Source organism: Lathamus discolor, chromosome Z, assembly GCF_037157495.1.
Source record: "Lathamus discolor isolate bLatDis1 chromosome Z, bLatDis1.hap1, whole genome shotgun sequence".
Taxonomy (NCBI): Eukaryota; Metazoa; Chordata; class Aves; order Psittaciformes; family Psittacidae; genus Lathamus; species Lathamus discolor.
The window spans coordinates 65,403,658-65,475,746 of NC_088909.1; the positions used below are offsets into that span (position 1 = coordinate 65,403,658).

The 72,089-nt window shown below is 39.4% G+C and overlaps 1 non-coding gene across 1 annotated transcript; it reads left to right on the forward strand.

Moving 5' to 3' along the window:
• Positions 1–31,130: 31,130 nt before the first annotated feature.
• LOC136006101 (U1 spliceosomal RNA) lies at positions 31,131–31,291 on the forward strand. Its single transcript, XR_010608966.1, has one exon. It is a non-coding gene; the product is annotated as a U1 spliceosomal RNA (small nuclear RNA).
• The last annotated feature ends 40,798 nt before the right edge of the window (positions 31,292–72,089 follow it).

Sequence of the window (72,089 nt, forward strand, 5' to 3'; positions counted from 1 at the left end):
TTTCTTAAGTTTGGCATTGCTCACCGTCTCAGCTAAATGATGTTGTTCTTTCTTTCTGTTCCCAAGACACCTCCTAGTCATGGACTTGGTGTCGCTGCAAAGAACCACTAGTTGCCCTACTAGTGGAAGTTTCATTATGCTATGTTGCCTCACTTTTTCTTACTTTCTGCGTAACAGCAGGATATAACTGGTTATCTAGCTTGTGATTTTCCAGACCTCACTAATCAACAAGGGCAACTGCCATGAAACATGCTGAAATAATATTACTCTTCACAAAAACCAGGAAAGACCTAGAAAATCTCTTCCTTTTTGGGGCATTTTATCCCTACTAGGGCAAGGTTGGTGGGAAGCTTAGTCTTGGGAATATTTTTAGCTGAGTTTATGACAGTTCTTATTTCTTGTCCCTGATTATTCTTTTGTCCTGTATGCAAAATAAAGAACATAATGTGAAAATACATAGTGCTTCATTGGATTCTCCTTCTAAAAGAGTCCTTCTATGGCTTCTAATACACGATATTTGAATACTGGAGGTTTGTGTTTGTAAAACTTAAATTTATCATATCCATTTCAAATTTAGTAACTTTTAATTCCAATCTAGGATACAGTTTAGCATCTTGTAGTCTAACCAAACCCAGAAAAATTGAAAGATTTCAGTTTTCTTATGAAAATATGAACAACAAGACATATTATTGACTAATAAATATGCTAAATCATGACTTTCTTCAAGTGAGATAAAAATAAACTGGTCATAAGCTTTTTCTTCTTTACTCTTTAGTGTCCTGCACTAACAAATACTAACCCAACTATATACACCAGCATGGTAAGCTAGTTATGTTTAACCATATGTAGGAATAACATGAATATTATATTGAGACATAGGATGAATTATATAAATTATCAGTTTCCTTCTTAACAGCCTTTTGCTCTATCAGTTGAAGGAGGGAAGAAATTGAACTACAACTTGTGCTTTTTACCTTTGAAGAATATATTTTTATTTCTATATGCAATTCTCTGGAAGGTATTAGGTAAGAAAAAAAGTTTGCATTAAACGCAGTGTAGCTAGTGTTATTTTGTGATTAGATGTTCAAGATCTATTAAAGAAATTTCTGAAGGTAGTGTGATAGAATGTTATTTTAAAGTTTTAACTTTGCTCTCACCACACACACCAGGATAAAGCCTTTTTTTTTTTTTTTTTTTTTAACGGTTTAATTTAAGCAAGTGGAAACGTTTCAGAAGGGGGAAAGGAGTAGGTCGTAAATACAAATTTCTTTAACTAATGCCATAGACCCTATTCAGCAAAAACCTCCCTTGCTGAACTGCTGAACTCTGTATGCAGCAGTCATGTACTGCTGCTTGATTCAGGGTTGCTGCCATAGAATGATAGAGATGCTACTTAGAAGACTGAGAGCACATCTCTCTGGAAAGGTTGTCACACCTGATACACATTTAGCTGTTATTCAACAGACAAATTAACAAAGAATTTAACAAAAAAAAAAAAAAAGAGAAAAAATAAAGCTCAAGGTTCTTCTGACATTTACTTGGTATAGAGACAAATTTGGGACTTTATCTTTGACCCTTCTCCAGCAAACATTTGGGGTATGGCACATAATAAAGTATGATCATACATTGAAAATAAAAACATATGCACATATATTCCAGATAATTAGCAGGGACAGTTAACATTCTAAAATTCATGACTTATAAGGAAATGGTACTGATCTGATCTACTTATTTTAATTTTATTTGCTTTGTTCTGCTTTGCTTTGCTTTGTTTTGCTTTTTGCTTTGCTTTGCTTTGAAACAAAGATTGAGATTGTTCTCATACTAAAAAAAAGACTGTTCTTAATAAGGGAAGAGTGTATTATGTGACTGAGATAAGAAGTGATGACTTAAAAATCCTTATGGCAATTTGAGATACTGGGAAATATTTTAATAACTTAAGCAAAAATAATGCTAGTAATGTGCCTGGGGAACCTGTGGATTCTGTCTGCCTTGAAGAGGCTTTCTAGCAACACTGTAAATGCGTATCTATTGAGAAGAAAGTCAAGGTTGTGTCAAGGTTGTGTCAAGGTTGTGTCAGGCTCATTTCCATTTATTAAATTCTGTGATCAAGTTGCTTGCTTGACCACAGTACTACAAAGAACATTTTCATATCTGTTATGCTTTGTGGCTGTTCTGAGTTTCCTTCATTAAAAAAAAAAAAAAGGTATGCAAGAAAGAGGAGCTTAATTACAGTGCAACAGAGTATATGGGTAGTATATACCACAAATATTTTTTCTTGAGATACACGAGATACATCTATATATATCTCAGGAAAACGTATGTTCAGCTGACTACTTTTAAGCCTTTTCTTCAGAGACTGTTTTTTTGGTTAAGTCAACCATTTTGTCCATGGATTGTGTTTTTCATTTTAGTTCTGTTGTATGAGAGCTTGGTATCGTGAATAGAGAGAGATTCAGATCTGTCACCTGTCCTACTTCATTACTTCAGTCTCTATGGCTATGGTGTCTTCAGTAAAGAAAGTTTTGTATAGTGCAATGCCAAATTACAGTGTCTGCAGAGAATAATGAAATTACTGGGTTATTTTAATGTGCACTTGCATTTTTCAGACTCATGCACTATCTATCTGGTTTGGTCTTTGTAATGTAATAACTATATATACCACTCAGAGCAAGTAAAATACTTTATAGAAATTCATTATAGAAACCTGTTACATTAACACTCTTATCTGCTAAGTTTATATTCTCATCAGACAAAAAAAAAAAATTCATCTACTTAATCTATTAAGGTCTGCTTTACCCCAAACCTGTGTTGATTGACATTATTTACATTGCATCTAAGTCTAAATCTCACTACCCATCCTGCTATTTTGAGATTTATGCCACCCTCTAATTACCTTGTTTGTCCTATTTGCCCTTTCAAATATTGACACCTTAGTAAGGTTTTTTTTTTTCCCGTCCTTTATTCATTTTTGTGTTTTATGAACATCTGAAGGCTTGCTGAGAATAATATTCACAAATAACTGAGAAAAAAAAAAGAGCTGGATAACAGCTGAAAAGCTTTTTACACAGTAGCTTTTTCAGACTATTTTCTTTGCAATTTTAACTTATTTTTAATATGTTCCTCAATTCTACAAGGACGAAAACAATTCATTATAGTATGCGAATATGACTGAAAATGCAAAATACACCTGTTTAGATTTAATTTGTTGTACATAAAGTGGCCAATACCAGTTATGGGTTATAGGAAGAGATTAAAAATAAGTTCCAAAACTACACCTATCCATTTTACTTCGTTTCTAAGCAAGGATGAAACTTTCAGTCAGTATAGACTTCTTTTGCTCTTGTAGTCTCATGGGAATCATAAAATATTTAAAAAATTGCAGTGATTAATCATTCTGCGTTTCATCCCATTTTAGGTTCCTCATGAATTCAAGCTCTTTAAAAGGGCTATATTTTCCAAGCTGAAAGCAGTGAACATCAAGGGTTACAGTGGTTAAGACTGGTTGCAGTCTGGACAGGACAGGCAGAACATGTCATTGTCTGGCTTTCTAATGTACATATTACCTTATTTTCTTTATTGTGTGAAGTCTTCACATAGACTGGGTGGTGCTTCTCTTCCAGCAGGGCTCCTTACAAAATCTTCCATCAGGAAAGAACCTTCAGATCTCTTTCTTTTTCACATTCACTTCCACAGAAACATGGGTATGTTTACATGGGACCTGTGTGGGATAATAAACAAAGTAAGAAACGTGATCATCAAAGTCAGGAAGAAACGTGTTTAGTTGTCTTCAGATCTATAATCTCAACGTCCCTTCAGTCTGGAAAGTACTTAGTTAGGCGTGCATAGCAGGAGGGTTGGAACTAGATTATCTTAAGGTCCTTTCCAGCCCTAACTATCCTATGATTTTATGATTTATGGTTTGCTAAAAAGTTGCAACTTGTAATTTTTTTTTTACATATCACAGAAGAATAGTTGTTACAGAGGTTTTATATCAGAGTTGTGTTCTGCTGAAACTTCTTGCACACTGCAAACTACATTTCTTTCATCAACCGTGTTTTTATTTATGAAATTCTGAACTCTTCTGTTCGCGTTCTAAGATTGTTGGTGCAACTTAATCTTTTTATAGGCCTATAAATTATATAGGATGCTAGAGCCACAAGATGAATAGAGTCTTACTTTATTACTTCATAATAATTTTTGTTTGCTTCTGTAGGACTAACCATATGAACAAAGCAACAAATAGCCATTCTGTGTAATTAAATTCACTGATATGCTTTTTATTCTGAAGTGGTAAAATAGGCAGTCATGTTTGTAAAAGGGGAATAAAATAAACTAGCATAAAATGTTCCTTTGTATTTATATCCCAATCTAATTTTTAGATCAATCACTGAAAAAAAAGGAAAACTGGTGACATATTTCGTGCTTGACAGGCAAAAAACCTATGTTTAGTTAAATGCACTCAGAATATTATAAGTGTTCACTTATGAATAAATATGACACGTAGGAATAGAAGATCTATTTATTTTATAATGGAGGAATGTCAAAAGCATCAAGTAACTAGGAGTATCTGGTAGCTTGCATGTAATTTGTCACCAAAAATTAATAATGAAAAAAAATAAGTAGAGTCATTCTTGATCGCCATAAACTAATTCCAAGATTACATCAATTCAAACGAGAGAAGGAAATCTAATGTGACCAGTAGATTTTCTGTCATAGCTCAAATTCTGAATAACATAAAAGTTACTGAAAATGATGTGCTCAGCTGTTTGGTGAAAAAGCGAAAGCGTAAGAATGAGCAAGTGTCCTGGGTTCAGCAGTAACAGTCCTTTTTCTCAGTCTTAGTAGCTGCTGCAGTGGTGTGTTTTTGACTTTCAGCCTGGGAACAGCGCTGATAACACTGATGTTTTCAATTGTTGCTAAGCAATATTTACTCTGACCAAAGACTTTGTGAGTCTCATGCCCTGCCAGGGAGGAGGGAAAGCCAGGAGGCAGCAGAGACAGGACACCTGACCCAAACTAGCCAGATGGGTATTCCATACTACAGCACGTCATGCCCAGTATATAAACTGAGGGTGGGTAGATCGCTGCTCGGTTTGGGCTGTGTATCAGTCTGTGGGTGGCGAGCAGTTGTATTATCTTCGCTTGTTATTTCCCTTATCATGATTATTATTGGTAGTAGCAGTAGTGGTTTTGTGTTAAACCTTAGTTACTGGACTGTTCCTATCTCAACCCATGGGAGTTACATTCTTTTGATTCTCCTCCCCATCCCTCTGGGAGAGGAGGAGGAAAGGTGGGCAGTGAGAGAGCAGCTGCATGGTTCTGGGTTGCCGGCTGGGCTTAAACCACAACAGCAAGGCAAATGGAGACTTGCAAGGTTATTTGGGCAACTCAAAATTAAGTTAATATCTTAAAAGATAAAATCCTGTAGATTTTGCATATATACAATTCCAACTCTGATGACGGAAATAACTGTAGTCACGGACAGCTCATAATACTTAAACATGTTCTTTAAATCAAGCATATTCATATTAAACTGGAAAGAAATACAGGCTAATGCTCATGCAATAAAAATCACAAATAAAACATCTTTTGGGATAGAGTATTAAGGGAGAGGAAACCAGACTATGACACTGAAGAACTACTCAAGCACACTATTCAGGTAATCATGTGAAACCTCATTAAATTGTCACATAATCTATTTTTTTCTCATTAAGAAAGATGTCTATTTTCTGCTTGCATATCACAATAATTTCATAGATACTTTTACTTTGATTTAATAAATTATAAGTAATTGCATTTTTATAATTATCATAATTATGAATGACTGCTTTTGAAGATAATATGATGCTGCTGAACTCTAATTCAGCTACAGTTTTTGAGGGATCTTGTTCTTTTTTCCATGATGGCACAAAACTACTGTAATGCTATGAAAATAAGTTTAAATCTTCATGTTTGATTGAGGAACTTACAGTTGTTCAGCTGTAATATCCTGCATCCCTTATTATATATATTTCTTTTTCTGAATTTGGGTAATTTGGGATAGTTGTTGCAAATATAATCGTAAGATTTCATAGAATCATAGAATCATAGAATGGTTTGGGTTGAAAGGGATCCTAAAGATCACCTACTTCCAAGCCCCTTGGCATGGGCAGGGACAACTTCCACTAGACCAAGTAGCTCAAAGCGCAATCCATTTGTGTAGGTATATTGTAATACCGATGGAATTCTGACTTAGTGAAGTGCCATTTCTGTTAACCAAGTTGTTATGAAATTTAGTCTGGAACCGCACTTTAAACAAATTATCTTTGCTTCTGTGCAGCTAATAAGTCTGACACCAAGACTGTTCATTACTTCTGAAACATGGAAAAGAGTGAGTTGCAGCTGTTGGTCCTTTGCCTTTTGCTAACAATACAGAAGGGTCTCCCAGTAATTATATGCTTTTTCCTCATTTAAAGCCCATATGATTTACTTTTTGAAAAAGAATCATGTTTCCAATGGTAGCAACAACTGCAGGAAGAGAACAGGTTTTTTGAAGATTTTCTAAAGTGACCAGCAATTGCTTATATAAATGGACATACACCCTTTTTTTCCCTAAAAACTGTAGTTCTTACTATAATGTGTTACATGTCATGACAGCTGAAAATTGATCAGGATACCAGTTACAGGACCAATATTCATCTACCAATAAAAGATTACAGTTATAACCTTGTCTGTAGTTTCACGTGGATTTGAGCTCACCATAAAACTTTAGAAGGGTAGGATTACTTTTGACTTACAGCTGTCAGGAAGACTGCAGACTGGTAATACATCACAGTGGCTTAAGTAGCACATTTGAAGTAGTAGTCAATTACTTGATCTGAGATCTTTCACTATTCATGCTGTACCATGTCTTTTGGATGTGCCCAGGATGAAATTGGTGAAATGTTTCTTTCAAGTTGAGTTAATCAAGAACCGAAGAATGAGAAAATGAAAATATGAAAAATCTAGATAAAAAATAAAGAATAAAAAGCCCATTATGATGGGTTAGCCAATTCAGATGCATAGAATAAAATCCGTTCTGTTTATTAGAGGATGATGGACCAAGTACCTTAGCAAAAATGTGCAATAAATAGAAACTACAATATTTTCTTAATCATGTACTGGAAACAGTCAAGAAGCTTTCACTTTATTCTCAGGCTAAGAATCAGAGGTGTATTTGATAGTAGCAGAGAGCAGTCACAGCAGATAGTGACTGAAGAGCTATTTTGGAAAGAATAGCAGAAGATAGCAGTTTGACAATACCCTAGTATGAACCGTACAAATGCCAGCTAGTTACTGTCTACTGACAGGAGAACATGCTGCCCTTTATCTGTCTTTCATAAACTGTCATCTGAGATGCAGACAACTTCAGTATAAGTTGAGAAAAGATGTTTAATAATTATAACATTACTTAATGTGCTCTGGATGTCTCACTTGTTTACATCTACATTCATAGCTGCTTCCTGATTATTTTAACAATTTTCAGTTGATGATGGCCTCTGTTTGATTAAATTTCATGTGACCTGTAAAAAAAGGGTAAACTGAAGTTTATTATGAAAGACACTAGGAACAATGTGGGCCTTCTCCGGGAGCTGTTGGGAGAACTGGCTACCCTGGATTTGGAGAAGTCTGAGGTTCTTGATGATTTCTTTGCCTCAGTCTTCACTGGCAAATGATCTGACCACAACACCCAAGTCTTGGAAGGCAGACACAGGGACTGTGAGAATGAAGACCTTGGGCCCACTGTAGGAGAGGATCTGGTCTGAGACCATCTTATGAACCTGAACATATACAAGTCCATGGGACCTGACGAAATCCATCCGCGGGTCCTGAAGGAGCTGGTGAATGAAGTTGCTAAGCCACTGTCCATCACATTTGAAAAATCATGGCAGTCAGGTGAAGTTCCCGACGACTGGAAAAAGGGAAACATAACCCCCATTTTCAAGAAGGGGAAAATGGATGACAAAGGAACTACAGATCAGTCAATCTCACTTCTGTGCCTGGCAAAATCTTGGAGCACATTCTCCTGGACAGCATGCTAAGGCACATGAAAAATAAAGAGGTGGTTGGTGACAGCCAGCATGGCTTCACTAAGGGGAAATCCTGCCTGATCAATTTGGTGGCCTTCTATGATGGGGCTACAGAACTGATGGACAGGGGAAGATGTCATCTACCTGGACTTGTGCAAAGCATTTGACACTGTCCCACACAACATACTTGTCTCCCAAACTAGAGAGACATCAATTTGATAGGTGGACCCCCTCGGTGGATAAAGAATTGGCTGGATGGCCACACGCAAACAGTTGTGATCAATCGGTCAGTATCCATCTAGAGACCAGTAATGAGTGGTGTCCCTCAGGAATTGGTGATGGGGCCGATCTTGTTCAACATCTTTGTTGGTGACATGGACAGTGGGATTGAGCACGCCCTCAGCACGTTTGCTGACGACACCAAGCTGTATGGTCCGGTTGATATGCTGGAGGGAAGGAATGCCATCCAGAGGGACCGTGACAAGCTTGTGAGGTGGGCTGAGGTCAACCTTATGAAGTTTAACCATGCCAAGTGCAAGGTTCTACACCTGGGTTGGAGCAATCCGAGGCAAAGCTACAGGCTGGGCAAAGAAGAGATTCAGAGCGGCTCTGCGGAGAAGGACTTGGGGGTGCTGGTCTATGAGAAAATGAACATGAGCCAGCAGTGTGTGCTCGCAGCCCAGAAAGCCAACCGTATCCTGGGCTGCATCAAAATGAGCTTAACCAGCAGGTTGAAGGAGGTGATCCTGCTCCTCTACTCTGCTCTCATGAGACCTTACTTGGAGTACTGTGGGCAGTTCTGGTGTCCTCAATGTAAAAAGAACATGGAACTGTTGGAACAGGTCCAGAGGAGGGCCATGAGGATGATAAGGGGTCTGGAACACCTCCCATATGAAGATAGGCTGAGAAAGTTGGGGCTGTTTGGCTTGGAGAAGAGAATGCTGCTTGGAGACCTCCTAGCAGCCTTCCAGTACCTGAAGGGAGCCTATTGGTATGCTGGGGAGGGACTCTTCGTCAGGGACTGTAGTGATAGGACAAGGAGTAACGGGTTAAAACTTAAATAGGGGAAATTCAGACTGGATATAGGGAAGAAGTTCTTTACTGTGAGGATGGTGAGACACTGGAATGTGTTGCCCAGGGAAGATGTGAATGCTCCATCCCTGGTGGTGGTCAAGACCAGGTGGGACAGAGCCTTGGGTGACATGGTTTAGTGTGAGGTGTCCCTGGCCATGGCAGGGGGGTTCGAACTAGATGATCTTAAGGTCCATTCCAACACCTAACTGTTCTATGATTCTATGATTCTATTCTGCACATGGTTGTTCAGAGATGAAGAAGGAACCAGTTGTTGCAATATTCTGCCTCAGTGACAGCAGATCAGCTGTCAGAAAGGTTAGCTACTCCTTTTACTACAGTTGGTGGGGACATGTAGTAATTTCTCACCCAGCAAACAGTGAGCTGAAACTCCGAAACTCCCAAACTCCTCTTTTCTTTCTGTGTGTGTTTTTTTCTTTTGTTTGTTTGTTTTAGTTTGTTTTTGTTTTTGTTTGGTTTTTGGTTGTTGTTGTTGTTGCTAATTGTAATGTATAGTGAAATGTTGGTATGTATATAAAGCTGTTCTAATTTACCGCTCTGCAATCATTTTGCACATTTCAGAGTACTATGCATGTATGGTAGAGTAAACTTGGTGGGCTGAAAATTAGAACAAAAACATGTTTGATAAATTATGATGTTTACATGACGTGGAATCTGTGCTTACTCACATGGGAAGAATTATGGCTTCTAGTATATCACTGTCCAGGCGTCCCCTGACTATAAGTGTTTTGCAACAAATCTGAAGCTGTATGGAATCATTGTTTTAGCATCTTTTAACTTTTTTTGTGGTTATGATTAGGTGAATTCAGTGCACCTAGGGTTATTTTTCCTCCGCAGTAAGCTATGTGCAATGTATTTTAGGACCATAGCATCCCAGTCCAGTAGACTGAAGCTGCTGCTCATCCCTGCCTCTGGGTCCATCCAGAAGTGAGTCTGGGTGCATATTGCTGGAAGTCACATACACACCCTGCAGTTCATTCAGTTTGATCACTAACACATGAAGACAGAATTATGATTTTGCAGGCATGACCTATGCATGAATGGCACTCACATAAATTTGAAATAAAGCAGAAGAGCAGATCCTGTTTTGCTCACCATTGATCTTGCTAGTAGATCTGTACTGAAATGTACCCACAGTACAGACACAGACCTCCTGTTCTACTCACTGGCTAGTCCAGCTTGAAGACTGATCATGTCTTGCGCGCAAACTTTCATGGGTCTCTTTGACAGCTGGCCCAAGCCTATTGTCTGGTTTGCAGGCTATAGGCCGCTTTAAATTTCTCCAGAATCTTGCACATTTGTATGCAGAACTAATACCACAGTCAGGAAAATTATTACAAATTATATGAGGCCAGTGGTATGAGGTTCAACAAGGCAAAATGCTAGGTCCTGCCCTTGGGTCACAACAACCCATTGCAACGCTACAGACCCAGGCATGAGTATCTGGAAAACTCCTCAATGGAAAAGGACCTGTGGGTGCTGACTGATGGCTGGCTGAACATGAGCCAACAGTGTGCAGGCAATCAAGAAGGCCAATGGCATCTTTACTTGTGTCAGTAGTGTGGCCAGCAGGACTAGAGAGTTAATCATCCCCCTGTACTCAGCACTGGTAAGGCTGCACCTCGAATACAGTTTCGGGCCCCTTACTACAAGAAAAACACTGAAGTGTAGGCCCAAAGAAGGACAATCAAGCTGTGAAGGTGTAAGTCTTATGAGGATCATTTGAAGGAAGTGGGGTTGTTTGGAGAAATGAAGGCTCAGAAAAGACCTTGCTAGTCTCTACAAGTATGTGAAAAAAGGTTGTAGTGAGGTTGGGGTTGGTCTCATCTCTAAGTAACAAATGATAGTACGAGATAAGCCATTTGTTATGGCCTCAAATTGCACCAGGGGAGTTTTAGGTTGAATATGAGAAAAAAATTTCTTCACCAAGGTGCTTTCAAGCACTGGAACTGGCTGCTCAAGGAAGTGGTTGAGTCACTGTCCCTGCAGGTATTTAAAAGACATATAGATGTGGCACTTATGGGCATGGTTTGGTGGTGGACTTTGCAGTTTTATTTTAATAGTTAGACTCAATGATCTTAATGGTGCTCTCCAATGTAAATGATTCTGAGTCTATGATTCTATGAAATAAAGCCTAGTAAAGAGGACAGAACAGGATTTGTTGGCTGGGCATGGATATTAGTCAGATAAGCGATACTGACCAGTATCTTGATTATGGCACCTTTTAAGACCCTATATCTCCATTTTCCTGTGCTTACTCTTCCCCTATCCACTTTGATTTAAAAAAAAAAAAACAACAAAAAACCGCAAAAACAAACAAGCAACACTACCACTAATGACAAATTCCTCATTGGTCCCGGTTTTACTGTATTTGTAAATCCAGTATGACTGATGTGGTTACAGGAATGTTGTTGACCTAGCAAGTCTCTTCTCTTTAGAAGGCTTCCAACATTCTTCCAACTTACCTGTGAAATCTGGCCATTCCTTCTCTAGCCTAATGTTACGTGAAATCTGGGAGCTCGTCCTAGCACTCTCATAGCTTTTGTCAGCTTCTTGCTATAGCACTTTTAAGATTCATCAATTTCTCACTTAACATTCAGCAGTTTCCCATGTTCTGTTCAGTTAGCTAATCATCAGTCCAGAGAATAGTTTTCTGCCTGCATACTTCAACAAGCACTGCAGTTCTGAAGGCAGACTTACTGCCTTGCTGCATATTGTCACAGGTGATACAGTTTACTGATATATAATGTACAAGTTCTTGCATACTTATCTGTATAGAGAATTAGCTCTTTCAGAAATTTCAATCAGAAAATCCCTTCTAGAGGAAAAACTGAATTTTGCTGGTTTTACAATTTTTTATCTCTTTCTTCGCTCTCCTTTTTCATTTGTACTTAAATACTCTCTGGACAGCAGTCAGAGTTGTCATGGTTCATGCTAGTAACATGTAAATCATGGTTTACCATGCTTAGAATGCTTGGCAAACACAAAGAGAGGAAATAACAATTTTACTTTTATTGCTTGTTTTGGGATGCTGCTGTTCCCACACTCAGAAATACCATGATGATTCAGTAGACTTATTTGGGAAATTAATACTCTGAAATCATATTTGCAACACTTAAAAGGACTCCTAGCTGTAAGCCTATATTTAATTTTTTTTTTTTTTTTCTTCATCCTGACTTGCAAGGAGGATTGTGCAATTTGGGACTTCAGGAAGTTCTGTTGGGCTCATTGTAACATTGTAATGGTGCATGCAACTGACTCTTTCCTAGCTGTGCACTTTGCAGTGAGAGAGACAAATGCTGGACTTCTTTTGCTCCTTAGTACGGGATAGTCCTTCCGCTGGCAGTAGCAGCCTTCCAGGTCTTGCTTGCCTGATCCCTGGTATTTTAATCTTTAGTTAATATTGCTGACTTAACAATTTCATTTATGCCTCTTGTTTCTACTTTCTTATTGGCATAGTTTTAATTTTCATTGTGTAAGTGATGCAGTGTAGTTTACAAACTAATGGTGTTCAACAATTTTTTTTTTTATTGATGAAACTGGACTGACTTCACACTGGTTTGTGAAGCTGGGTAACATTGTGAAAGTGAGATCCATCACTAGGTGGAGTTTGTTCATTAATGTCTCTATTTTATTAAAGTATATAGGCTTTTCTGAAGAAAAAGAAATATAGCAGTATTTATTGTCTTGATTAATTAATTCAAAATAGCTTGAATTTCTCTTCTTTAGAGCTAGGAAAAGTGTAACTTGTGTACTGCACGCAAAAAGATTCACTCACCCCTTGCTTGCAATTATTTTGTTTAAATTAAAACGTCAGCTCTTTGTGATTAAAAAGCTGCCTGCAGGGAGTGGGTGAAATAAAACCCTTCCTTCCTTGCTTTCCTCATTTTGATGTTTAGCTTTTGTTTTAAACTTTAGGGTAAAACAATTAACCTCAGAACAAAAAATAGTGCTGAAAAGACAATGATGTACATTTGCTGGCTTGTGTTTTCTCCACTAAATTAGGTTTGTACACTGACACTAGCATAACTCTTCTGTATTCTCACTGCAGAAGTCTTAAGGGTAGAAGTCTTCAGAGGAGGCAAGGAGAGATCATCTCTATTCTTGCACAGAAGTGTAAAAGTCTTTGATCATATGTGTTAGCAGTTCACAGTAAAACACTTGCAACACCATAATAAATGTGTCTACCATTGCATGATATTTATTTATATCATGTAACACGTTTTATGATATACTGTACTATACTACACTACACTGCACTATGTTACACTATACACTGTACTGTACTATACATTGTACTGCACTATGCTACATTATACTACACCACACCACACTATACTACACTACACTATACTGTGCTGTACTTCTTTGGAAAGGACAGCTAATACAAGTAGGCACCTATGAAATTAACTGGATAGTAATATGCATCCATTCAAAAGCAGTTTTATTTGATTCTTGACAAGGGTAGATTTGGCTTTGCAATTGCTGGGTGTCACCTGATTAGAACACAGAATTATGTACAAAGTAGTTCTTGCTTTTTTCTTCATGCTAGAGCCTAATAGAAAATCTCTCCATTTATGTGTATTTCTTTTAATATATACTTGAAGTTTTCAACACTTATGTATCCTGACTACTCGAAAGTGTTCTATCATGATCAGATAAAAAATGATGGTATCTCAAATCCTGTTTGTTCCAAAGACAGGTCTAAAGAAAAACCTTTGGAAATTTAGTCATTCACCTGTACAGTGTCGTCAAATCTATCACCAATTTGTTGAAGTCATGAACCTTACATGTAAGACAAAGTCAACAGGGCTAAACTTTTTTTGTTTTTGTTTTTGTTCAGTGTGCTTTCTGTGCCATATTTGTCATTCTTGAACAAAAGGAAAGGATAGTTGGAAAATGATGGTGTTTTTAATAGGTAATTAATTTACCCCAGATAATTCTAGGGAGAGGTCACAGAGAAAATATTATTAAAATATTCAGTCAAATCAACAATATGTATAATCTTTTAGCTGTAAATCTCTTCTGCAGCCTAATACCAGCTCTGCTTTACACTATTTATTGTCTGTATGTTTGCAAGAGCTTTAAATTCCTTTGTTCACTAAATTTATTTACCCACATGATTTCTTTCAGTGGAGAAAATCTATTGAGCTGGAACTAGTAACATGCTTTGCTTCCTATTGGACTTTTTAATTTTTAGTTCCTGCAGTCTTTTCTGCTCCATGTTGGCATTTATCCCTCCATAGAGGTCAAGGTAAACATTTCCTCCTGTGCAAAGGTATTCAGATCATTAACAAAAGTGACACCAGCTATCCCAGACGCTGAAAGATCCATCCAAGCTTTCTAAGCCTTTATGAAAATCTCTCTAAATTATAGGTATCCATCTCTCTTTCTGCTGCTGATCAAAATGAGGGCAAATTTTTCGAGCTGTGTGTGAAAAGCAGCTGAAGAATTTGGGCTCGACAGGCTTGAGCAGAGAGAAGCAGAGATGAATTGTGTTACAGGATGGTAGACTTCCATCCTTCCCATCCACCTTCAAGTACGTGCTTGAAAAATCCCGTTGTTTCAGCTTTCAAGGAAGTGACATTATAGGAGCAGACAACAGAAATCACTGTTCTTCAGTAAAAGTCAATAATTCCATAAGGCTTTAGATAAATGAATTAGGTCATACAATGCACAAAATTACTTTAAAACACTTACTAGGTATCTTTAATGGTATTAGTTCAGCATTCACTTTGCGATTTAAGAAAGTAATTCTGAAAAAAATGCAAGTATTGGAGACATATTACCCATAGGAACAGGTAATAAATTTACCAACATCCTTATTGTTCATAAACATCTGCTACTTGGCTCTAGTCAAAATAAAATCCTTTCAGAAGCAAAGGAAACAGCTGCTACATCAAATACAGTGTTGGTGTTACAATGGATTTAATGGGTTCCTGTCTCTCATGCTAGATATAACTCTTCAGGAACCTACAGTATTCATTCTCTTTTTCATTAATTTACATATTAGACTTGCTTGCCTATGCAAAACATATTCTAAATGCAGAAAAATCAATATATTGACTGGAAGGAATTTACAGTATATGCTTCTACAATGTCTGATGGAAAACTGCTGTAAGAAGAAATTGAAAACTTAAGCTGATTTTGGGAAGTAGAAAGGTTTTTGTATCAGTGATTAAGGCAAATGCTTTTGAATACTCACACTGTTAGGTTCTTGAAAATTTCCTGAATTGAGATTTTTGATCTGGAAAAAAACACCCCAAACCTCCCCCCCCCAAAAAAAAAAAAAAAAAAAACCAAAAAAAAAAACCAAAAAACCCACAGTAAGGCAAATCTGCTTCCATGGAGATATTGTTCTTTTTTTTTTTTTCTGAACAATGAGATGTGTCATTCGTATATGAAAGTGCCAAAAGACACAGATGGGGAAATAGGTTATTGAGCTGTTCTAAATTATCAGTCCTTTTCAGTATCTGTAACATCTATAAAATGTAACACATTTCCATGTTCCCTATGAAGAGAACTTTTGGTGGAAAGTCAAAAATCACTGAATCATTCAAGCTGGTGAGCACAGCATTATGTTGAATTTAGACCCTATTGCTTAGTGTTTTGTCTAGTCAGGTATCTGATCATGCATACTTCTTTTTTTCATTGTGTGGGCCAAGGGAAATAGTAGGTGATTAAAAAGCCCCATCATTTACTACACGTATTTATTGAGGAAAGTCACCACCTCAGTAGATATTATATTTTAAGTGTGGAAGGAGGAATATTCCTATCAGAACTTATTTTTCTTATTCATAGTGGGAATCATTCATTAGTCATTAAAAAGGAAACAAATCCTAATTGGTCCCTTCAAGACAAACAAGAAGCAGTAGAATTAGCTGTTGTCAGAGAAGAGAAGACTCTATTCTGTTGTAGCTTTCTTCTAGATATTTCTTAGAAGTTAGGGGGCAAACCCTAATTTTAATGATCTTAGCAACTTGTAAAATTTAATGCTCAGGAACTATGCACAAAAATCTATGAGGAGGAGATATTTGAGCTGGTCATGAGCTTTGAGTCTGGGACAGATCTTTTTTATCTGGAAGAAAACATTTTTATTTTTCAAATTATCCACTCTCCAGACTATAGAATCATAGCAACAAGAGCTGAAGGGAAACTACTTAATCACCTTGCCTCTCTTCAGAGGATAATTTTTTTGAATGCTTCTCAATCCACCTCTCTTCCCCCACCCACCAACTTCCTTATTTGAAATTTCATTTTAATTGTCTAAGGCCTACAAGGCAGCAATCAAGAGAAGTAATAGAACTTCTGTGACATCTTAATACTGTCTCATGAGTCCTAGTTAAAACAAACCCTGTACTCACAAAATTGCAGCCCACTACAGATAGAGCTGCAGGCGTCATTTTTCTCATGTTTCTCAGTTCAGTTACTTGCTATTGTAATGCTGAACAATCACTGCCAGCCAAAAGCTCATGTGTTTGCTGTAAGAATTCCTACCTGGTTAAGGTCAACTTCACTTGATCCCACTTGGCTTCTCTGTGATCTAGCTGTTATTCAGCTTCCAGAAATGCAAAGCTCCGGATATACATAAAGGCTCAACTTCATTTATTTGAAGAAGCTCAATGCAAGCAGATAAGATGGCTTTACAGTTTTGATCCTGTATATCAAGTGTGCAGATCTCTTTTGAATTTCAGGTTTGGGTTTCAGCATCTAATAATATACTATATATTGTACAAGGGGATATAACACAGATTGTCCTTGTCCACATCTAGGGTTAACTGACTATGTGAAAATGCGGAAGAAGAGGGCATAACAGAACAGTGAACACATCACTTACATCCAGCTGGACCACAATTAGGGAGCACTTGGGAAATGTGGGGGTGGCGGGATACTTGGTTGTTATGTCAGGGAAAGCTGAAATGTGGTATACAATGTCCTTCTTGTGAACAATGCAAAGTCTGGATGTTTCCAGTTCCTGCGAAGATAAAATAAGGACTTTGTTCATGTGGTGGGATTTGGATCTGCTTGTCCCCTTTTGTGTCATAGGACAAAAGCCTCTTCAAAAGGCTAGGGAAGCAGAAGAAATTTGTCTCTATGCACTGAGTTGTTGAAAGTCTGGATACTGACTATATGAGTTTTCTCTGTCAGCCATGAGGAAATTTGGAAGGAATTGAAATTTTCACAGTAAGATGTATAAGTTATTCCTACAGCGGGAAAACCTAACTTTCTCCAAAAAAAAAAAAAAAAAGAAAAAGAAAATTATTTAGATTACTTTAAAAACATTTAGCTGCTGTTAAAAATAAAATAAACTCAGCCAAATTTCAAATCATGAAGTGGAAAATGAACAAACAAAATTATCCACATTCCATGTAGATTAAAGAGAGTATTTAGAATGATCCTGCAAGATAAAACACAGCACTTTCAAATCCTTTTAGTGACTTTCCTGCAATGCAGCATTCTGACCTGGCATTCTAATTTATTTCACATTTACTCTTTCCTCTCTGAATTATCTTTGAAGACTGCCAGTAAATGCAGTTATAAAAAATTAATCTTAACAAGGTCAGTGCAATTTTATATGCAGCCAATTTACAGAAGAAAATAACCTACCTTCTTTTATTCAGACTTCACTGCTGTTTATACATCTCTTCATTCTTAAATAAAAAAAGATCAAAAAAGAGCAAAACTGCAAAAATTTTACTCTCTTAAGTCTAAAAATATTTTTTGGTTGGGCATACATTGGTCTAAATCTGTTCCAAAATAACAAGGCAAGAGCACTCTTTCTCTCTATCTCGGTCTCTTGAATCAGGAACAAAGTTTTAACAAAAACTGTCAGTTTTCTAATCACAGGAAAGTGGGAGTTCAATGTTCAAGCTGTTGGTTGGAAAAAACAGTAAATCAGGATCTTCTTGCTGTCTTTCACAACCTCAAACACTCTTTCACACTGCTTAATTTCTTTCAATAAAAGTAATAATTACTTTGCCTTGTACTAAACTCATCTTAATTGTCTTAGATGTGCTCAGACATGCCATATATGCTTTAGATATGATACTGACACTGATATGCAATCTGACACTTTGAGGAGTTTGAGACATGATGGCCAAGCCCCAAAAGCAAATCCTGATCTTTATTCTAGGGTTTTACAGAAACGGGGGCAAGAGAGGTGGAATTATTCTAAAAATACTAATTTTTAACTTAGATAAGCAAAAGAGTATTTCATTTTTTAAAAATGTCTCTGAAATGCAGACTGTAACTCCACTATAATCTGTTTCCTAATTGTTATCAGGAACATCCCAAAGATATTGGCCTAAATATGCTGTATAATGTATAAACATATAGAATCATAGAATCATAGAAACAAGTAGGTTGAAAAAAACCTTTAAGATCATCAAGTCCAACTGTTAACCTATGACTGCCAAGTTCACCACTAAACCATCACCAAGGACCTCATTTGCACAGTTTTTGAACACTTCCATGGATACTGATTCCACCACAGGAAGCCTGTTGTAATGCGTGACTATCTTTTGGTGAAGAAATTTTTCTTAATATCTAGTCTAAACCTTCCCTAGACCAGCTTAAGGCAGTTGCCTCTTGTCCTACCACTTGTTACTTGGGAAAAGAGATCAGCCACCTTCTCTCTCCATCCTCCTCTCAGCTAGCTGTAGAGAGCAATAAGGTCCCCCCTGAGCCTTCTCTACTCCATACTAAACAACCCCAGTTCCCCCAGCTGTTCCTTATGAGACTTGCGCTCCAGGCCCTTCACCAGCTTCATTGCCTTCATTGCCCTGGACCCACACCAGCCACTCGATATCTCTCTTCTAGTGAGGCACCCAGAACTTAACTCAGTATTCAGGGTGCAGCCTCACTAGCACAGGGGAATGATCACTTCCCTAGTCCTGCTTGCCACACTATTTCTGATACAGGCCAGGATGCTGCTGGCTTTCCGTGCTGCCTGGGCACAAGCTGGCTCAGGTTTCATTAACTATACGATGTAACATACAATGTACAATACACAACATGTAATAAATTGCAAGAGACTGAACTGAAATCAGACTCCACCCTCTGTTGTCTCAAATAGTAGTATGAAAAGCTGAGATGGGATTCTACCATTCATACTCTGAGACCATCCTCTCAGAAGTGAGTGGGAGGAGTTGAGATAAGACTCCAATGTCCATTGCCTGGAAAAAGGGTGTGAAGGACTGAAATGGGACTTCACAGTTCATTGTCTGAGAAGAGGGTGTGAGGAACTGAAAAGACTCTTCTGTCCATTATCTCAAGGACTGGATTTAAGGAATTGCTGCCCATTACCCCAAGAATTGCTGAAGACATGTTCAGTTGAAGATCTGGCTGCAAGGCCAGCAAAACTGGTCCACCAGGAACATGCAGTATGTGACATTAAGAACAAAAATATTCCCTCCAGTTTATAATAAATGGGGTAAAGGTAATAGCCAGGAGGAGTCCTCTGTGAGGACACCTCCATGAGGAAAACTCCAAGGACACTACTATCAGGACAACTCCAGGAGGACATCTCCATGAGGACACCCACGTCCAATGACTACTATGGACTCTGGGGGCACTATGCTTCGGTACCAACTACAGGCCCTGGAGGACTCCCACCACCTCCAGTGATGACTACAGACCCCTGAGACACTGCTGGATCCATGGTGGTGACTATCTATCTCTCTCTGCACTCCGAATTCTTGCTTTATATCTATCTTTTTTTTTTCTGATCTGTCCTTTCACTATCCGTTTTTTATGAAAACTTCATTTTTTTAGTAATTGTCTTTTTGTAATAAATTAACTGATAAATTACAGTACTTGACCTCATTTCCGTCTTAATTTCACTCTTAGGATGACGAACGAAATAGGATTGGTACTGAGGTTTTCTCCAGTCAGAACCTGACATATACAATACATAATATGTAATCTATAATATGTAACATATAATATATAATGCAAAATACATAATGTATATAATCTAAAATATATTATCTATATAATAAATATATAATCTATAATGTATAAAATATAACATATGACATATATAATATATAATGAATATACACTATAACACATAATACATAACATATTCTTCAATATATTCAAAGAGTTGTGATGCACAACTCCGCACAACATATATATATGCTGTATGCTATATGTTATATGATCTGATACATGATATACGATGTAACATCTATTATGCATAATTATGTATCTGGACACATTGCTCTTATTCAAGTAGCTTTGTCCAATTTGTGAATGCTTCTGTGTTCTTCCGTTATGTAGCTATGCAGCTTCTGAATTCTTCTGTTACATAGCTGTGCATCACAACTCTTTGAATATACAGAAACATATTACCCTAACTTACATAAGAGTGTTGAATTTACGTTCTTGTAAGGCCAAAATCACAAAGTAGCTGTGAGACTAAAATACCCAAGCTAATAGATCGCAGCTCAGCAACCTACCTTTTCACACATTTTCTTAGGACACTTTTTTGGATAAATTGTTGACAGTGGATCACCATGACCTTGGACCAGTCTGCTATTTTCAAGCTTTTGACTTCTATCTCTTGTCATGGAGCAGAACATTTTCTCTTAGATAATAATCTACTGGTGGTCTGGAGTCTTATCCTGTGTCTGCTCTTAGCAAAATATTCCAGTCTGTGTATTGAACTGTGATTCTGTGATTTTGCTCATTAGGGCCAAAGAGAAATTTGACCAATTTTACCTCATTTTGGGCTTCTGTATATACACCTGAAAGAAGGAAATAAAAACTTAGGCTAATTTGCCGGATAACACTATAGCATTATGAACAGAGCCAGCAAGACGAAAACTACCAGAACACAGATTCCAGATTAGAAACCAAGCAAATGTCAAAATACTTGAGCACTTGAGTACGTTTGTACTTGTCGTGGTTTAAACCCAACCACAAAAGCTTGTTCACTCACTCCCTCCCATTTTTGTTTTTCTCCCTCTTTCTTTCCTTCCCCCCTCCCCGACCCTCCCTGCTCCCGGAGGGATAGGGAGGAGAATCGAGAGAATGTAGCTCCCACGGGTTGAGACAAGAACAGCCCAGTAACTAACGTGTAACACAAATCACTACTGCTACCACCAATGATAATATTGATAAGAGAAAATAACATGAGAAGAGAATATGACACCACCGCCGAACGAGTTTGACCACCCCGAAGAGAGGGACCGTGACCTTCCGGGTAACTCCCAGTTACCTCCCTGGGCATGACGTGCTGTGGTACGGAACACCTCTTTGGCTAGCTTAGGTCAGGTGTCCTGTCTCTGCTTCTTCCCGGCCTCCCCTTGTCCCTGGCAGAGCATGAGACTCACAAAGTCTTCGACCAGAATAAACATTACTTAGCAACAATTAAAAACAATCGGTGTTATCAGCTCTGTTCCCAGGCTGGAAGTCAAAACACAGAGCTTGCACCAGTTACTAAGAAGGAGCAAAACGGCTACTGGTAAACCCAGGACAGTACTTTATTTGTACAGGCTTTAGTAACATTTCAGATGATCTTCACCAAAATACAAATTTCATAATAGTTTAAATCAGTTCCTTTAAAAGTGTTCTTTGCAAATGCTTTGGATACATGACAATGTAAACTAGAAATATAGCTAATCTGGAACCTCTCCAGAGGTCCCATCCAAAGAATTCTAACTTGATTATGAACACCAAAACCATCTATCTGTACCTCAGCAATATTTGTGATATTCTACAGTGCCTGAACACTGCCAGGTAATACAAATAGTTGGCTTAAATTTCTGACTCTTGAGAAAAAGCAAAATGTCACAAAAAATGGGACCTGAGTGGTTAAGCCTAACATAGTCATACACTGAGTATGCTCTATTTTGAATTATGCAGGATATGAAGAAATTTTTTTTTTCTACATTGATATCTATAATATATAACTTTAAAATCCACACTGCATGCCTGAACACCGTACAAGCCATCTTTTGTTACAGGGTGGGTAGTTAAAATGCTAAATTTGTTGAGTTCTTGAGTTTATTAATGTCGATGTTGCCAACAGAAATAGCCATACCTGGCATGACTAAGTAATTAAATGCAATTATAAGTAACCTAGCTATAAAGCCAGGAAATAACAATGCTGACAATGTGAGGTGTAAAAGAGTTAGTGTGTGCTGGGTTAGTTTGTTAATTCACCACTTCATACTCCAGAATAGTTTCCATTTCTGTTTTCTTTTCTTTTTATGCTTTCTAATGGCTTGTTTGCATTTGTCTGTCTGCACCTCCTTCACATTCCAAAGCTTATTGAACAAAACCTTCTGTGAAAAGGGGACAAAAAGTAAAGCTGCATTTAAATATTTATTTGAAAATTATGTTTCTTCAGGGAAATCAATTATAATGAGCAATTCTTACTAAAAGCTCTTAATATAAGGGGTTACACATAACCAAGAAGATGGGAAAATTCCTAGCTACAGCTCAGTTCCCACCTAATAGCTCTTAAACAGTAGCAGTTGTAATAAAAGATCAGGCAAATAACTACCACTGTCTTGTAAGTCATGTAAGATGTAGTGTACAGTATCTATTCTGAAGAAAGAAACTTTCTTTTCATGAGGGAACACTGTGTGTTCCCTTTCTATCAAACAGTTTTGGTAAAGCAGTATGCATCACATCACAGCAGAGTGCTCAGCTGCATACACACAGTATCTCACTCTTTTTCAGTGTCAAGTTACTCAGTGTTCAGCTATTTGTAAATTGGAAACATAGATCATCAGCAATCAGGAAAAGTGGTGTGTCCCTGTGTGTCAGTGGATGGCTAGCACTGGTTGCCAACTACATTATTTTGAGTGGAAATTGTAATTTATACCAAGAGACAACATCAAAGCAAGATTTATGTCACTGTGGTGTTACAATAGTGTATTGTTAAGGAGGCACATGTATATATTACAAATAAAAACCGCTTCTTCCAAGCTCAGGATCGGAGCGTCCCAATGAGTAGGAAATCAAGTAAGGGATCTAGGAGACCGGCGTGGTTAAACAAGGAGCTGCTGGGCAAACTCAAGTGGAAAAGGAGAATCTATGGATTATGGAAGGAGGGGCTGGCCGCTTGGGAGGAATATAGGACAGTTGTTAGAGGATGTAGGGAGGCAATTAGGACAGCTAAGGCCTCCTTGGAACTCAATCTTGCTAGTCGGGTTAAAGACAATAGAAAGGGCTTCTTCAAATACATAGCAAATAAAACTAACACAAGAGGCAATATAGGCCCACTGCTGAACGAAGTGGGTACCCTGGAGACAGAGGATAAAAAGAAGGCAGAGGCGCTGAATGCCTTCTTTGCCTCTGTCTTTACTCCTGCAGACTCTCCCCGAGGGCCCCGGATTTCTATAGCCCCAGAAGGAGTCAGGACAAAGGAGGAGTTTGCTTTGGTAGATGAGGATTGGGTTAGGGATCAGCTATGCAAACTGGACATCTGTAAATCGATGGGTCCGGATGGAATGCACCCACGGGTGCTGAGGGAGCTGGCGGAGGTCATTGCTAGGCCACTCTCCATCATCTTTGGTAAGTCGTGGGAAACGGGCGAGGTGCCTGAGGATTGGCGGATGGCAAAGGTCACACCAATCTATAAGAAGGGCAAGAAGGAGGACCCGGGTAATTATAGACCGGTCAGCCTTACCTCCGTCCCTGGAAAGGTGATGGAACAACTTATTCTTGACTCCATCACTAGGCATATCAAGGATGAGGGGGTCATTAAGAACAGCCAACATGGTTTTATGAGGGGGAAGTCATGTATGACCAACCTTATAGCCTTCTATGAGGAAGTGACTAGGTGGAGGGATGATGGTAGAGCAGTAGATGTAGTTTTTCTTGATTTCAGTAAGGCATTTGATACTGTCTCCCACAGCATCCTCATAGATAAGCTAAAGAAGTGTGGGCTTGACGATCAAGTAGTGAGGTGGATCGAGAACTGGTTGAAAGGAAGAAGGCAGAGAGTTGTGGTCAATGGCGCAGAATCTAGCTGGAGGTCTGTGACTAGTGGAGTTCCTCAGGGGTTGGTGCTGGGACCGGTGCTGTTTAATATTTTCATCAATGACCTGGATGAGGGAACTGAGTGCACCCTCAGCAAGTTTGCTGATGACACAAAACTGGGAGGAGTGGCTGACACACCAGAGGACTGTGCTGCCATTCAGCGAGACCTGGACAGGCTGGAGAGTTGGGCGGGGAGAAACTTGATGAAATTTAACAAGGGCAAGTGTAGAGTCTTGCATCTGGGGAAGAACAACCCCATGTACCAGTACAGGTTGGGGGTTGACCTGCTGGAAAGTAGCGAAGGGGAAAGGGACCTGGGGGTCCTGGTGGATAGGAGGATGACCATGAGCCAGCAATGTGCTCTTGTGGCCAAGAAGGCAAATGGCATCTTAGGGTGCATTAGAAAGGGAGTGGTTAGTAGGTCAAGAGAGGTTCTCCTCCCCCTCTACTCAGCCTTGGTGAGGCCGCATCTGGAATATTGCGTCCAGTTCTGGGCCCCTCAGTTCAAGAAGGACAGGGAATTGCTTGAAGGAGTCCAGCGCAGAGCCACAAAGATGATTAAGGGAGTGGAACATCTCCCTTATGAGGAGAGGCTGAGGGAGCTGGGTCTCTTTAGCTGGGAGAAGAGGAGACTGAGGGGTGACCTCATCAATGTTTACAAATATGTGAAGGGTAGGTGTCAGGATGATGGAGCTAGGCTTTTTTCAGTGATATCCAGTGATAGGACAAGTGGCAATGGGTGTAAACTGGAGCATAGGAAGTTCCACGTTAACATCAGGAAGAATTTCTTTACTGTAAGAGTGACAGAGCACTGGAACAGGTTGCCCAGGGGGGTTGTGGAGTCTCCTACACTGGAGATATTCAAGGCCCGCCTGGACAAGTTCCTGTGTGATGTACTGTAGGTTACCCTGCTCTTGCAGGGGGGTTGGACTAGATGATCTTTTGAGGTCCCTTCCAACCCTTGGGATTCTGTGATTCTGTGATTCTGTGATAAGTATTTATATATATATTTGTATGCATGCATATATGTGTGTTTGTACACAAACAATACCTTAAGATGATTTATTTGGACAGCATGTAACAATATGATTTTGTTGCTTAAATTGTTCTTTCAGCTAAATGCATATATAAATGCTGACAAGGAAAAAAACAATCTCTAGGTGAACTTAATTAAATCACAAAATCCTTTAAATATAACAGTCAACTCAGTAAAAAAAAGAAATTTTGTTAACAGCTAAGATTAAACACTTATAAATCTGAAACATTTAACTCTGGGGTTCATATCCACTCTTCAGGATTCGCTTCCTCTTTCCTTCCCTGCTCTTTGAACATGCATGATATCCTACTGAGCAAAACCTTCTTTAGGGTAGGTGGAAGGTATCACCATGAGAATGCAGAACTGTCCCACCATCCATTACATTTTTATTTGCTGAAGAGTGATTAGGCAGTAATGTTTTGTGTCTACTTACAGAATGAGGCTACTTGTATCTCAGGGATTCGCATGGTCTTTTAGGATTGATTGCACTGAGACTATTGAATGACTCCTCTAAAATAAATTTTCATTTAGAACTGTACTGCCAATACAAATTCAATAGCAGAATTAGCAAACATTTTAATCATGTGAGTTCTCTTATCTTGTTAAACCATATGCAAATTTGTCTGTCCGCCATACACTGTTGAGGGAGTAAGTATGTTAAAACTATGTACATGTCAGTCAATATTCAGTTAGTAAATTAGCATTAAATTTAATCACATAAGAAAGCAACTGTCTGAGCATTTTCAGCATGCCCAGAACTTCAGTTTTACGCTTTATGAACCAGGGCTGTAATGGCTGAACTTCAGCACAGCATATTGACACTCTTGTGGATGTCCCCAGCTATCTAGCAAATGAGACAAATCATGCGAGAGAACCTCAAGTGATAGATGATCACTGAATAAACAAGGTCAATTCTGGTTTACACTTTTGTTTAGTATTTGAAGATAGAATTTTCATTCATGTATCTCATTGTTTTAGGCAGGTTAAATACAGTACAGCACTTCTTACGTTTTTATCTGCCTTGCTCTGAAGCAGTGACTTTCTATGGATGCTGCTGTATCCCCCATGTTCCTAATCAGAAGTGTCATATGATCTCTCCGCATCTGCAAGTGTTCATGTTTCCTACATAACTCTTTGTAATGTCCCTCTTTATACAAAATTAATTCTACATAAATATAGAAACATATTTTCTAGCCTAGAAACAAAATACAGCAATTTCCTGAAGTGGCACAGGAAAACTGGGGTATTATTGTAAATGAGACCAATGAGACCTTTAGTATAAATGAAATCAAAATTTGGATCTAGTGTTCATCTGACAGACTAAACTGGGAAACTGTTCCTCTAATATATTCTGAGCCCCATGGGCTGAAAATTGCTTGATTTTTTTCTGAAATCTAATCTTTCTGGCTCCAAGTTCTGCATAATTGCCCATTCTTAATTATACCACATGTGAGCACCATATTTTTACCACTAAATTCCCAATAAAAAAAAAACACTAAAAGACCACCACCAAAACAACAACAACAAAAAAACAACAAAGAAAGAAAGAAAGAAACAAACAAAAAACAAAAAAAAAGCCTTATGCCTCTAAGCAGCAATTCTTGCTGTTAGGTCTGTATTTTTGTTTTGGGTAGTGAACATCTCGCAGAATGTTTGAAAGTGTTGAAAGTGCTTTGTTTAGAAAAAAAGCAAAAAAAAAAAATCCCATTTTTTACTTAGAGCTGATTAACTAGCTTCTAGAGTTCACCTAGGATCAGAAATATTTGATATCATTAGATAGTTTCACCTTATTAATATGAAAGCTGCCAGAGTGATTTTTTTTTGTGATAAGAATGGATAAAAATATTGTTAACAAGGTATTGCTACTCCTTAGGGAAGTTGGTTGCTCATTCTCAAACACCTCCTTGTGTGTGCCAGCAGAGGTTTTTGTGTGGCCATGTGAAGAGCCAGACAGTATAAATTTATCTGAGTTAGAAATAAGTGGGGGGAAAGTTGAGGTTGTGTAGTGTTTTTCAGGCCTATTGCTTTGTAATCTGGTTCGTTACATTGCTGTGAAAGTACCTGTGTTGCCTAACAAAGGATCATGTTGGATCTTAGTAAGAGGCATACGTGAGATTCAGATGGAAAAGGTCTAATACATAGCTAAATTCTAATGAGCTGACTACTGAAGCCTACATGGAAGCCTTCGAAATAAAACCTTTCATACTGTACTTACTTAAATAATTTTTTGTTATATTTGAAGATTCTAAATTTAAGAGCAGTAACTGAAAGTGTATCATCTCTATCTGCATAGGTAATATTGCACAAGAAGACACTATCTACAGTGATATAGACACCAATTGCTTGTATTAACATATTCTCATATTTTAAGGTTTATTTTGTTTGTCAGTTTTTCTATCTTACACAAGATTTTTTTCCCAGTGCTTTCTATCTGTAACTACTTTTTGGGAAGCTTGTCACTGCAGGTAGAAATGTATTAAGAACGCATACGGGCAGAGTCCTTTCAAGTACCACTGTTTTGTATGACTTGCAAAAGTAAGCATTATAGTTTTTTTGTTGGTTTTTTTTTTTTTTTTTTTTGTATGTAAGTTCTCTCAGGGAATTATCTTTACAAGCATACAATTTTCTTTCTTTTATAAACATCTGCATTTCTTTCTTGTTGTCCGTTCATCAGTCAGTTAAGAAGAGTAATCTTCTCAGCTTCAGTGAACTATTTCCAAGCTTAGGAAAGTAAACACTGCTGAAACATGAAGCCTGACAGGGTTTCATGTAGTAAGAAGGCAGTGCTGTTCAGAATTTTGCTGGTTGCCCTTGCAAATTTAAGTATGTATTGATCAGCACACACAGGGATGAAACTCTAGCATTACAACAGAATGTACTGGTAAAACTTCAGGTGATATTTAGGGTGAACAGGGAATTATATGTTACTATAAAAAAATTCCAGTTGAATCCTGTGAATTTACTTGACTGCAAGCTGAACGGTACTTTCTGGTGGTTGTCTCCGTTAAGGGAGAGTTGGGAATCTACCTGATCTTGCCCTTTTGGAAAATGGAAACAGCTGAAAATCTTGGATAAAAAATAGACAGCAGAAACTAACTATGAAAATAGTTTAGTACCCAGTATGGAAGCACTGGGCTTAATAACTAGCTTTTTATTCTGTTTGTTTGTTTTTCATACTAATCTTATGTTTCAAAGACTGAATGTCAAATATGAAAAACTCAACAGACCAACATACCAAAATTCTTTCAAACTGTCATTTTCTTTGATCTCCACACTGGGATGTCTCCCACTTTTTGTGTGCATGGCATGCCTAGAAAATATTGAAACCTGAAGTTTATTTCACATGCCACACTTAAAGAAATGTAGAACTCGGAAAAAAAAAAAAAAAAAGAAAATCTGTGGAAAGTGAAGGGTGTACCAAATACATTACTGCAGTCCATGAAGTCTTGGGCATGAGTAGCTTTTATTCTCAGTAGGAAAAGCTCTTAGTCTCAAGTTCTGCATCCAATTTAATCTTTAAATTTAAGTGTTAATCTATTAATTTCTTAACAGGAGAAACAAAAGTGATCTTGAAATACTCAAACATTATGGGGCAATGGATAGAAGGGCAACAGACTCTGAGATTTTATTTTTATGTCTCTTGGAATTAAACTTTTACTGTGCAATTCCCACACTGTATCTCATGTATACTCCTGGTGCCTGAAAAAGCAAAGGGAATCTTCTTGATTTAAATCAGTGATGGCTGCTGAAACCTGGCTTTCTAACAGTATGCTACTATGTGTTTGACAGATCAGATAGAATTACTTCGTCTTTATGGTTTCTCCATTAAACTTAATTCCTATGTTGGCTTCACATAGTTTCCCTGTCTGCCAATCATACAGGTGTTGAAATCTCTCAGGTAAGTAATTTCTCTCAGGAGTAAGTAATTTTTACAGGTGATCATATTTTGCTGTCTCAGGATTGAATCACTGAAGTTGTAGGCAGAGCTCTGAAGAAGACTGATGATTCTCACTAGCTTTTAATTTTCCTGCTGGAATTCTAGAGTTGAGGGAAAAGCTCTAAATTGTGCCTAAAGTCAAAGATATTATGAACTTGTTTAGTAACTGGGAAGATTTAGTTCCCCGTAATTCCTGCAAGGGAAAGTTAGGTAAAGAATAAAAGGGAAATTTATAGAAATAAAAAAATTGAGCCCTCACTATTCAACCTCTCATGTACGCATGGAACACAGTCATTGTAAAGAGGAACAGGTGAAAGGGCTACAGGAAAAGACTAGAGGGATTTTCTGAAAGGTATTGGCTGCATAGTGAGAATTTGGTGAGTCTATCATGAACTTCATCTGAACCCCTATTATGGCAGACAATGCCAGAAATAGAGGCTAACAAGATTGCATATGGCAGCTTTAATTTCTTTTTTGTCCCTTTTGTGTATTCAGATCAAGACTGACTTGTGGCAGTAGAATTGCAAGTATTTTTGTTCTCACTGTTGTGGTGTTTAGGAATATCAGGTGTCTCTAAGCAGACTCGTTGCAGCATTCCCTGCAGAACAGGCCTGACATTTGTTTCTCACAGGGATCTCATAGGAGGTTTTCGTCAGCTAAGAGCTGCTGAGTCCTGTGAGAAAACTGCTTTTGAGAAGACTGATTATTCTGTGTGCTTATTTATTAAACAATGGGAATATAAATTGGCAAATTTCATTCTTTTGACGAGTATTCTTTTGGATCACTTGTAAAAGTCGAGGTGGGGGGGAAAGGTGTTGCATACTGTGGATACTATTATGATGAATCATTTTCCCTTTAAAATAACATAGTGGAAATTGTCACCTTCAAGAAGTACAGAAAGGTGTGTCTCAGCTAAGGGATCACAAGTCCTGCTCTGCTATGGACTTCCTGATGTAAGTCAGGTTTTGCTATATTAAGGACTTAACTCCCTGTGAGATCAAATTAAACCAAACACCTTTGGGAAAAAAAAAAAAACCTCTTTTTCCTAATCCTGAGATTGTTCCATCTTCTTAGTACTAAGGGCTAAGCATTATGGCATGCAGGATTTATGAGGAGAGAAGAATATTTAGGTTGCTGCTCAAATGAAAAGAGATCAATTGTTCTTCATAGCTCACATAGGTGATACTTTGACAAAATTTTGGACACATGCTGTGCCATATAGTGAAAATGTTTCTGTCACATAAAATATAGGTGAAGTGTGGTATTTTTCTCTGCACCTCAATATATTAGTCCACCAGAAGGTACAAAGACAAATTAAAAGGTTGCTATGGAAAAGACTATCTTACTAACTACAAATGAGATTAGTTTAATGGCCCAGATACAAAATATCTTTTCAAAAAACCAAATTCTTAGCTAAATAAGAGGGCTATTTGTCCCCCAAGTTAGTGAGAAGGAAGGTTTGCTATGTAATGTTTCTAATAGAAAAACTCAAATTACTTTATTTGAAAGGATACCCAACCAAAGACAGGAGTATTCTTCTCACGGGATGCAGGTTAGTAGCTGACTGCAGGACTCCTAAAATGTAGTTCTGGTGTAGTTGCTGTAACAAGATTTTTACCTGCAAATGTGAGACTACCCCAGTGAAGGAGCTCGTGGCTTGAGTTCTCAAGAAATATATATACCTCAGGTTATGCCCTTCACTCTTTTTTCTCCACCATTACCTCTCTTAGCTACTAAAAGCAGTTTCGTACCTTTGGCTCTCACTGAACACTTTTGTGTATTTCATACTGAAATGTCTCTGTTTCTCACCCAAGCCAAACAGCTGTTAAAAACATCCTGGATATATGTTGTATGTTGACTACATCCTTTCTACATAATTTCATATTTGGTTCATTCTCAGCTACTACCAGGGACAATGCCTAGTATCTGTGTGTCTCCTGTGGAACAGGATACAGATCTACAAGTAAACCACTTGTCTTCATAGCATCTCAATTTCTAGATGATTGTACTAATTAAAGTACTCACCTGGCAGGGGGGACACCATGATCTAGTAGGTAGTTTTCCAAAGAGGAGTTTCATCCACTGTATTTAGGTGTGCTGACCCTTGTTATTTCCCCAAATGCAGAAAAGTCAACTGCATAGTTTTTGGTGGTGGGTGCCTGCATTTGCACTCTCCCCTGAAAAGTCGTAGTATAAGAGGTAATGGCTTTAAACTTAAAGAGGGTAGATTTAGATTAGATATAAGGAAGAAATTCCTTACTGTGAAAGAAGTGAGACACCAGAACAGGTTGCCCAGAGAAGCTGCTGCTGCCTCACCCCTGGAAGTTTTCAAGGTCAGGTTGGACAGGACCTTAAGCAATCTGGTCTAATGGGAGGGTACTCCCTGCCCATGGAAGGAACTACATGATCTTAAGGTCCTTTCCAACCCAAACCTTTCTATGATTCTATGATTTGATGAAAGCAGGGCAGATCTAACAGGGAAGTCTAAGGGAATGCAGTTTCAGAATTACCTTTTTATTTTTTGTGTATTGTACTCATCTAGCATGGCAGATTTGTCTTCACATTTTTTGTTTTTTGCAGAGTTCAAACTCTGTGCATTCTCTCACCTAATAAATTCTGAGAAAGTACTTAAGTAGCTACTAGGTCACTGACAAAGTTCAACAAATTTTCAGTTGGCTGCCCATCACTGCTGTGCAACTGTGCATCCCCCTCTTTCCTTCCCCATCTAGAAAATTTGACTTGTTCTTAGCTAATACACAAATGTGTTGCTATTGCATTTTTTTGGCAAATGAACTATTGCTATGAAACTCCCTAGTCTTGATTTAAAATTGTCTAATTTGAACTTTGGTTGTATTTCACAGTTTTGACCATAATGCACATAATTTTTTAAACTGACATATGGTCTTCTGGTGTTAAAATCCACAGGATCTTTTATACAACAACATACTGGTTGAGAATACCCAGAAATCAGGGAAGTTACACTGGTTATAAATTAATTAAAGAAAGTAATACCCCTGGAATATGAAAAGTCTCTCTGCAATGTTTGTTAGTTAAATTAAAGCTGTTTTCTGACATGTGAGTTCTGATTATCCTAGCCAGAAAGAAAGTCCATATGTCTTGAAACTCATTAACTTCATGATTTTACCCAGTGATCTCTTTTAATCCAAGATCATGATTTTTTTACATTAAATTCATAAACAATTCTAGTAATTCCACAAGCTGGCCCTATCCATTTTCCCCTGACCTCCCTACTGGATGCAAGCCTATGTTTTTTCAGTCATGATACATGAGATGACAAAGTGTGAATGTCTGGTTTTGTTTATATAAGCATATTATAAAAAATGCATGTAAGATGGTGATAATAATTTCTGGTTTGTACCTCTTATTGTGAAGTTGGCAAAATCATCTGTTACCAAGTGTTTTGTTAGGTGTCCAAATAAAATAAACTTGTAGTTGTCAAAATTGCCTCAGTTTTTAATGTTGGTATCTGTGTTACTTTTCTTAAAATATTCGTAAATTAATTGGTGGCTGGAAACAGAATAAGTGGAACTGTTTTTGTTATTTTAAAAAATCTTTCTTAATGTACTAATAAAACAATTAGGCTATGCAAATAAAACATAGAGGCTTCCAGAATAATTAAAAAACCCGGTTTAGCTTCTTTGCCTCAACCGAGTAAAAGAACCGCTTCTGAAACTACTTGTGCTACAATGACTAAAAGAAGGAAGAGAAAGCAAGCGGGAAATTAATGCACACATATGTGTATTTTAATGAACAATATTGTTCAGACAATGTTATTTCTTTAGCTATGTCCTCAGCACCAGACACCCACCCCCATGCCCCCTTTCTCCTAGACTGATTTATTATCAGAGCAACCCTAAGTATAGTCTCATGAGGAATTCTGGCCAAATTATAGTCTATCCAGACCCCTGAATGAACTTGAGAGCTACCTGGAATCCTGACATGGCATTATGCTGTAGCTCACTTGGCATGTTGCTTGAGCTGGATTAGTGCACTGATTTTCAGGAGAAAATCTAAAAGCTGACATCTGGCCATGTCTTTGGTTTAGAACACTTTCACTACAGTGTGTCTGAGCAACCCCTAATCTCCTCAGTTTTGCCAAACAATTTTTGGTCAGAAGCTGAGCCCTGGGAACTTTCTCAGTATAACTCATCCTTGGCTGAAAATCTATAAAATTTTTCATCTTCAGCCCCCACACCCCACTGCAAATATTTCTTTAACATTATATTATACCATTTTCTCCTTGTTGAACTGAAACTTGGGCCTAATCAGTGACTGGTCAGGGATGTGGGTGAAGTCACACTTTTTACAAGACCTCTGTTAAAGAGATGCATCTTCACTTATTTTTTGAATGCTCACAGATTAAAGCTGGGTTTAAATAATCTGTTCAAGAAGAGCCAGGCAGAATAGTGAGAGAAATTCAGAAGGAAATCAAAAGTAAAAGAGAACCATACACTGACTTCTCAAAGACATTTAAGAAGTTGATACTTACTGAAATATATGAGTTTTAGCGTGTATTTTAGATTGGGGTCCTCAGGAACAGCTACAGCAGTGTAAGTAGGAAAACAGAAGTGTCATTATGATGTAGTTTTAAGCTTCCCAGAAGGAGGATCAAATTGTAGTTAAGGATTGGCTTGGGAGACGGATATTTATTCCCAGCTCTGCCTCAAATTTATGTAATCTAAAATTTCCTGTGGGGGACAAATTTTTGTCAGTGAATACTCACCATTTCAGGCACCCAGAAGATTCATTTAAATGCTGGCCTTTGCCTGTCAATTTCCTTATGTGTTAAAAGGAGTTGATGGATGCTGCAGAAATGCAAAGCCGCTATTTATTCTGACTGAATCTCAGATTTAATCAAAATGTAGGTGTTTGAACTCTGAAAATAGGGCTAGCCAAGGTTTATTTTTCTTTCAAGATTTATTTTTTCATCCTCTTCGTCAATCAGTGGGTTACCACACCTCTGTTTTCTTCAGACCTGACTTCTTGTAAGGCAGTGGATTTCAGATGCTCAGGCCGCAGTTTCACATAGCAGGGGCTCTGAACAGTCTAATAAACACTTAAGCTTGTTCACTCTACATGCACAACCGTAAAGTGGCCCTGAAAATTTTAAAATTTTATTTCTTCACCTGTACAGAAGTTTTGCCTTTGAGAAGTAAAATATATTTTTTTCTGGATGGATCAGACTTATTGCACAGATGTAGCTGAATGCACAACATATAAAACTAGGCCTGGCATTTGCCATAAATGGGAGATGCAAATCTGACACTGTTTTTGAACTCACTGTGACACCTAGTGCAACTGACGGTGTCTCATCTTCAGTCCTGAGTCTTTATACAGAGCGTATGAAGAAACTACCCACATTCCAGGGCAGTCAAGATCAGGCAAGTCAGAATGAGATGGAAGCCTGGTGTAAAGCAAGAGTAGTGAGTTGTAATCCACCTGGGTCTTGCCTCAGTTTTTTGCATAGACAAGTTGTACTATGAAGAAAAAAAAAAAAAAACCAAACCAAATCCTGGGCTTTGTGAAGAATGTGACTTTATTATCTCCTGATAGGTTCTGCTTTCCATAGAGTACCAGTAACAGATGTGTTAGCTAGCCTATAACCCCTTGCAACCAGAATTTTTTGCCACTGTTGTATCTATCTGTTAGAGTACTAAGCAGTCCTGTACAGCCAAAAAGAATATATAGATGCAGAAAAAATAAACCAGGAAAAAAAAAAGAAGAAAAAAAAAAAGGCATGATTTCTTCTTTCTTCCTGCTTTAAAGTTTATTCTGTAAGCAAGGCACTGCAGTACCTTCTTGTCAGTGAAAAATCAAGTAATTGGTTGTCATCAGAAATTTGCTGACATGTCTGTAAATAGCAGGCATGATACCCCCAATGTCTTTGTCACAGATGTATTCTCCCCAAAATCCCTTCCCTGGAACACAATACAGTTTGTTCTAATCCTCAGCTGGGAAATTCAGGCTCTGAAGTGGGAGAGCACCTCTTTGGAGTCTCCGCTAGTGTCTTGATGTTACTTTGTAGTCTGCAGCTCTGAAAACAAAATCTGCATTACTTCTCATTAATTTTCGCTCCCACTAGTTCTTACTAGTAGAATTAATGACAAGTTTTGGAGACAGCAAGGTTTGTTCTGTTACTTTGGTTGAACAGGTATTTTTGTATACTGAAGCAGTCTGAAAGAGTATCTAGGTGTCCTGGGTTCAGCCGTAGCAGTCATTTTTCTCCTTCTTAGTAGCTAGTGCTATGTTTTCATTTTTTGGCCTGGGAACAATGTTGATAAGGATGATGTTTTTAGCCAAAGGGGTATTCCATACCACAGCACTTTATGCCCAGGATATAACGGGGAGTTACCTGGAAGGGTTAGGGGGCTGCAGGGTTGGATGAGCTATCAGTCGGTGCTCGGCTGGGGGGAGTGGGGCGAGTTACTGGTCGGCTGGTGTTGAGGTGTTGTATTCTCTTCCCTTGTTATTTCCCTTGTCATTATTATTATTGGTGGTAACAGTAGTGGTTTGTGTTATACCTTAGTTACTAAACTGTTCTTATCTCAACCCGTGGGAGTTGCATTCTTTTCAATTCTCCTCTCTGTCCCTTCAGGAGCAGGGGGAGGGCAAGAAGGGGGGGAGTGAGTGAACGAGGTTTGTGGTTGGGTTTAAACCACGACACTTAGAAACTGCATCTGTTGTGTGTCGTGTTTGTTTCCCCACCCCAAGTACTTCAGGCTTGTTAGCCAGCTGGTAGAGACACACAGTTCCAGTTTCCACTGAGGAAGTCTCCTGAGACAGATCCTGAGACGCCTTCTGCGATGGGAAACTGTGTGAAAACTCACTTCTTTGTAAATCATAGGTTAGCCTTCTGAAGGACACCTTACACAGCTGGTTAGTTAGCTCATCTTGCACAGCTGATAATTGTCTGTGGAGGCCAGGTTGGATGAAGCCTTGGGTGGGATGGTTTAGTGTGACGTGTCCCTACCTATGGCAGGGGGGTTGGAACTAGATGATCTTGAGGTCCTTTCCAACCCTAACTATTCTATGATTCTATGATTATTTCATATCAACAAAATGTGGACAAGAATGTTAAACAGGAAGCCATTATGATTTTTTTACATCTATAGGTTGTTATCATTTTTGCAGCCCTTATTTAAATGCTATCCATAATACTGTCCATAGAACCAAAATAACAAGAGAGCAAAAAAGATCTTCCTGCAGGTGTCAAGAAATTCACTATATTTTTTCATCATATCTTGTAATTTCGATGATTAACTTTCTACACGTTTCTGAAGGAAGTGAAATAAAGGTGTGGGCAATGAAATTTGCTGCAGTTTGCTAAATTTCTATTTTGTACATTAGTTGGAATTTATTTTCTAATTACATTTAAAACATATTTGTCTTCTTTGTTGTGACTAACACAGAAAAAGAAAATAAACTCAATTATAAAGAAAACTGAGCTTTAATATCATACATACTGTGGAATATTTAATTGCTCAAGTAATCCAAGTTCGGAACTTGTAACTTAGATCTTTATTTTCCTTCAAAATTTAGTCTAAATAAGCAAGCATTAGGTTGTCTGAAGTATTCACTATTCTTGTTTCCAGATAAGTAATTGTCATATGTAATTCTGTTTCCTTTTACGTGAAATGTGTATGCTTAACCATGTTAAGGAGTGTTTTAGGACATTTTCAAGATGAATACAAACTTTTCATGCTTACATTTGTCACTGATTAGTAAGTTATGGAGGCTTATGTTGTGAATGAGAAAATTAGGCATGTCTGTATAGGATCAGATAGTACTGACATCTGTAACTAATGATAAAATACCCTGGCAACAATTATTCTTGCAGTACAATATCCATAACGCTTGATACATTCAACAATACTTAACTAGAAATTCTTGACACAAATTGTCCTAAGAGAAAAAAAAAAGGCAAACCAACTCCAAATCTTCCAAATAATTCCTTCTTACTAATATGCAGGTTTGGGGTGGTGCTTGAGGAAAACAGAGAAAATAATAAAGCTACAGATTTCCTTATCAAAAGGCTGTTTGTAACTTAAAACAAACAAACAAACAAGCAAAAAAGAATATATGAGTTGAGATCTCTTGCCTGAGATCCTGAACCTCTCACTGACAGAAGTGACAGCTGATGTTACTCAAAACTATCAATCATTAAAGTATATGTGAAAGCAGAGATAAGAAAATAACTCCATGTAATACAGGAACTGAAACATCTTTCAGTCTATTCTGTAGTTTTCAGAGGGTATAATTTGCCACTTCAGTTCTAAGCTGGTGTAATTTAAATGGATAGAATCATACTCATAAAAATAGTGATGATTGTATTGTCAATTATTGTATCAGTCTTCTTAAAACTTCTTCAACTGTGAAAGTGATCTTTGAGAAAATTTTTCTTACGTTGTTTGTTTTTAATTTGAAAAGTTGCTTGCCAAAAAAACCCCCAACAAACAAAACCTAATTAAATTACAAAAGTATTTCTGTCTTCTGAGTCCATTTAAAAAATGAGGGTAGACTTTCCATTATTTTCTTTTTTATGCAAAAATATGCCAAGTATGTTAAGTAGTGCTAGTAATTTGGCAGCTGTGTGCTCTTTGATACCCACTGTACCTGAATGATGGGACTGATGTTTGAAATTCAAATTCAAGTTTTAATTTGAATGAAAGTTAATGCATGTCAGCAATACTTATCTTATAAACCTTGGGTGCATCTTTTAAAAATATTCAAGATGCAAAATAGCAGAAAAAATATACTGATGCATTTTTTTAGAAGCTAAAATAGATCACATGCATTTTCATCCTGAAATAGGTGGCAAAACATACAATTAGTTGGTATTCAAGAATAAGATGCACACAGTGGGTTGCCTTGTTTTGATAACATTTTGCATTTATTTTTGTTTCAATTATTGTGCAACTTTTCATGTTCAAAATAAAAAACAAATGACTAAAGAGAGTAAAATTAAACAGACTATTGCAGCAAAAGTGGTCGAATAAGACACTTTAAAATTTCTTTATATCTGTAATAGTGAAGTCTTTGCACCTACATCACAATTGAAACTCAATGGGAGGATATTTTATCAGATGATGGTGGTAGCTCTGCTGTGATAAAAATATTATATTAGAGTATGTGGCCATACAAAATATCTCACCAAATCCCACATCCCAGATTCTGAAGTAAGGATGTCTATGATTTTCATTGCAGACTTGCATACACCATCTATTGTCAGCTCTATCCTTATTGCCAGTCATAGCAGCAACTAAATTATGTGACTGCACTACACCTGGCTGCTTTTCAAAGACAAGATTCCTATTTTCCTTTAACAGCCTTTTAGACTATGCTTTTCTTACAGATAATATTGTCCAGATGTTCCTTTGTGACAACTTCAGCATATTATAATTTATTCTTGTTCTGAGATCATTGAATAATGATCACTGAAAATGAAGTTATGAAAATGCACAGCAGAAGTTCATTAAGAGAATATATGCATATGTAATGCTTTTACACATGTGTTGTAATTTTAGCAGTCTTGCTGATATGTTGTAAGATATTTTTTCTTAAATTTGTTTGATTCTCCAGATTACAGCCATGTATGCCATTTAACCTGCATTGAAAGCCAGCAAAATGATGGGACGATAACAAAAACTGAATTTTAATGGTGCATACAATTTTAAAAGTTTGGAGGCCTTTATATTCTAATGACAGATGTTTTATTTGGTAAGAGATAGCTGTAATTAGCCACAGGATTAACATAAGTATGAACTAAACTACATGTCATCTAAAAGAAGAATGACTCTAAAAGAAGAATGACATCTAATGAGAATGACTCATTATCCACGGGTTTAAATTTCCTTCATGATACCATTAGTAGATAAGAAAGAAAATACTGATCCAGTTGTGTCAGTTCAGGGATAGGATATTTGTTTTCATTGCTGGTTATTTAATTGCTGCTACTGGAAGTGTGGAAGTTGAAAGTTAGAGAAAGGATAGAAAAGTTTATGTGTAAACTAATAGTGATTGCTTGGTATTAATGACTGTACGGCGCTATTTAAAATTACAGATTGCAAAAGTATGCTGATATTAGGTTAATAGACAGCACATATTTCATAAAATTTTACATATTTCAGTATTGATAACATACAGTTAATTTTCATGCTCTTTGCACTTTCTCTGCCAGATTCTGTCTGGAAGAGGATGCCTGAGTGTCCTGCAAATTTATTTCAATATATATTTTTAAAGTATAGCTAGTATTAGTCAACATAAAGACAAAGAAAATTGATATATGCCTATGTAAACTTCATAAGATTTCCTGTCCTTTCTGTCCTAATTTACCTCCATTAGAGAAAGAAGCCACATTGGCTCCTTAAACTGATATAACAAAATCGCAGTCTTCAAACACAGTCTTTTCCTTCCAATAAAAGACAAGTTATCTACCTTATTTCTCTTCTCCTAGCATCTCACAGTGCACTGATATTCTGCAATGAAAGGAGCATTATATTTTTCCTCTTTATAACGAAACAAATATAGTGTTATCTCCCATTTCTGTAGGGACAAGTCAGCACAATCTCTGTTTTGCCAAAAATAAAACCCAGATTCATAATAAAGATAGACAGAAAGAATGTTTTCAGAAGGCACCTACTGAGACAGAAGACTTTATGTTGCTAGCCATATGCACTTGAAGTTGTCACAGGAAGAGAATTCCCCTAGTGATATATCAGAGAAACATGGTGGGATGGCTTCTATGACTGGAGTGTTGGAATGGAAGGTTACAGGCTCTTTAGAAAAGACAGGACTGGCAGATGGGGAGGGGAGCTGCTATTTATGTTAGGGATAGGCTGGATAGTATGAAACTATGTCTGGGGACAGGTGATCTGTTAACAGAGAGTTTGTGGGTCAGGGTTAAAGGGAGAACAGCTACGGGGGACATTACTGTGGGGATCTGTTACAGACTGCCTGATCAAGAGGACTCTGTCAATTAAGCATTCTATACACAGATAGGAACAGCCTCATGCTAGCAGGCCCTTGTTCTCATGGGGGATTTCAACGACCCTGATATCTGTTGGAGGGACGGTACTGCCCAACACAAGCAATCCAGAAGGTTCCTTGATTGTGTGGAAAACAACTTCCTTCAGCAAGTAAAAGAGGAGGCAACAAGGTGCCATGCTTAACCTAGTGCTCACCAAAAGGGAAGAGGCGGTTGGAAATGTAATGAGGCAGGGCAGCCTTTGTTGTGGCGATCATGAGATGGTCAAGTTCGAGAGACTCAGGGCAGTGAGAAGAGCATGCAGCAAGCTCACTGCCCTGGACTTCAAGAGGGCAGACTTTGGCCTCTTCAGGAAGCTACTCAGTAAGGTTCCATAGGATATATGCCTAGAGGGCGGAGGGGGGGCCCAAGACTGTTGGTTGATATTCAAGGATCACCTACTACAAGCTCAGGAATGTTGTGTCCCAACTAGAAAGAAGTGCCGCAGGAGGGTCAGGAGACCTCCCTGAATGGATAAGGAGCTGCTGAGGAAACTTAGAGGGAAAAAAGAGGTTTACAGAAGGTGGAAGCAAGGACAGGAGGCCTGGGAAGAATAGAGGGATGTTGTCAGGGAAGCTAGGGACCAGGTTAGGAAAGCTAAGACCCAGTTAGAATTTAACTTGGCTAGGGATGTGAAGGATAACAAGAAGGTTTTCTATAGATATGTTACAAATAAAAAAAAAAAAAAAATAGGGACAACGTGGGCCCTCTCTGGAGCCTATCAGGAGAACAGGCTACCCTGGATTTGGAGAAGGCTGAGATTCTTAATGACTTCTTTGTCTCAGTCTTCACTGGCAAATGCTCTGACCACACCACCCAAGTCTTGGGAGGCAGATGCAGCAACTGTGAGAACAAAGACCTTGGGCCACTGTAGGAGAGGATCTGGTTCAAGACCATCTTATGAACCTGAACGTACACAAGTCCATGGGACCTGATGAGGGTCCTGAAGGAGCTGGCAAATGAAGTTGCTAAGCCACTGTTCATCATATTTGAAAAATCATGGCGGTCAGGTGAAGTTCCCGACGACTGGAAAGGCTGTCCCACACGACATCCTTGTCTTTAAATTGGAGAGACATCAATTTGATAGATGGACCACTCAGTGGATAAAGAACTGGCTGGATGGCCACACACAAAGAGCTGTGGTCAATTGCTCAATGTCCATCTGGAGACGAGTAATGTGTGGGCAGGTTTGTCATAGCTGTGAGCAGAGGCAAGAGGACATGGACAGAACTTGTGCTCCTTTAATTGAAATAAAGACAGCTTGGGCCTTAACATAACCAGAGCATCTGGAGAGGCATACTAGGGAAGTAAGATTGCTGATGTTATATAGTTAAGATGTTATAAAGTTGTGGTCGGCAAGCAATGTTTAGCAAGTCAACATTGTTAACTTTTGAATGTTAGAATGTTAGCCAATGGAAATGCTGTTGCTAAGCTTGTGATGTAAGTTAGCCTTTGAATGTTAGCCAATGGAATTGCTGTACCCAAGGAAATGGCGCAAGCTGGAAGAATGAGATCAGTATATAACCCAGTGTGTGTGCAATAAACTTTGGTAATTGCTTGATCACATTGATCATTTCCGCATTGTCCGTGACTCCCGCGTCAACAGTAACGAGTGGTGCCCATCAGGGATCTGTGTTGGGACCGGTCTTGTTCAACATGGACATGGACAGTGGGATTGAATGTGTCCTCAGCAAGATTGCCGATGACACCACGCTGTGTGATTTGGTTGAAATGTTGGAGAGAAGGAATGCCATCTACGGTTGTGAGGTGGGCTGATGCCAACCTTATGAAGTTTAACCATGACAATTGCAAGGTCCCACACCTGGGATGGAGCAATCCCAGGCACAGCTGTAGGTTGGGCACAGAAGAGATTTAGAGCAGCCCTGTGGAGAAGGACTTGGGGGTGCTGGTCTATGAGAAAATGAACATGAGCTGGCTTCAGTGCACTTTCAGCCCAGAAAGCCACCTGTATCCTGGGCTGCATCAAAAAGAGCATGACCAGCAGGTCAAGGGAGGTGATCTCTGTCGGAACAAGTCCAGAGGAGGGCCACGAGGGTGATCATGGGTCTGGAGCACCTCCCGTATGAAGACAGGCTGAGAAAGTCGGGTCTGTTTAGCCTGGAGAAGAGAAGGCTGCTTGGAGACCTCCTAGCAGCCTTCCAGTGTCTGAAGGGGGCCTATAGGGATGATGGGGAGGGACCCTTCATTAGGAACTGTAGTGACAGGACAAGGGGTAACAGGTTAAAAGTTAAACAGGGGAAATTTAGATTGGATATAAGGAAGAAATTCTTTACTGTTAGGGTGTTGAGGCACTGGAATCGGTTGCCCAGGGAGGTTGTGAGTGCTCCATCTCTGGCAGTGTTCAAGGCAAGGTTGGATGAAGCCTTGCATGGTATGCTTTAGTGTGAGGTGTCCCTGCCCATGTCAGGGGGGCTGGAACTATATGATATTAAGGTCCTTTCCAACCATAACTATTCTGTAATTCTATGATCCTGCCCCACTACTCTGCTCTTGGGAGACGTCAACTGGAGTATTGTGTGCAGTTCTGGTGTCCTCAACATTAAAAGAACATTGAACTTTTGAAACAAGTCCAGAGTAGGGTCTTGAGGATGATCATGGGACTGGAACACCTCCTGTACAAAGACAGGCTGAGAAAGTTGGGGCTGTTCAGCTTGGAGAAGAGAAGGCTGCTTGGAGACCTCCTAGCAGCCTTCCAGTATCTGAAGGGGGCCTGTTGGGATGCTGGAGAGGGACTCTTATCTAGGGACTGCAGTGACAGGACAAGGAGTAATGGGTTAAAACTTAAACAGGGGAAATTTAGATTGGATATAAGGAAGAAATTCTTTCCTGTTAGGGTGGTGAGGCACTGGAATGGGTTACCCAGGGAAGTGGCAAATGCTCCATCCCTGGTGGTGTTCAAGTCCAGGTTGGATGAAGCCTTGGGTGACATGGTTTAGTGTGAGGTGTCCCTGCCCATGGTAGGTGAGTTGGAACTAGATGATCTTAAGGTCCTTTCCAACCCTAACTATTCTATGATTCTATGAGTCTATGAATCTCAGCTATGCATATTTCTGGTATTAATTTTATATATGATTCTTGGGAAAGGGCATGCATGTCTGTTATGTTATTGTTTCTAAGGTTTTGAAATCAGCTTCCCGTGGCTGAAAATTAGTTGCCAGTGAAATCAACAGAAATATGCTTATAGTCATATATATACATATATATATATAAAAATATATAGTTGATTTTAGCTGATCCCGTGCCTGCAGTTTAGAAGCACTGTTGAATATACAGAATGCAAGCCTGAACCTATTGTATGCTATACTTCATCACGTTTACAGTGCAAAACATAAGACAGATGGACCTACTGTACTGGAGGTGAATGATCAACCAGTATAGAGCAGAGGCAGTTCTACTGCAGAGCATTTCAATAAATTTAAGCAGTAATTTCAAGATAATAAGTTGCAGGAACATTTCAGTTCATGTAATAGTTTAAGAATTATATGATGCTTAAAATAATTTTTAAAGAGGATATAAAAAAACATGCTAATGCTATAAACTATGAGCATGCAAAGAGCTCAGTGAAAAAAAAACACACCCCTAAATAACTGTCTTCCTAAAATATCTGCTTATAATCTGTGTAGCTTTTCTCGACTTTGAATGCATCACACACATTATTTTAATATAAACGTAGTCCTGATGATTTCCTCTCTTTCTGATCCACTCAAGATGCATTAGTTGTGTTTGCTAGGTGAATACAGGAAGATTCCTAGTCTTTTAGTCATATTTTGGCACATGTGAAAGAAATCACTCCAAGCAGTACTGAATTCGCAGCCCCCTCTTTCTCTTTCCAATTCTTAAAATTAAGAGACATTCTAAAACAGGTGAGAAATATAAGATCTGTTGGTATATCTCCTACCATTAAAGAAAATATTTTTGAACTCTAAAAAGATAGGAGAGAAACATAGCCTCCTGTGGTAGAAATACTAATTTGTTTATGAGTTACTTAAAGTCAGGAGCTCTATAAGATATACATATGGCTTTCCATGGTCATATATGTACATATATGTAAAATCACCTTGGACAATATGGAGAGAGGAGAGAAAATGAGTCCATTAGACTCTCAAATTCCTGTCAATGTCTTTGGAGTAGGACCTGAGGAAGATGGAGTGGGCAATTTGTTACCTTAATTTTGAATGATGGTGAAAAGGTATTCGTTGTACCTTCACTATTCTGATAAGGAGAGGTTTAGAAAAAAAATACTCCCTTTCTGGCAGAGGCTTCTGTATGACAGAAATTATTTTTAAATGAGGAGATCTTAACACAACCTCAATAAAAATGGCATTAAAGTTTCAGTAAAGCCAGGAATATGTTCAGATGCAGTGCTGAAGAACCATAAAAATTTATTTGCAGATTACACAGTCTCTGACCAGTGACCTTTTTGAGAGTTATACTTACTCTCTGGGACTAAATTTGCAGCCTACATACTAACCTCTGCATACTGTCTGTGAGACTGCTTGCAAGTAAATCAGACACTTCTTTGATTGGAGATTTCTTGTAACCCGGATAAAACTTTCTCTTCCACATTATATGAATGATTTTTTTAAAAACCTGTGTTTTAAAAACTGTTACAAATGGAGCTAACTTTGAACAAACAAAAATCCAGTATGCCAAGAAGTAATAAAATAGCTGATTCTTCGCTGTAGGCATAAGTTCCTTTTTATTTGTATTATCCATTTTGCATTAAAAAAAAGGGGGGATTTAGGGTTAACTTTCATGTTATTCCATTGTGTCAAACTAGTTTTGCAATTATGTTGTCCTAAGGATTAATATGATTCTTCATGTAGATTCCACATTAGGTTTTGCTGGAAATAAAAGGATTGTTTGTAACCAACTAAAAAAATGTGTCCTCATCACCTCTGTCTTCTACCAAAAATATATAATAGATTTGTTTTAGTGATTTCAACATTCATTCTTTTAACTAGGAGACAATAGATATAGAATAATAATAGCTGAAGAGGGCCTGGATGCTGGAAAGGGACTCTTCGTCAGGGACTCTAGCAATAGGACAAGGGGTGATGGGTTTAAAGTTCAACAGGGAAAGTTCAGGTAGGTATAAGGAAGAAGTTCTTTATTGTGAGGGTGGTGAGGCACTGGAACAGGTTGCCCAAAGTGGCAAATGCTCCATCCCTGGGAGTGTTCAAGGCCAGGCTGGACAGAGCCTTGGGCGACATAGGCTAATGTCCCCTCCCCATGGCAGGGTGTTTGGAACTGAATGATCTTAAGGTCCTTTCCAACCTTAACTATTCTATGATTTTATGATAATAAACATGCTATAAGTACATTTGAAAGAAACTGTCGTGGTTTAAACCCAACCACAAACCTCGTCCACTCACTCCCCCCCTTCTTGCCCTCCCCCTGCTCCTGGAGGGACGGAGAGGAGAATCAAAAAGAATGCAACTCCCACGGGTTGAGATAAGAACAGTTTAGTAACTAAGGTATAACATAGATCACTACTGCTACCACCAATAGTAATAATGATAAAAGAAATAACAAGAGGAAAGAATACAACACCTCAACACCAGCCGACCAATAACTCGCCCCACTCCCCCCAACCGAGCACCGACCGATACCTCCTCCAACCCTGCAGTCCCTCTACCCCTTCCGGGTCCCTCCAAGTTACATCCTGGGCATGACGTGCTGTGGTATGGAATACCTCTTTGGCTAGTTTGGGTCAGGTGTCCTGTCTCTGCTTCCTCCCGGCCTCCCCTCCTCCCCGGCAGAGCATGAGGCTCAGAAAGTCCTTGGCCAGACCAAACATTCGAGCAGCAACTGAAAACATCGGCGTTATCACCACTGTTCCAAGGCCAAAAGATCAAAACACAGCACTGTACTAGCTCCTAAGAAGGAGAAAACTGACTGCTGCTGCTCAAACCAGGACATTATCCACCCCTTATTCCATACTATTCACGTCATGCTCAGATACCACATCTTCAATATGCCATCACTCTTATATATATACATCTACATACACACAGAGAAAAAGATCATTTCTTAGTGCATGGACCTATAAAGCTACTGAGTCCATCTGGTCCATGATGTCAGGCTCCATCTCTTGTTACAGTCTCTCAGAGCAGGAGAGGCTGTGTGCAGTGTTCACACTCGTGAATAACCTGGGCAATAGTGTCCATTGCTAAGTCCACCCCTCGATCATGAGTCTATCTCTATGTTGCATCTCTGCCCTGATGGCCTGAAGTGCCATGGGCCCACCAGGCTCAGAATAATTCACTGTCCCCTTCAGCAGTTTCTGCAGCTTGTTGCTGGGGACTCCATAGAGCTGCCTTCCATCTCCGATGCTTCCAAAGCACTGGAGGGGCCCAGTGGACCAGATACTCGCTCATACTGTCCCACACACTCTGCCACTCATGGCTGTCCAGCCTTGGGGAATATCTCTTGTTCCTCCCATATTGTGGTCTAACCCTATACAAGAAGCAAACCTGACTCTGCTTAACTTCTGAGATCAGACAAAATGGCCGTGGACAGAACACACTCTGTGTGTGTGCCACCATGCTGATCCCCATCACAATCAGCAGGCAGGTCCCAAGGGTACCCACAGGCCATTCAAACCCTTCAGAACTCTCAAACGATGCTGCTGTACTTGTCCCTGGGGCTGGTGCAGCTGCTGTGCTTGCCGGCTCTCCCACCACCAGCGTCTCTTTCCCTGGGTGCAGCTCTTCCTCCTCTGCCGTGCTGGGAAACGCTGCCTGGGCTCCTGCATCCTCCTGCGGCTCGGCGGGCGGCTGCCGGGGGACGCTCTCGGCCGCCACGAGGCTCGGCTCCTCCGCTGGGCTCGGCTCCTCCGCGGGGCTCGGCTCCTTCGCCGCCTCCTCCCGCTGCTCAGCAGTCGCCTTCCTCCCGGCCTCGGGCCCCGCTCCCGCCGCCGCCTGGTCCCCGGGGCCGCTCTCCCGGGCCGCTTCGGCCGCCGGCGGCTCCCGGGGCCGCTCCCCCTCGGCTCCCCGCAGCTTCACAAAGACGGAGGCGAGGACAAGGGCCAGGGCGCTGAAGAGCAGCGGGACGGCCCGGTACAAGTCCACGGCCACATCCATCTCTCCCTGCTGCTGGAGCCCAACCGTATTACAAGCCATTGCCATAAAGTACAGTGAAACAAAAACCTTAGCCCAAGCCCCACACTTGATAAACACGAACACAGGGAATACCGGCTCTATGTAATGTACTACATTCTGAAGCGCTGAGAGCAAGAGAAACAACTTTGAGAGCCAATAAATCAGCACTGTGAAGACTATTAATCTGATCATCTCCGTCATTATCTCAACCCTTCGTGCCCCACGTTGGGCGCCAAAAAAAAAACTGTCGTGGTTTAAACCCAACCACAAACCTCGTCCACTCACTCCCCCCCTTCTTGCCCTCCCCCTGCTCCTGGAGGGACGGAGAGGAGAATCAAAAAGAATGCAACTCCCACGGGTTGAGATAAGAACAGTTTAGTAACTAAGGTATAACATAGATCACTACTGCTACCACCAATAATAATAATGATAAAAGAAATAACAAAAGGAAAGAATACAACACCTTAACACCAGCCGACCAATAACTCGCCCCACTCCCCCCAACCGAGCACCGACCGATACCTCCTCCAACCCTGCAGTCCCTCTACCCCTTCCGGGTCCCTCCAAGTTACATCCTGGGCATGACGTGCTGTGGTATGGAATACCTCTTTGGCTAGTTTGGGTCAGGTGTCCTGTCTCTGCTTCCTCCCGGCCTCCCCTCCTCCCCGGCAGAGCATGAGGCTCAGAAAGTCCTTGGCCAGACCAAACATTCGAGCAGCAACTGAAAACATCGGCGTTATCACCACTGTTCCAAGGCCAAAAGATCAAAACACAGCACTGTACTAGCTCCTAAGAAGGAGAAAACTGACTGCTGCTGCTCAAACCAGGACAGAAACCTAAAGTTTTCTGTAGCTGGAAATTCTGAAGATTGGCAGGAGATAAAATTGTGACTAAATATCCTCTTACAACCTGATTCATTTATCATTATAAAAGGGAAATTATGTTAAAGTTTGTCAGTTGTAAAGATAATTTCCATACAAACTGCTTAGTTTCTGGTTTTATCTGAAAACATTCAAGGCATTAATTTTGTTCCAGAATTTCTTATAGGTTTAGTTTGCCTCTCCATCTTCCTCTCTATCACTGCAAATATGAGAATGCTACCTCTGCAAACTTGTGAAGTTCTGCTTGGTTTAAGTTCTTGGATGAAGATGGCAAAATGGAATAAGGATGTAGAGACTTACATGAGCACTTTTACTTAGATTACTAAAATACTGCAGGAACAGGAATGAAAAAAAAAAGATAATTTATCTGAAGAGATGAAGAAATTAATTTTTTTCTTGCCTAGTGTCCGAAAATATTTCTACTATTTTAAGAATCTGTTTATTTTATGTTGAAGTAAAGCAAAACTTAGTAAGATGTGCATGTGTCTAATTAAATAAGGCTATGCAGGGTAAGAACTGAAGGGCTTTATTTAATAAGAAAGAAAAAAGTGGTAGAAAATGTCACCTTTATTTTATGCATTATTAAAACAAAGCACAATGACACAGTCTTGCTTATTCTGATTCAGGCCTCCTTCTTAATGGTACGTGTCAGGAATTTCATGGTAGTCTGCTCAAACAAAAGGTGTCTAAGAACTATAAGGGAGATTAAAATTTGTGGCATGTTATAGTGCCATGTTATAGTGCTTTACTTCTGCAAGTAAGATGACCTACTTTAACTGAAATCATAAGCATTCATTGCAGATGGCGTTGAAGCACTTCATTAGAATCAAATTATTATTAAATGGGTACTGACTAAGCAAGATGGAACTTCAGATATAAGTAATGTAAGGAAAATTTTCACTATTGTTAGATACTGTTCTTAGTTCATTCAAAATCATCAGAAAATACTACCCAGTGGCTTCCAGGACTTGAAGCATTTGTTCCATCTTTCAGGAAGCAAGAGTTTTCCTTGAACAGATGAGCTACTAATTCATGATTCCAAAGTGAAGCTGCATGGTCCTGGTTGATATGGTCTTTTCCTGGTTTATGTCTTTATGTCATATCCAGTGCTAGGGCAACAAATCTACCTGCTCTGTTTCAGTGATGATAAGTTTCTACTTCATTGGGTGGCATAACCAGTTAATATTCTATGTTGTGTCCTTTAAGTCTGGAAAACCAATGAAAAAATTCTCTTCATGGTGAGCAAGATATAAATATTAATACTGTAAATCAGGGAATCCAGCTTGCACCGTTGACTGTATATAAACTGGTTAGCCAAAGGGAATATGTTTGTAATATTTCCATAGATATTAGTCACCTGAGATGAAATTTTTTTTTAGTGTTTACACAACAGCAGGATAGCTTGCTCTTACATAAAGCCTAGATCCTAACCACGGGTTATGAGCAGGAGTAATGTTTAAGGTCACAAATTGCCCAAGGAATATGTGAGTGCTCTGTCCCTGGCGGTGTTCAAGGTCAGGTTGGAGAGAGCCTTGCATGACATGGTTTAGTGTGAGATGTCCCTGCCCATGTCAGGGGGGTTAGAACTTGATGATCTTAAGGTCCTTTCCAACCCTAACTATTCTATGATTTTATAAAATTGAAATACTCATTCCTTTATTTTCCTCCTCTTCCTATCCCTCCTCAGGAAAAGCACCCAGTCAGGTACCAGTTTTAGTGTAAGTTATGCTTTCTTTTTTTGTGTGTCAGTTGCATCAGTTTGGTGAGGAGAGAGTATATGACTTGGTTTCAGACAGCACCTACTGCTGTTCCCTTGCCATTTGCAGATGGAGCCAGATAACTGACACAGCCCTACTATAATCTAGGGAAAGGTAGCATCTCTTGTGTTAACCTTTGTTAGCTAGTGGTTTAGACATTCTGAAGAGTAAAGGTGCTTTTGTTAAGCAAACATTAGAAGATGATTTACCACAATGATTGATTTAAACAATAGGACATGCTGTAACTTAGTGACTTGTGAACGATCTGACTGAATATACTGTGCATCAGGATCTGTCTCTAATAATGACTTTATAAACAGCTAAAGTCTATGCCAACATCAATTTATAGTTTTGACACACACTAAATCATAGATTATTATTTCTCTGTTTCTTCTATAAAAAAGAAAAAGTGTTTGTATATTTTCCTACCATCTTAGTTTTGGGGCAGTTTTGAATTATCTTGAATATCTTAGACTAGATGCATACTACATGTCCTTTTTCTCCAAACAGTTTTAGGCAGGATTAAAAGCAATCTTCTGACTTTGAAGCTTTATCAGATTCTCGCAAAAAAAACCCCATATTTTTTTATAGTGCAAATTCTGGGTCCTCATTAGGATTGTGAGTTTGCCGTGGTCTTTATCCCCATGACATAAGCTGAGACTTAGCTTCAGATGATTTTGTATAAAAAGCCGCATTACCTACTTTTTAGATTGTCTTCTACTGAACATGACACTTGAGTTTACATATTTGACCCAGTTTTAGTGTTGTTTTTTGTTTATTTTGTGTCTTTAAACAGCAGTTGTTTAGTCTTAAACTGAAGTACAAATCTGGCCAACAGCACAAACTACAGTCCTGATTCCCTTTTTCCTTTTGTAACAAAAATTTATTATTGTTTAGTGTATCTGAGCATTTTGACTAGGACTTCTTTCTGTCCTAGTCCCCACCCTGCCTCAGCCAGTGGCTTATTTCATATCACTGTACTGTCAACATGGTTATTTCATACTTGAATATTTATATGAGTGCTTAAGGATGAAGTGTGCTATTTGATTTTGATGAAATGAAACACAATAAATGACATTTTTCAAGGTGTCCAATTGGATTATCGCAAGTAATCTTTATGGCTTCGGACTTCTGCATTCCTTTTCCATTGGCCTTCCTCATCATTTTTGTGGTTGCTACCTTCTCTAAATCTCTTCCCTCTGTGCTCAGGGTGTTGCAAACTTTCTGCTTTGATCTAAGCATATTGCTGTCATATCATAAGAATATCTTTTGAACTATAAGTTAAGGAAATGAAGAACTGTGTTGTTTGACAAATGTTTATTCTTAGCATTACATGATTAGTTTTCAAGGAGTGTCTTTATCATTCCTACTTTCAGGAGAAGCTAAAAAATCATCCTGACATTTTTTACATATATTCTGGTTAAAAAATCTCCAAACAAAACAAACAAAAAAAAAAAAAAAAAAGAAAGAAAAAAAGAAAGAAAAAGAAAGAAAAAAAGCCAAACAAACAAAAAAACCCCCAAGAAACCCAACAAACAAAAAAACCCTGAAATTGACTGTGCTAAGGAAAATTAAATATATTTAGAGTCATTTCTGTATAACTGTACTATACTGAACAAATAAAAGTGGTTCCATTTTGTATCTAATGCCACAACTCAATTGTATTATTCCTCCTTTACTATTTTACTCTTGCTTTCCCATAGTTGAATTGACATTTTGACCCAGGCAGCCACAGAAGACTGAGCTGAACTCTCCCAGGCTGTCACTCATAATCTCTGTATAACATCATCTCAGAAGAGAGAAATATAAATTTAACCCAGTGAGGAAGGTCATCCCTTACTACCTACTAGTACAGTTTACAGTCACTAATAACTCATATGAAACTTTGAAATGATAGAGATTTATGGAAAGTCATTGCACTGCATCTGGTCTTGCCTGCAAATGATGGGGCTTCTATGGCTGGGCTACAGAACTATGGACAGGGATAGAGAAATTGACGTCATCTACCTGGACTTGTGCAAAGTGTTCAGCACTGTCCCACACGTCATCCTTGTCTCTAAATTGGAGAGACATCAATTTGATAGGTGGACCACTCGGTGGCTAAAGAACTGGCTGGATGGCTATGTGCAAAAAGTTGTGCTCAGTTCCTTAATGTCGAGCCGGAGATTGGTGATGAGTGGTGTTCCTCAGGGATTGGTGTTGGGACTGGCCTTGTTTAACATCTTTGTTGGTGACATGGACAGTGGGACTGAGTCAACCCTCAGCAAGTTTGCCGATGACACCAAGATGTGTGGTTCTGTTGATATGCTGGAGGGAAGGAATACCATCCAGAGGGACCTTAACATGCTTGTGAGGTGGGCTGATGCCAACCTTACGAAGTTTAATCATGCCAAGTGCAAGGCCCTACACCTGGGTCAGAGCAGTCCCAGGCACAGCTACAGGTTGGGCAGAGCAGACCTGCAGAGAAGGACTTGTGGGTGTTGATTGCTGAGAAAATGAACATGAGCCAGCTTCAGTGTGCACTCGCAGCCCAGAGAGCCAACCGTATCCTGGGCTGCATCAAAAGGAGCGTGACCAGCAGGTCGAAGGAGGTGATCCTGCCCCTCTGCTCTGCTCTTGTGAGACCTCACCTGGAGTATTGTGTGCAGTTCTGGTGTCCTCAACATAAAAAGGACATGGAACTGTTGGAACAAGTCCAGAGGAGGGCCATGGAGATGATCAGAGGTCTGGAGCACCTCCCATATGAAGACAGGCCTGAGAAAGTCGGGGCTGTTCTGCTTGGAGAAGTGAATGTTGCTTGGAGACCTCCTAGCAGCCTTCCAGTATCTGAAGGGGGCCTATAGGGATGCTGGGGAGGGACCCTTCATCAGGGACTGTAGTGACAGCACAAGGGGTAACAGGTTAAAACTTAGACAGGGGAAGTTTAGATTGGATATAAGGAAGAAATTCTTTCCTGTTAGGGTGGTGAAGCACTGGAATGGGCTGCCCACGGAGGCTGTGAATGCTCCATCCATGGTGGTGTTCAGCTTGGAGAGAGCCTTGGGTGACATGGTTTAGTGTGAGGTGTCCCTGCCCATGGCAGAGGGGTTGGAAGTAGATGATGTTAAGGTCCTTTGTAACCCTAACTATTCTATGATTCTGTGATTCTACTTAAGGATTGTAATATATGAGACAAGAAATGGTTTTAGAGGGTTATTACCCTATATAAAAAATTGAAGATTTTCTAGTTCATATTCAGTATGGAAATTAGTGATTTCCATTTACTTTAACATGATTTGTGTCTAATTTGTTGGTCAGTAAACCCTAAATAAATGTCTGCATACCGAGAGTTTAAATCATATTATATCGTTTACATAACAATTTGGTACTTCATCTGGCTTGCTAATACTCAAGATGACAGAAACACCACAACGATTACTTTTAATTCACATTACTCATTTAGGGAAGACTCACCATTTGACCAAATAATCTTACCTCTGTTGATTCTAAAGCATATGGGATGAGTTCAACCCATTATACCTTAGGGTTCTAAGCAATGATAAACACTTCTAGGTGAATGAAAAAATTGTAAGTTCTGTAGCTATCGCACTTGTCCATGCGTGTTTTGATATATGCAAAAACTTCAGAATAGATTTTTCCTCTAATTAATGAACTTGGGGGATAGGGTCCAAAGCTGTAACACCTGCATATTCATAAGCAAGATGATGGGTAAGCATAGCTACCAGCGTAGTGAAGAATGCTTCCCAACCTTTTCCAAAGGAAAGAACCCTTAGTCCAGGCACCTCAGGTGCATGTAGACCAATGAACATGGTATGGGCAACAAACAGAAAGAAGTGGAGCTTTGTGCCACACCCATCTACAAGATGGGCCCAAAAGAGGACTCAGGAAACTATAGGTCCTTTACCCTTATTTCAATGCCTGAGAAAGTAATGGAATAAGTTCTCCTATATACTATTACAAACCAAACAGAGCAGTGATTGGGAAAAGCCAGTATAGGTTTTCCAAAGGCAAGTAATGACTGACTAACTTGATCATCTTCTACAATAAAACATCTTCTGTCAACATTGGGAGAGCAGTGGATGTCATTTGCCTTGACTTCAGCAAAGCATTTGGCGTTGTTTCCCACAGCCTTCTCCTGGACAAACTGGCAAGATACAGATCGAATGGGTGCTCTGTGCTATGGGTAGGAAATTGGTCCACAGGCTGCTCTTGGAGGGTGGTGATCAAATGAACTAGATACCAGGATTGAAAGTACCCTCACCAAGTTTTTTAACGTTAAACTGTGTGGTTAGGTGGACACATCAGAAAGGAGAGGTATTTTACAGAGGGACATGAACAAGCTGTAAGATCAGGATAGGAAGAACAGCATGAAGTTTAACAAAGACAAGTGCAAAGTCCTCCACCGGGGACAACATAACCAAAGAACCACGTACCAGCTAAGGATCTATGTGGCTAAGAAGTAGCTTTGCTGAAAAAGCCCTGGTGGTCCTGGTGAACAGCAAGCAGAATATGAGCCAGTGGTGCACCACTGCAGCAATGAAGGCAAATAAGATCCTGGGCTGCATCTGCAGAAGCATTATTAGCACAGGTATAAAATTATCATCCTGATCTATTCAGCGCTTGTCATGATGCATCCAGAGTATGGTGTCCAGTTCTGATCCCCGCGGTTCTGGAGGCAGACTGGACAGGGACAAAAGGACAGCCACAAAGATGATCACAGACTGGAGTGAATTCTCTACAAAGAAAGACTAAAGGAGTTAGGTCTTTTTTTCCATGCAGAATAGAAGGCTTAGGGCAGATCACAGTATTCCAGTACTTGAAGGGCATCTACAGAAAGGATAGAGGCTCTCTTTTCATAAGGACCCACATGGAAAAGACAAGGAGAAGAGGGTACAGACTGCATTGGGAGAAAATTAGTCTTGATATAAGAAACAATCTTAGTGAGAACCATCAGTCACTGGAACAACATCCCCAGGGACATGCTGGAGTTGCCACCACTGAAGATTTTCAATATGCAATTGGACAGGGCACTAGATAATCTCATTTAGGCTCCCTTTCCCATGGGAGGTTGAACAAGATGATCTTTCAAGATCCTTTACAAACTGGACTATTCTTTGATTCTATGGTTCCATGACTTTGTCCTGTTTTCCTCCCATTAGCAAGATCTTTTACTTTCATTCTGCAGGTCAACGCCCTGCCTCCCCCCCCCAGGCAAGAAAAAAACAAAACATAAAATCCCAACTTTAATAAAAATCAGAACCTACAGTGAGAAACTGTATTAAGTCAGAAAGATCTCTTAATGAACAAGATCAACTGATCTCCTTAACCAGCCTATTTTTGACGTGAGACATTTCATCCTTAACATGGATATACTGCCATAAATAAGACGTAAGATGCAGGGCTCAGAGAGCTGGATTTCACCACAGTCAGGCCATTGTCACATTCATAAATCAGTAAGGAAAACTGATTGTTCTTATTTGCTGGTCAGAGCTGCTTTTGCTGTATTTGCTGTTTTGATAACATGAGTAGTCTCCTGAATAACCCCAGAATACAAAGATATGAATGCAAGGAGAAAAGTGAGGGAAGTATTTTTTAGACAGAATAAGGATTTAGACAGAATTGGCATAAAGTTTTAAGATGCATACACTGTTTTTATGAACAAGATAACCCAGTGGCAGCAACAGGCAGGAGGCAGGTTTTCCACAGGGGAGTAGCAAAGTTATCACTGAAGGAAACATTCTCTTTCAGAAAAGATTCTGTTCCTACTAATTTAATAATGGAGTATTGCTTTGATTCTCTGATAATGTCACATATAGACCACTCAAGTTAAAAGTGATACAGAAACAGTTCCTAGATAAAGCTCCACAGAAGGATATTGCGATAAAGAAACACATGAATATTTTGAGAACTTGCTAACAGAAATTTTAATGGTATGTGAAGAGATGTGGGAACCACCAAGAGCAGGCAGTAGCTCAGCAGGGATTTTAAAGCTCAGTTATTTGGAATTTGTGTACCACAGATGGGACAGTGAAATATCTAATTTCCATCTTAGTTTCAAAGAAGCCATTTGCCATTGTACTTTCTTATTCTGATTTACTCAAGTATGACTAATGCACACATTTGTGTTGATGAGTTTCTTCTATAATATAAAATTTCTGCGCGTACCATAATAGTAAAAGGTCTCCCACTCAACCTAGGAGTACTGTAGACAGCATGAAAATCTGTCAAGGCTCCTCTTCAGTAATTTGGTATACGCCCAGTCAATAACTGTTGTATCCACTTTGATTGGCCATTTCTAAAATCTCATAATCAAAACAATGAAAACAATCCATGTTTCCTCACACTCATTTGAGCAACATGTTAGAATTCTAGTTCCAAATAACAGGAAGAATAAATTATTTGCATCTCAGAAAGACCCTCTTCAATCTGATAGCAATTGTGGTAAGTGGTCAAATCAGCACACACAGATAGCTCACCACCTTCTTGCCACTCAAATCTAAAAGATTGTTAAAGCAATGAGGAGAGAGATAATTTTCATTCCCCAAATAAAACCTCAACAGTGAAATATCTGTACAGACAGCTCAAGCCATGCCTAAACAGGTTTCTGTTTAACAGAACAAATCATTATGGTTGCATTTAAGTGTTTCATATCCCAGTGTCTTTCTTGTGACATAGATGGGATATAAGTAGTCAATGAATTGCTGTACTTATTAAATACAGATTGATAAACTGATGCCTATATGTATATACACGTACATATATATAGTGTTTGGTTTCAAAAGAATATTAGTACTGTTTAATTCTGAAAAAAAATATTTTAGCATTATAGCCTGTGTAAAAGCTACAAATACATGGCTGATACATAGGCCATAATGCTGAGCATTTTGCATAAGAATTCAGGGCCTAAAGAGATCCCTCTGTAATAGGGTTTAAAAGCAGTAACAAAACCCTTCATCCAAGTAACCAAAATAATCCACAGAATCCAGTGTTTTATTTGGAAGAAAAATTCACATTGGAATGAGGAAACTTTGATTGCTTTTCCTTCTAGGAGATTTTACCAGACACATTTCAAGGTCAAGTCAAGAGGAAAGGAAGGCAAAAATTTTGGACTCTACATCCCAGTATCTGAAGGCACAAATTTATAAGGACAAGTACATTAACCGAAAAAGGTCACTTGTCATCTGCATTCCTTCCCAGTCTTGTTAGCAGATGTTCCAAAGAAATAATTATATGACAGATTTTCACAGAGGACCCAATTCTTATGTGTTTACATGGTCATTTGTTGATGCATTCACATACATGAACAGATGAGAAAACAATACTTTTTTTTTTTTTTTTTTTTTCTGAGAGTATGGGTATCATGGAATGACTCCCTTAAGAAATTAATTCTATCAAAATTAAATTTTAGGCTGATTCCAGATTCCAAATACTTTGATCACTGTGCTTGCCTTCACAAACACTTTTATTCTTCATCCCCAACTGAGGTTCATGAATTTCACAGTAGGATTTTAACTCCATACCTGGAAAAGAAGAAATAATTTGGTGAAGCTAGAGGGGATTAGATGCCTTATTCCAGCAGCTCACATCAGCTGTATGATGAAACAGACTATGTAACAACCAAGAAAGTAACATTATATAAAATATGTATCAAATTATTATTATCTAATCATCCACTGAAAATATTAAAAGGAAAAACCAAATCAGTAATACCACTATATACTTATTTCATCTGTTTTATTTGGTTCTAATTTCATACATCATAAAAATGGAATTCTAATTTAAAATTACATATGGAGCTGAAACAGGCATTCAATGAGCCTTTGTCACCATTGATAATTAGTTCTGATTTATTCAATTTTTTTAATGTTTTATTAATAAAAAATTAATGGACAAAGTGGACTTCAAGATAAGCTTTCCAGTCCCACAGCCTAGGCAACAGCACTTAAATATCTACTCTATAAAACAGATCCAAGGCTGAACTATTCAACCATATGGTTGGATATGACAGTCAATCAGCTAGAGACTGCAGTGATTAGCACTGAATATGCTGAATATGAAAACAGCTGCCTGACTCCCTTTTTACTCTTTCTTCAAAACAGATCAGTAGGGTGCAACAAATGTGCTCGTAAAACAATATCCCAACATTTGCCAAGATACTGGTGTTAGCTGCCTGGCTTTATGGCAGTAGGAGGATAAACCCACTTTTTCTTCTGTAAGCCAAGAGTACAACTTATTACTGCTACTATTACTACTACTACTATTATTGTTATTAGTAGTAGTAGTAGTATTAGAATTGCAATTGTTTCAGAGTAGAAGAAATGCAAAATCATCCTGTGGCTGAATAATGGTTAAGGAGATTCCTCCAAACTTTGCCATCAGCGTAGTATGTCTTACCTTCCTCATAAAATGCATGGCTGCGCTTGCTGGGTTGTGCCAGAACAGATTGTGAGAGACTATTTAAATACCCAGAAGAGTGACATAGACATGCTCTGACATTTCTTCCACTTTTGCAGCCTAATGTTGAGCCCCAGAATTTCCCCACTGGATTTAGTTAGATTAATCATACAAAAAATATCACATTGTCACATTTAGAATCATAGAATAATAGAATAGTTAGGGTTGGAAAGGAAATCAAGATCATCTAGTTCCAACCCCCCTGCCATGGCCAGGAACACCTCACACTAAACCATGTCACCCAAGGCTCTCTCCAGCCTGGACTTGAACACCACCAGGGATGGATCATTCACAGCTTCCTTGGGCAACCCATTCCAGTGCCTCACCACCCTAAAAGGAAAGAATTTCTTCCTTATATCCAATCTAAATTTCCCCTGTTTAACTTTTAACCCGTTACCCCTTGTGCTGTCACTACAGTCCCTGATGAAGGGTCCCTCCCCGGCATCCCTATAGGCCCCCTTCAGATACTGGAAGGCTGCTAGGAGGTCTCCAAGCAGCATTCTCTTCTCCAAGCTGCACAGCCCCGACTTTCTCAGGCCTGTCTTCATACGGGAGGTGCTCCAGTCTCCTAATTGTCCTCACGGTCCTTGTCTGGACTTATTCCAACTGTTCCATGTTCTTTTTATGTTGAGGACACCAGAACTGCACACAATACTCCAGGTGAGGTCTCACAAGAGTAGAGTAGAGGGGCAGGATCACCTCCTTCGACCTGCTGGTCACGCTTCTTTTCATGCAGCCCAGGATATGGTTGGCCTCTTGGGCTGTGAGCGCACACTGCCGGCTCATGTTCATTTACTCATAGACCAACACCCCCAAGTCCTCCACAGGGCTGCTCTAAATCTCTTCTTTGCCCAGCCTGTAGCTGTGCCTGGGATTGCTCCAATCCAGAAGTGTTTAATAACAGTTATAGATTTTTTAAGGGATATTCTTTGCAGCATTGAAGTATGAGCCTTTTTATAAATATATCTGAAGTGTTTGTATGGTTTTAATTGACATCTAAGAAAATGCTGATGGTCTATAAATTACTTGCTCCTCCTTTCCTCATCTTTCCTTGCCCACTGATGAGTATTTTTATTTGTAGCATTCATTTCAGCAAGATGCTTTGAAGAAGCTTTTTCTTCTGCTTCCTGCTTTAAAAAGTTAAAATGTAAATATCTTTCCTGACAAGGCCCCAATTTTTAATACGATGTGTTTCACAGGTCATAACGATAAATAGAAGATTACAGTGCAGTATATATTATAAAATTTTAAGGCTCAAATTCAGGTAAACACTTGAGAAAAAAGTAAAATACTATAGGCTTGATTTTAACATCAGTATTTCTTCTGCTTTGTGTACTCTGTTTACACATTTAAGAACAATTTAAAATAATTCAAGACAATTGATTCTTGTCATGAGTTATAGTTGTGTGTATTTTGTTTCAAAGACTGAGTTCCCAACAGGGACCTGAAAACAAATCAATTGTCTGAAGAATTTCATAGTAGGATTCATATAAGTAATGCAGGCAGAAGCAGATTGCACTGCATATAAGTATACTCACATATTTTTTACTCTTGGCTCTTTTGTGGTTTTTTTCTTCATTTTTGTATATTGCTTTGTTCATGACTATTCATCTTTTGGGATAACTTTAAGAAGCACTGATTTTTATTAGATAAGATGTAGCCTTTTGGCTGACATTCTGGTAACATTTTTCTGAGTCTCAGCTGACCCTTTAAATTTATTTTTAAGGATCATCAAATACTTGAATGCTATGTTGGCCTGTGTTGTAGCTTAATCTTTATTTACTTTTTTAATGTATACATAACAGTAGCTGCTCAAAAAAAGGATTCAGGCTCAAAACGCTGTCTTGGTACAAGTGTAGATGATTCACGTGTGACAAAAGGGTGCACGATGGGCAGGGTTGTGCTCGGTGCACCTTGGTGAAGGTCCTCCTGCAGCAGGGGCTGAGCTGCAGGACGCTGTCAATAGGCTGAAAGATACCAGGGAAGCTGAGAGGAAGCAGGACTGCTTGCTCCAGGCCCAAACTGTGCAAGGGCCTTAAGTGTTCATCGTAGCTCATGCAGGAAAGAAGGAGGGCATTAACCCAGGAAGCTGGGAATGAGTAACAAAGAAAAACCGCAAGATAAAAAGGAAGAAGAGGGCAATTAAAAGCAAGGATCTTCCTCCTAAATCTGATGTCCCCACTCAGAACATCTTTGCAGTTCTGCAGGGGGCTAAAGAGGAAACACATACCTTGCCAAATGAACAATCAGCTGATGCACCAGTAAAGATCAGTACTGGTGGTGCCAGAAAAAAGCAAAGGGTTATAGTAGTAGGGGACTCTACTTTGAAAGGAACAGAAGCACCCACCTGTCAGCCTGACCCAGTCTTAAGGGAGGTGTGTTGCCTACCAGGGGCATGGGTCAGTGATGTTGCAAAGAGAATGCCTGCTCTAGTAGGTCCCACTGACTATTACTTCTAGTCATTCATGTGGGTGCTAGTGATATACACAGTGGTAGCCCGGAGAACATAAAGAAGGACTACAGATCCCTGGGGTAGGTGGTTAGGGGCTCTGGAGCTCAGATAGTCTTTTCATCAATTCTCCAGGATAAAGGGGAGGACCTAAAAAAAGCTAGGCAGGTTAATAAATGGTTTTAACAGTGGCACCATAGTCAAGGCTTTGGGTATTTAGAACGTGGAACTTGATACGGCAGGAAAGGTTTACTGGGGGATGGTGAAGCTGGTCTGAGAACAAAGGGGAGCAGCTGTTTTGGTAGGAGGCTTGCAAGGCTGTTCAAGAAAGCTCTAAATTAGATGTGTTGGGGGAAGGAGGCATCATTCCATCCCAACAAATGAAGTCAGTTGCCAGCACCTACAATAAATGCTCAGAGAGATGTAGAGATATTTTAACTGCTCCAGCCAATGAGCAGGCTTCCATTGGAGCTCAGCTCAGATGCCTCTATACAAAAACCTATAGTATGGGGAACAAACAAGGGGAATTAGAGATGGGGCACATCTACAGGGGTATGATATAATAGGTATCATAGAAACATATTGGGATGGCTCCTGTGACTGGAGTGCTGGAATGGAAGATAACAGGCTCTTTAGAAAGGACAGGCCTGGCAGGCGGGGGGGGGGTGGGGGGGGTGGGGGGTGGGGGGTGGGGGGTGGAGTTGCCCTTTGTGTTAGGGATAAGCTGGAGAGTACGGAACTGTGTCTGGGGACAGGTGAGCAGTTTACAGAGTTTGTGGATCAGGGTTAAAGGGAGAACAACAATGGGAAACATTACTGTGCAGATCTGTTATAGACTGCCTGATCAAGAGGACTTTGTCAATTAAGCATTCTATACACAGATAGGAACAGCCTCATGCTAGCAGGCCCTTGTCCTTACGGGGGACTTAAACTACCCTGATATCTGTTGGAGGGACAGTACAGCCTGGCACAAGCAATCAGGGAGGTTCCTCGATTTTTGGAAGATAACTTCCTTCTCCAAATAAAAGAGGAGCGGACAAGGAGAGGTGCCATGCTTGACCTAGTACAGCCTGGCACAAGCAATCAGGGAGGTTCCTCGATTTTTGGAAGATAACTTCCTTCTCCAAATAAAAGAGGAGCGGACAAGGAGAGGTGCCATGCTTGACCTAGTGCTCACCAACACGGAGGGGTTGGCTGGAAATGGGACTCTCCAGAGCAGCCTTGGTTGTAATGAACATGAGATAGTTGAATTCAAAATCCCCAGGGAAGTGAGAAGAGCGGGCAGCAAGCTCACTGCCCTGGACTGCAAGAGAGCAGACTTTGGCCTCTTCAGGAAGCTACTCAGTAAGGTTCCATGGGATATAGGCCTAGAGGGCGGGGAGGGGGGGGGGGGGGGTTAAGACTGTTGGTCAATATTCAAGGATCACCTACTACAAGCTCAGGAATGTTGTGTCCCGACTAGAAGGAAGTGCAGCAGGAGGGCCAGGAGACCTCCCTGGATGGATAAGGAGCTGCTGAGGAAACTTAGAGGGAAAAAAGAGGCTTGTAGAAGGTGGAAGCAAGGACAGGAGGCCTGGGAAGAATACAGGGATGCTGTCAGGGAAGCTAGGGACCAGGTTAGAAAAGCTAAGGCCCAGTTAGAATTAAACTTGGCTAGGGATGTTAAGGATAACAGGAAGGGATTCTATAGGTATGTTACAAATAAAAAAAAAAAATAGGGACAACATGGGCCCTCTCTGGAAGCTATCAGGAGAACTGGCTACCCTGGACTCTGAGAAGGCTGAGATTCTTAATGACTTCTTTGCCTCAGTCTTCACTGGCAAATGATCTGACCACAGCACCCAAGTCTTGGAAGGCAGACGCTGGGAATGTAAGAATGAAGACCTTGGGCACACTGTAGGAGAGGGTCTGGTCTGAGACCATCTTAAGAACCTGAACATACACTAGTCCATGGGACCTGATGAAATCCATCCACAGGTCCTGAAGGAGCTGGCGAATGAAGTTGCTAAGCCACTGGCCATCATATTTGAAAAGTCATGGCAGTCAGGTGAAGTTCCCGATGACTGGAAAAAGGGAAATATAACCTCCATTTTCAAGAAGGGGAAAATGGATGACCCAGGGAACGACAGACCAGTCAGTCTCACCTCTGTGCCTGGCAAAATCTTGGAGCACATTCTCCTGGGAGGCATGCTAAGGCACATGAAAAACAAGGTGCTTGGTAACAGCCAGCATGGCTTCACTAAGGGGAAATCCTGCCTGACCAATTTGGTGGCCTTCTATGATGGGGCTACAGAACTGATGGACAGGGGTAGAGCAGTTTACGTCATCTACCTGGACTTGTGCAAAGCGATCAACACTGTCCCACACAACATCCTTGTCTCTAAATTGGAGAGACATCAACTTGATAGGTGGACCACTCGGTGGATAAAGAACTGGCTGGATGGCTGCATGCAAAGAGTTGTGCTCAGTTCCTCAATGTCAAGACGGAGACCAGTGACGAGCGGTGTCCCTCAGTGATTGGTGTTGGGACCAACCTTGTTTAACATCTTTGTTGGTGACATGGACAGTGGGACCAAGTGAGCCCTCAGCAAGTTTGTCGACGACCAAGCTGTGTGGTTCTGTTGATATGCTGGAGGGAAAGAATACCATCCAGAGGGACCTTGACATGCTCTGAGCTGGGCTGATGCCAAACTTATGAAGTTTAATCATGCCAAGTGCAAAGTCCTGCACCTGGGTCAGAGCAATCCCAGGTACGGCTACAGGATGAGCACAGAAGAGATTCAGAGCAGCCCTGTGGAGAAGGACTTGTGGGTGTTGAATGCTAAGAAAATGAACATGAGCTGGCTTCAGTGTGAGCTCACAGCCCAGAAAGCCAACCGTACCATGGGCTGCAACAAAAGGAGGTTGAATGATAGGTCAAGGGAGGCGATCCTGCCCCTCTACTGTGTTCTCGTGAGACCTCACTTGGAGTATCGTGTGCAGTTCTGGTGGCCTCAACATAAAAAGGACATGGAACTGTTGGAACATGCCCAGAGGAGGGCCACGAGGACGATCAGGGGACTGGAGCACCTCCCGTATGAAGATAGGCTGAGAAAGTTGGGGCCGTTCAGCTTGGAGAAGCGAAAGCTGCTTGGAGACCTTCTAGCAGCCTTCCAGTATCTGAAGGGGTGTCCTGGGTTTACTAGTAGCCGTTTTGCTCCTTCTTAGTAACTGGTGCAGGCTCTGTGTTTTGACTTCCAGCCTGGGAACAGAGCTGATAACACCGATTGTTTTTAATTGCTGTTAAGTAATGTTTATTCTGGCCAAGGACTTTGTGAGTCTCATGCTCTGCCAGGGACGAGGGGAGGCTGGGAGGAAGCAGAGACAGGACACCTGACCTAAGCTAGCCAAAGAGGTGTTCCATACCACAGCACGTCATGCCCAGGGAGGTAACTGGGAGTTAACCAGAAGGGCATGGTCTCTCTTTGGGGGGGATTGAACTCGTTCGGCGGTGGTATCGTATTCTCTTCTCTTGTTATTTTCTCTTATCAATATTATCATTGGTGGTAGCAGTAGTGATTTGTGTTACACCATAGTTACTGGGCTGTTCTTATCTCAACCCGTGGGAGCTACATTCTCTTGATTCTCCTCCCCATCCCTCCGGGAGCGGGGAGGGTTGGGGGTGGGGGGGGGTGAGTGGACGAGCTTTTGTGGTTGGGTTTAAACCACAACAAGGGGCCTATAAAGATGCTGGGGAGGGACACTTTATTAGAGACTGTATTGGTAGGACAAGGGGTAATGGGTTAAAACTTAAACAGGGGAAGTTTAGATTGGATATAAGGAAGAAGTTCTTTACTGCAAGGGTGGTGAGGCACTGGAATGGGTTGCCCAGGGAAGCTGTGAATGCTCCATCCTTAGCAGGATCTTCAAGTCCAGGCTGGAGAGAGCCTTGGGTGACATGGTTTAGTGTGAGGTTTCCCTGCCCATGTCAAGGTGTTTGAAACTAAATGATCTTAAGGTCCTTTTCAACCTTAGCTATTCTATGATTCTATAATACAGATGTCAGTTTCCCTCAATTATTGTTGGCATCAAGATGTTTTTTCAGTTGAAGTCGAATCATTGTAGAATTCATGTTTTGAACTAACACTAATAGTCAAAAACTAAAAATCAGCAGGAAAAAAGCAAAGCAGCCCTGCCTTGGACTGGCTACGAGCTGTTATTGATTATCCAAGTGGTTTCTTATTGAATCCTCTGTTGCTAATTCATTTGAAACTATCTTTTTATGGCAGACTGGCTTTCTAACCAATGGAAATATTGTGAGGCCACTTTTCCAACTTGAAATGAGTTTCAACTGAATTACAACTTTTATCCCCAACCATTTAAGACAATTACAATAAAAAAACAAATAGCAAAGAAAAATGCTTTTGGAGAAATTAAGAATAGTGTTTGTAAAGAGGAAACGGTGATGCATGTACTACATCTGGGCATTTGAACTCTGTTTATTGATTATGTTTGAAATGTCTTTGTTAACTGAAGAAAGCTGTATGTGTCCAGCAGGCAAACTTTCTTTCTGAGCTTATCAATACATTGTATAAAATAATGTATATCACCCTAAAATGTTTACTTTTTGTACCCATAATGTTTTATCTCATAGAAGATGTTTAGGACTCGATGAACTTTGTGTGCAAAAGACTGCTGAGAAACATACAAGCACCTATTTTAGGGAAATCCCCCTGATCTCTGATCCTTGACATAGTGGGGCTTGGTAAGTGTGTCCCAAGATTAAAGTGAAAGATCTGGACATCGCAGGAAGAAATGTATGCACTCGCTACTCTAAACCTTTCTAAAATTGGTACAGTCAGACTAATTAGATGATAACTGATGTTAACAATAGCTGCATTAGAGATCTGCATGCCTGGAAGGTAATTTTAAAAACATAACATACTAGTTATTTGTGCCCCTATCACTTTTTTAAAAATATTTTTTTCTTTTTTTTTCATTTCAGTGGGACGGATGAGGTCATCCAGTGGCTCATTAGTGGAAAGAAAGGTGATGACATTGTTTAAACTCCTGTCTATAATCTTCTTCTGGTATATCATACAGCTGAATCAGCTTGTTGATTTTTAAACTAACAAAAAATTATCTTTTTTGCTTTTCCCTTACCTGGATTAGCTGTCTGACAGATCAGTGAATGCATTAGTTTCTTCTATTCAGACAAGCAGTGGTGCTAGTTAAAGGAATTTGCATAAGAACACAGGCTGAAGGAGAGAGGCCAGTAGAAAAGCACCTGTTCTTTAGGACCAGCAAATCACTAAATCTCTCACTTCTTTTCCTGAGAATGGTTGTTACTTCCTCAACATCAGTGATCTGTTCTGCAATTCAGCCTCAAAGCCACAAGCAGACAAAACTAAAGGAAAATGTGTTACAGAAATAGGTGGTTTGGTTTAAAGCTCTCCTAAGACTGCTTTGTTGATGAGAAAAGGTGTATGAAACTTACAGTTAGGTTAGATATTACAATTAAAAAGAAAGTGTTTGGGTTAAAATACTACATTTAGTTTTCTTAAATTTTTAGAAGTATATTTTGTAGATTTTACTTTTTGTTCTTCTGTAATAATATATTTTTGATATAATTACATGGAAAAACTTTATCAGTCAGAAAAATAATTTACAACATGTCCCTGTTTATGCATTCAGTTTCTTCACTCAGTTTTGCTACCTAAGCTGCAGGGCAGGAAAGGTGTAAATTATTTGAAGCATTTCATTCCTTTTTCGTCATAACTGTCACCTATAGATATTCAATATTTCTGAATCTTGTGTTAAAGCATAATGTTGTAATACAAACCTTGAAACTTTTTTACTAGGTAATCCTGCCTCACAGATAATGTTTCATTCTTAGCACTGAGCTTATAAAGAGGAAAGCATTTTTGATAAAAAAACTGACAACCTCTCAAGTACATTATTCACAAAAGCACTGTTTTCAGTCTCTTAAAATTCAGTGTTTAGCATGTTTTGATCATAAGCTATAATTATAAAGAACTCTTCCTACCTTTGCTCAATCTTCCTGTTGCGCAAGACTAATCCCTTCTTCTTCCTGCTCGTCTGGTTTTTGAATTTCTGGTCTTGAACACTCATGAATAAAGCAGTTGTAAGGATTTTCACCTAGGGCAAGATAACTCTGTAAAAGGTTCTGGTCTTTAATCTCTACTCTAATGCTTCTATCCGTGTTATGTGAGAGAATCTGAAAGAAAAGGTAGGCCATTTTGTGCCAGTAGCAAAAGCAGCAAAATACAACCTTAGTCTGTATTCCTGGAGAACTAGGAAAGAAGGAGAAAATAAGGTAAATCACAGTATTTCCAGATTCTTAGACAGAGATATTGCTGTATATTTTATGCTGGCAAGTACAATCTCAGAAAAAGCATAGATCTGGTCTGTGGTGCAGAGTTGAGTTACATAGTATTACTTGGTTGAAATTCAGTGTATATGCTCCTCTGTCTTTAAAATGAGATTTATTATCTTAATTATGCAATTGAAGCAAAATAAAAAAAAAAAAAAATAAAAATCCAGAGATCAATGTGATGTGAACAATCTATCTTTCCCCTGAGAAACAGAATTCAAGGAGAAAGTTCTTTTTGCAAGCATGCTCCTAGCGGAAGGATCCTGTCCTTATCATTTTTGCTTCTTTCTGGAGATGATTTCTCCTTCACAGTAATGAAACTTGCAAGAAGTCATCGGTGTTTTGTTTGTATGAGTTAAGATCCATACAGAAGTACAACAGAGGTGTGTATTCCTAAATGAGAAGGAATCAAAGAATCATAGAACAGTTTGGGCTGGAAGTCACCTTTAAAAGCTATGTAGCACGACCCCCCCCCAGTCAGCAGGAGCATCTTCAACTAGATAAAATGGCTCACAGCCCCATTCAAACTGATATTTATTTCCAGGGATGAGGCATCTACCACCTCTCTAGGCAACCTGCTCCTGTGTTTTGCACCCTCATCACATAAAAATTCTTACAGTTTAAAACCAGTAAACCTTGTGCTCTCACAACAGGCTCTGCTAAAAAGTCTGTCTCCATCTTTCTTATAACTCTCCTTTAAGTACTGAAAGGTCACACAAGGTCTCACTGGAGCCTTTTCTTCCAGAGGGTGAACAACCCAGACTCTCTCAGCCTTTCCTCACCTGAGAGGTGTTCTAGCCCTCTGCTCATTTTTGTGGCCTTCCTGTGGTTCCACTCCCACAGGTCCATGTCTTTCTCATACTGAGGACTCCAGAGCAGGATGCAGTACTGCAGGTGGATTCTCACAAGAGCAGAGTAGAGGGGGAGAGTCACCTCTTTTGACCTGCTGTCCAGGCTTCTTTTGATCCAGCCCAGGATAAAATTGGCTATGCTCCAGGCTTCACATCTTCTCTGAGACATGCCATTAATATATGAATAGGCTTCAAATCAGATTCTTCTCTTCAACATGCCTGTTGATTTTAAAAAGTAAAATACATAATCAGACTGTGTTAGAACAGTAATTTATTTAGCTGAATATCCCATCTGTATCACTGGCCTGTAACTGATGCCTACCTACATTTTTATACTAGTCAACTGGACATGGCCAGACTTCTAGTCTGAGCACTTATTGTAATGATTAAACAGGATGGGTACTAATAAGCATGATTTTATTTGTATTAGTGAGTACTCTCCTAGAACACATATGGGAAGTGTTTGAGCTTACAACACAAGGTGTTGACTGTTTCCAGAAGGTGTTCCCCTTTGAGGAGGAAACAAATTTTGTTGTTTGGATACAAAGCATTACAACTTACTAGCTTCAGGGCTTAAAATGTTTTTGCTAGTTATAACCTTTGTGTTCATAGCCCATGGTGCACTTTTATTCTACAAATTGGTTTAATTATTTACAGACCATATGAAAACTCTTGATGTGAAAAAACTCTGGGAGAATGAGCTGTTGTACTGCTTACCTGAGTATTATGTCTCTCAACTGTACAACTGAGAACAGTATTTAAGAGTTGGTCAGGCTGAAGCTTTAGACAGTATTACACAGAAATATAGCTGCCTGTATGTTCTGATTCTGATTATTTTGTTGGGGGTTTTGGGTTTTTTAATGCTACGGAATATCAAGTTCACATTCTCATAAGCTGTCTAGAATAACTCAAAGCGGTAGCAGTGTGTTATATTCATCAAAGTGTACCTACAAATAAGGATTGTTCTCATACATCACTTTCTGTGTTTATGTTGATTGAATTTTGTATGTTTTCTTGACTAGTTTTTAACGAATGAAAGACTGTTTTGTAATTCTTTGCAGTTGGTTTTAGCTTTTACTCTGATAGATAACTTTGAATTATCACATTACGCTATATGCCCTTTTTGAAAACATTTGGGAACAAGATGAATAGCACAAGAAGTATACCTGTTATAGCTACTCTGATGTCTCTCCTCTGTGCAAGAAGCAAACAACTTCTTGGTTTCTGCTTTGTATTTTTTAACTTCTTATCAATATGTGAGAGAACATTTCCTCTTAACTCCTAGCGGCTTAGTTTTTTTAAAAAATTGAAGAGGTTAGTAATTTTTTTTTTAAAGTTCCAAGTATGAAGTTGAGTTTGCTTTGGACTCTGAGTCCTCTGTGTAATGAGGTTTGCGAAGCACAGTATCCAACCTGCCAAGTTTGGCTGGCTGATGGAAAGTGTAGGTAGGAGATAGTAAGTTCTGTGCTTGTTCCATTGGTGTAAGATCTGAGAAATTTTGCATTATAGGATGAATAAAATAGTTGGGAGAAATGAAAAGAGGGTTAGGTTCTTGAGGTTTCTTATGGACAGTAATTTTAGGTTTTCTTCCAGGATGTAAAGAAGAACCTTATAAACATTGGCTTTCATTAATTTCAAACTAAAATAACTTACAGCCACATATATTTTTTTTTTTCATAAAGATGTGTCATTGAAAACCAAGGGCTGCCTAAACATTATGTTTTATTCTAATAGGTAGCTCTACCTGTTCAGTCTCACTGCAAACATGAAAATACAGTCTAGTTCATAGTCCAGTATAATCTGTTCAACAATGTCAATAATTTCTCTAATGACATTAGAAGTTGATTAAAAGTAGTGAACAAAGCAAAGCAAAAGTCCTATTTATGTAATTAATGAAAAAAACCCCACAACCAAACATCAAAACAAACAAACAAAAAAACCCCCCAAAACCATTATTAAGGAATAAATAAATTACATTAAGTATGTGCATAAGAGACCTCTTACCCTGTGCACAAGGGTAAGAAAAGAAGACAAAATGCCAGCGGTCAAAAAGGGTTGAGATGATTGAGTCATGGATCTCTTGAGATAACTCAAGCTAATAGGACCAGAAAATACACATTTGAGGGAGTGGGGCACTGAGGGTGCTGGCTGATACGATTTTGATATAATTTTGTGGCCAACACACCAGCTACATATATGCATGAGATATCATATGTGTTGTCCTGGGTTCAGCAGTAGCAGTCATTTTTCTCCTTCTTAGTAGCTGGTGTTTTTGACTTTTGGCCTGGGAACAACGCGGATAACACCAATGTTTTTAATTGTTACTGAGTGATGTTTACTCTAACCAAGGTATTTCTGAGTCTCATGCTCTGCCAGGGAGGAGGGGAAGCTGTGACAGGACACCTGACCCAAACTTGCCAAAGAGGTATTCCATACCACAGCACGTCATGCCCACTATACAAACTTGGGGCAGTTACCTGGAAGGGCTATATCACTTCTCAGGTCAGGTGGGGTGTCGGTAGGCAAGTGGTGAGTGGTTGTATTCTCTTCCCTTGTTATTTCCCTTATCATTATTATTACTGGTGGTAGCAGTAGTGGTTTGTGTTATACCTTAGTTACTAAACTGTTCTTATCTCAACCCGTGGGAGTTGCATTCTTGCAATTCTCCTCCCCATCCCTCCAGGAGTGGGTGGAGGAAGTGGGGGGAGGGGGGAGGTGAGCGAGCAGCTGTGTGGTTCTGGGTTGCCTGCTGGGCTTAAACCATGACATATGTACAAAGTGCAGAATACGTTTGGACAATCTAACTGACTTCTTTGATTAAATTATTAGATTAGTGGAGAGCACTCAGTATAATTGATCATTACTTTAACAAGGTTCTCCACACCATCTCTCACAGCATTTTCATATTCAGGAAGAGATACCGTCCCAGTTGAATTATCTGTTGTAAAGTGAAAAACTTGGTGAATTATAAGGCTCAAGTGCAGTTATTAAGTAATTGTACCGTAGTCGGAGGCTGGTTAAAATTGGAGGTCATCCTGAGTCTCTGTGGGGGTCCTATCCTTATCGGTATGTTTATGACTGACCTGGAGGAGGAGGTAGAAATAAACACCCTTTCAAGTCTGCAAATGACACCAAACAGAGATTCAACAGATGTGCCAATACAGGTCATCAAGAACCTCATGAAATTCAACAAGGACAAATGCAGTTTTGTATGTGGGACAGATTAATCCCAAGCTGGGGACTGGTTGGCTAGAAAGCAGCTTAACTGAAAAGGCCCTGATGGATCTGAGGAATACAATTATTTTTACTTACTTAACACTCAATTGGTTTATGTGGAATACCATGTGCAGTTTGTTTTCACCCACTCCACATATGAGAAATGTCTGGGTAAACTGGAGCAAGCCTAGTGAAGGGCAACAACGATTGTCCAATATGTGCCCTCTGAAGAAAAACTGAGGGATCTGGACTTGTTTATCCCCCAGGAGATAAGGCTTGTAGGCACCTAAGAGCTGTCTTGCTGTACCTATGACAGGGTTACTGAGAAGCTGGAGACTGACTTTTTGCTCAGATACAGAATGGGGGATGAGATCGTGTGGTCATAAATTGAAACAGGAGAGTTTCACCTAGTAAGTAGGCTAAAATCACTGTAAAGAAAATCAAGCATTGGAAGAGATTGCCTGGAGATAAACCCTGTTCAAATACATATTTTCTGCATAAAAGTCATATTTAGAAGCCTTTGGTTGACTGAGTATTGGTGTGCATTCAACTTTATTGATCTTAAATTCTATTTTGCATTTAATTAAGACTCATTTTAGTGGAAGCTTTTAATTGGCATAAATAAAAGCTGATTTCAGAATTGTACCTTCACACACATAAATTGGTATATAGTCCAGAACTGTACATGTATTCCTGATTTGACTGGGGAAAGAGATAAGCCAGACAGCTGCTACTATGTCTTATTAAGTGCAAGTACCTATTTAGTAAGGAGGAATAACTAGCACAGGGAGAATTAAACATCAGTTCCCTAAATACGTGGTATGGAA